This window comes from Lactuca serriola, chromosome 6 (genome assembly GCF_051521515.1).
Source record: "Lactuca serriola cultivar US96UC23 chromosome 6, Lser_US96UC23_V15, whole genome shotgun sequence".
NCBI lineage: Eukaryota > Viridiplantae > Streptophyta > Magnoliopsida > Asterales > Asteraceae > Lactuca > Lactuca serriola.
The window spans coordinates 132,597,639-132,669,727 of NC_136413.1; the positions used below are offsets into that span (position 1 = coordinate 132,597,639).

Consider the following 72,089-nt stretch of genomic DNA (forward strand, 5'->3'; position numbering starts at 1 on the left):
AAGAAGAAGGACGGAAGTATGAGAATGTGTATAGACTACCGAGAGCTGAATAAGGCAACGGTGAAGAACAAGTATCCATTGCCGAGGATTGATGACCTATTCGATCAGCTGCAAGGTTCGAGCTACTTCTCAAAGATTGATCTTAGGTCAGGATATCATCAGCTAAAGGTGAGAAAGCAGGATATTGAGAAGACTGCATTCAGAACGAGATATGGACACTACGAGTTCTTGGTTATGTCATTCGGGCTAACCAATGCTCCTGCAGCATTCATGGATTTGATGAATAGGGTTTGTAAACCATTCCTCGATAAATCCGTGATAGTGTTCATCGACGACATTCTCATCTACTCGAAAAGCCAAGAGGAGCATGGAAAGCATCTACGGGAAGTATTAGAAGTGTTGAAGGAAGAGAAGCTTTTTGCAAAGTTCTCAAAATGCGACTTTTGGATACGGGAAGTCCAATTCTTGGGTCAAGTTGTTAACCAGGAGGGAATAATGGTTGACCCCGCAAAGATTGAGGCTGTAATGAAGTGGGAACGTCCAAAGAGTCCCACGGAGACTCGAAGCTTTCTAGGATTAGCCGGATATTATCGACGATTTATCCAAGGCTTTTCTTCGATAGTTGCTCCATTAACAGCTTTGACTCATAAAGGAGCTATGTATACGTGGAGTGAGAAACACGATGAGGCATTCGAGAAGCTAAAGAAGAAGTTATGTGAAGCACCGATACTTTCTCTACCCGATGGAGTCGAAGATTTCGCGGTTTATAGTGACGCTTCTGGAGTCGGGTTGGGTTGTGTTCTGACCCAAAGAGAAAAGGTGATAGCATACGCATCTCGACAATTGAAAGAGCACGAAAATAACTACCCCACTCATGATCTGGAGTTGGCAGCGGTAGTTTTTGCCTTAAAGATATGGAGGCATTACCTCTACGGCACGAAGTCCAAGCTCTTCACTGATCATAAGAGTCTCCAGTATCTCTTTAATCAGAAGGAGTTGAACATGAGGCAACGACGCTGGCTAGAACTTCTCAAGGACTACGACTATGAGATACTTTACCACCCAGGTAAGGCAAATATTGTTGCTGATGCTCTCAGTCGGAAAGTCAATCTGGAAAGGAAAAGGCCAAGAGCGTTAAGAATTGAAGTCGTCTCGATGATTGTGGAAAGTATCAGGAAAGCTCAAGAAGAAGCTTTAGAGAAAAATGACCGAAAGGAAGAACGTTTGGGAAGAACGTTAGTGTTTGGTACAAACAGTCGAGGACTGAAGGTATTCCAAGATCGAATTTGGGTACCTAAGACGGGAGGAATAAGAGATCTTCTGATGGAAGAAGCACACAAGACCATGTACTCGATTCATCCCGGTAGCACTAAAATGTATAGGGACCTAAAACCCTACTACTGGTGGCCGACGATGAAGCTCGATGTTGCGAAGTATGTGGCCGAGTGCGTAACATGTGCGAGGGTTAAGGCACAACATCAGAAACCGAATGGGAGTTTGGAACCTTTACCTGTACCCATGGGTAAATGGGAAGACATCACCATGGATTTTGTGACTAAACTGCCCAGGACGAAGAACGGTCACGACATGATTTGGGTAGTCGTGGATCGTTTCACCAAGAGTGCACACTTCATAGCAGCCAACGAGAAGTGGTCTATGGATAAGCTCACAAATGCTTACGTGAAGGAAATTGTAAGACTTCACGGTGTCCCTCTTACGATTGTATCAGATCGTGATAGTCATTTCACGTCAAGGTTTTGGAGGAGTCTACAAGAGGAGTTAGGTACAAAGTTGTGTTTGAGTACTGCTTATCATCCGCAAACTGATGGTCAGAGCGAAAGAACGATTCAGACACTGGAAGATATGCTGAGAGCATGTACCCTCGAATTCCAAGGGAATTGGGACGAGCACTTACCTCTGGTAGAATTTTCCTACAACAATAGTTTTCACTCGAGCATCAAGATGGCTCCTTATCAAGCCTTGTATGGGCAGAAGTGTCGTACGCCGTCTTGTTGGCTTGAAGCCGGAGAGAAGCAGTTTATGGGCCCCGAGATAGTCCATGAGACTGCTGAGAAGTTGAAGGTGATTAGGGAAAGGATGTTAGCAGCCCAGGATCGTCAGAAGAGCTATGCTGACAAGAAAAGACGACCGATAACTTTCGAAGTTGGGGATTCCGTTTTGCTTAAAGTCTCACCGTGGAAGGGACTTGTACGATTTGGGAAACGAGGAAAGTTGAGTCCAAGGTTTATTGGACCGTTCAAAGTTCTTCAGAAGATAGGGAACCAAGCTTACAAGCTGGAATTGCCCGAAGAACTCAATGGTATTCATAACACCTTCCATGTGTGTTATTTGAGGAAATTCACGGGAGATGTTCCCGACATAATTCCAATCTCAGAGTTAAGGATGGATGAAAATAAAAGGTTGATCGAAGAGCCTGAGGCAATTGTTGACCGTAAGACTAAGAAGTTACGACGCAAGATGGTCGACTTGGTGCTAGTCCAATGGAAACATTCGAATGGGCCGAATCTCACTTGGGAAACAGAGGATGACATGATGAGTCGCTATCCACATCTGTTTGCTGATGCATGATTTCGGGACGGAATCATCCTAAAGGGGAGAGAATTGTAACGCCCGAGTTTCAGGGCTAAGCATTTTTGTCAATGTAATAGTCTAGGTCAACTCTTGTAACTCTTTTTGAAGTAATAAAGATGAAATATTTGAGTATTATGTGAATTATATGTGTTTATTATTTAATTATAAATGTATAATTAATAAAGAATAAAAATGAGCGTCAAAATTAAAGTGTAAGATAATCCCGATATCTCTACATAAAGTTGTAGAATATGTCTCAAGGTTTCCGTGCATATAAGGAACGTTGAAATCCGAGTTATAACGAAGAAGTTATGACCCGTCGAAGTTTCACGACAGAACCGGCACGATACCAGGAAGCGTGAATAGTGAATTTACGATAGAGCGAGACTTAGCCTTAGTGATCTAAACGAAAGTCGTAGAATATGTTAAACTAAGAACATCGATAAAAAGAACGCCCAAATCTGACTTCGTATGAAGAAGTTATGAGATTTTAAACAGACCAATCCTGTCCCGGCTTGTTAAAAATATAACTTTAAAAATAAAGTCAAAATTAGCCGACGGAGTCTAAACGAAAGTTGTAGATTACGTCTTCACCTACGCATGGATATAAAGAACATCAAAAACGGAGTTCGTATGAACGAGTTACAAATTATAATAGCATATTTACGTATTAAAATAAAGTATAAATCATGTATACGTACACATATATATACATATGTATATATCATTAGAAAGGTATCGACGATGCGGTCATTATAAGACTAATGTTGAGTTCTTTCGACATTAGTTTAGTACAAATATCATTAAATCCATTTATAATAGTATTATAGAGGGGTGTTTAGTTGTTTATATAACTAAAATGTCATTAAGTAATTATGGAGGGTAGTTTTTGAAAATTCAGTTAGTATAAATAAGAGCCTTGGGCTCTCATATTTCTTGCACCATTCTCTTGATTCAAGAGTCTTTCTCTCCTTATCCCCCGAGCATTTCGGTCCCTCGTGATTCGACTTCTTTTTCTGTAGCTTAGTATAGTAAGGTGAGCGCTGAAGCGCTGCACGAATCTTTCTTAGAAAGATTCAACGATGAAGTTCTGCCCCTGCAGAGCCCGACTCCTAGCTAAAACCCCCTTGTAAGTAAGTTATGCTTACCTTATTTTAATATAGCTTATATTTAAAATTAGTATTGTTATTATGAACTTATAATAAATATTTGAGCTATTATTATAACTTATATAAGTGTCGTTATAATATTTTTTTTAACTACTCGCGGTACGGGGAATCTGGTTTAAAGGGCCGCATAGGGTTGTTGGATTTCAGAAGTGCTATATGCCAAAATGGTCCTGCCCTCCGGTGTTTTATGTCTAGCCCCTGTCTGTACATAGTGGTTGGAAAATATTGTTTAACGCTTATATAATAATAATAATACTAAGACTAATAGTTGGTCACGGTAAATATTAGACTAAAATTTAGCGATAATAATGCTAGGTTTCGTCGAAGGAAAATAGAATCGTTAGAAGCAAGCGCTGCCCGATTTTGGAATCATCACCTTAACAAGTGAGTGCATAGTCACTTTCAGCTTACACATAGATATGAAGTATTTTATAAATTACGTGCTATGTGTGCATATTATCTGATTACTTGCTATCTATGCTGGATGAACTTTGTTATACATGTTTTCAATGATTTAAACTGTATATGTATTTTATATCTACGAAAATGTTGGGATAAAACATGGGTAGAAGTAATAGGTGATGTGTGATATAATGATGAGAGACCTCGATGTTGATGTTGTTGTTTCTGTCATCTAGCGGAGTATGGATGACGACCACAGACTCTTCTAGACAGTCCAGTGGAACACTAGCAGGCTCGCAACCTTTAGGTGTTTGTGAACGATATGTTCACCGGTGTACTCCATCCCCCACATGGTTGCCTTTAGGACATTTATTGCTGAGGAATCCCCTTAGCAGTAGTGTCCGTCCCGATGTTGATCCTTAGGCTAGGTCCCTTATGATAGGTGTTTAGGGACGTAAAGTGAGGATAACGGGAACGGGTAATCAGGTTATTGTTGATCGATGAAATTAATAAACTTATTTATTGTGGGTTGAAAACCCTATGTGCTCACCAGGCTCCCAAGCCTGACCCACTCAGTTTTATGTATTACAGGTAGTGGCGCATGAGCATAGGTGTGATGTTTTGGACGAGGGATTACGGATATACCCCTGTAGATATGAAATAATGTAGTAAGGCTTATATTGTACTGTTTATGCTTTTGATCTGTACGAACATGACATCCCAAGTCTTTTAATGAAATACATTTCTATGGAAATGCTTTTGATAAATCTTTATCATATTTTTGTTTTGGGACAAATTCCGCAACACTTTCATTTAAAATGTAACTCTGATTTTTAAACAAAGCATAAACAAACCGGTCTTTTCTGGCCGTGATTTTGGGGATGTCACATCAGGTAACAGGTAAATCGAGGGAAAAATGTATCCAGTAATGTCATGATGTTTGTTTAATTAGTATCGAACAGTTTACGTTTTGGAAATGTAATGTTTTGAAATAATGTACTAGATGTAAACAATACCGATTGTAATATTTCAATTCATGGTGATGAATGATGTTATGATTGATGTATATTCATTGTGATGGTATTCAATTGAGTCACAATAGCACTCGGACGTTTCCGCCGTATGGTTCGGGGGTGTGACATACAAGTGCAGTCGTACTGGACATATGAGAAGAGATTGTACAGCTTCTACCACCGCCACTGCAGCATCAGATCTGATTTGCATCCATTGCAATCAGAGGAGACATAAAAAGTCTCAGTGCTCGAGCTTAGCAGCAGCAGGGAAGGTGTCGGTACCTGCCCCTGCTACATTAAGGATTACGGACAGTCGTCAGGGCCGGTCCGAGGCGCCAATGGCAAAGAGTAGAGCTTTTTAGATGACAGCAGAGGAGGCGCGAGCGACTCCTGACGTGGTGACGGGTACGTATTTTCCTTTTATCTTTGCATTTATTATTGATTGTTTCTAAGGTTATATGTTTATGTATAGGGTCGTTCTTAGTGAACGGCATTTCAGCTACAGTGTTGTTTGATTCGGGGGCTAACCGATCGTTTGTCTCCCTTGCGCTTAGCAAGAGGTTTAGCAGAACTCCTAGGGAGCTGGATTGTCCACTCGAGGTAAAGATAGTCGATGATAGGACCGTCAGGGTCGTGAGGGTGCATAAGGCATGCTCGCTGCAGTTATTCGATGAGCAGTTTTCGGTGGACCTAGTCCCTATTCCTTTGCGAGGGAACAAGGTCATAGTAGGCATGGATTGGCTGAGCCCCAATGGGGAGGTGATTGATTGCGAGTTGCATCTAGTGAGGGTTCACACTCCCAGCGGTGGAGAGTTAGTGATTCAGGGTGAGAGGCCACAGCGTGGACCGATTCTTTGTTCATCAGCGAGAGCGGGGCGCTACTTCCAGCAAGGTTGCGCAGGTTATGTCGCATATGTGATGGATACCCGGGATAAGGGTACATTGACAGTAGATGATGTAGCAGTGGTGCGAGAGTACCCAGACATGTTCCTAGAGGAATTGCCTGGGATACCTCCGGAGAGACAGGTTGAGTTCAAGATTGACCTGGTTCCTGGTGCGGCTCCGATAGCCAAGGCACTATATCGGTTGGCTCCTCTAGAGATGCAGGAGTTGTCTACGCAGTTGCATGAGCTGCTAGACAAGGGTTTCATTAGACCGAGTAGTTCGCCATGGGGAGCCCCGATTTTGTTTGTGAAGAAGAAGGATGGGTCGCACCGTATGTGCATAGACTACCGGGAGTTGAACAAGGTAACGGTGAAGAACCGTTATCTACTCCCGAGGATAGATGAATTGTTCGATCAGCTTCAGGGAGCATCATGGTTTTCCAAGATTGATCTGCGCTCCGGTTATCATCAGATGCGGGTCAGGGGTGAGGATGTTCATAAGACAGCTTTTAGGACCCGTTATGGTCATTATGAGTTTGTGGTGATGCTGTTTGGGCTCACCAATGTTCCAGCCACGTTCATGGACCTCATGAACCTCGTGTGCAGGCCGATGTTAGATCGGTCTATGATTGTATTCATCAATGACATCTTGGTTTATTCCAAGACTCAGGAGCAGCACGAGGAGCACCTGAGGGAGGTGCTAGAGGTCTTGAGGAGGGAGAAACTTTTCGCGAAGTTCTCCAAGTGCGAGTTCTGGTTGCGCGAGGTGCAGTTCCTTGGGCACCTCATCAACCAGAAGGGTATACTAGTAGATTCGGCCAAGATAGAGGTCGTGATGCAGTGGGAGGTCCCGAAGTCTCCATCAGAGATTCGGAGCTTCCTAGGTTTGGCAGGGTACTATAGGAGATTCATTCAGGATTTCTCCAAGATAGTAGTACCACTCACCCGACTGACCAAGAAGTCGGTGGTGTTTCGTTGGGGGCTTGAGCAACAGGCGGCGTTTGAGACCCTCTGGCAGCGATTGTGCGAGGCACCGATTCTTACCCTGCCAGAGGGAGTGGATGATTTTGTAGTATATTGTGATGCCTCGATCACAGGCATGGGAGCAGTGTTGATGCAGCAGGGGCATGTGATAGCTTATGCCTCCAGACAATTGAAGCCTCACGAGGCTAACTATCCTACGCACGATTTGGAGTTAGGGGCAGTAGTGTTCGCCCTCAAGATTTGGAGACACTACCTCTATAGGGTCCATTATACCATCTACATGGATCACAAGAGTCTGAGATAACTCATGAACCAGCTGAATCTTAACATGAGGCAGCGTCGGTGGTTAGATGTGGTGAAGGATTACGATTGTGAAATCCTTTATCACCCGGGGAAGACCAACGTAGTGGCCGATGCCTTGAGCCGCAAGACGGAAGTGGCCCCGATCAGGGATATATGCTTGAGGATGACAGTGATTACTCCATTGTTGGAACGGATCAGGGAGGCACAGGTCGAGGGCCTCAAGGAGGAGAGGTAGAAGTGTGAGAGGATCGTGGTCCGAGTAGCTTCTTTTGATTATGACAGTCGGGGATTATTGACCCTTCATGGGAGAGTTTGGGTACCGTACTGGGGCGGAGTACGGCAGGTGTTGATGGACGAGGCCCATAAGTCTCGATTTTCCATCCACCCAGGGGCGACAAAGATGTACAGGGATCTTCGACCCGATTATTGGTGGCCCTGCATGAAGCAGAATGTCGCCTGGTATGTGGAGAGATGCTTGACCTGCAGAAGGTCAAGGCAGAGCACCAGAGACCCTACGGCAGGATGCAACCATTAGACATTCCCGTATGGAAATGGGAGGACATTACCATGGATTTTATCACTAAGCTTCCCAGGACCGCGCAGGGAGTGGATTCAATTTGGGTCATAGTGGATCGGCTGACCAAGAGCGCACACTTTATACTGATCCAGGAGAGCATATCGGCTGAGAAGCTAGCCGACATCTATGTGCGTGAGGTAGTAGCACGGCACGGAGTGCCTGTTTCGGTAGTGTCAGACCGAGAAGTCCATTTTACTTCCAGATTTTGGAAGCGGTTTCATGACAAGATGGGGACTCGTCTTCATTTTAGCACTGCTTTCCACCCTCAGACAGACGGGCAGAGCGAGAGGACGATTCAGACTCTCGAGGACATGCTTCGGGCATGTGTTCTAGACTTCGGTGGTAGTTGGAATACGTATCTTCCACTAGCAGAATTTTCATATAACAACAGTTACCACGCTAGCATTGACCGTCCTCCTTTCGAGATGCTATACGGAAGGATGTGCAGGACCCCGATTTGTTGGGGCGAGGTCGATCAGCGAGTCATTGGGAGCACTGAAGTGGTGCTCAAGACCATAGAGTTGATCTAGCAGGTTCGTAGCAGACTGCAGACTGCGCAGAGTAGGCAGAAGAGTTACGCCGACAGGAGGCGTTCGGACTTAGAGTTTCAGGTGGGCGATATGGTCCTCCTGAAGGTATCACCCTGGAAGGGTGTTATCAGGTTTCGGAAGAGGGGCAAGCTGGGTCCCAGGTTCATTGGCCCTTTTAGGGTTTTGGCCCAGGTGGGTCGGGTTGCTTATCGATTGGATCTTCCAGCAGAGCTTAGCCAGATCCACAACACTTTTCATGTTTCTCAGTTGCAAAAGTGTTTTTTGGACGAGTCAGCAGTTGTACCCTTGGAGGATATTCAGGTTGATAGCAGCCTGAATTATATCGAGAGACCAGTTGCGATCTTAGATCGAAAGACGAAGAACTTGAGGAACATGGTGGTTCAACTAGTGAAGGTGCAGTGACAGCACCGAAAGGGTTCAGAGTGCACGTGGGAGTCCAAGGGGGAGATGAGGGAGCATTACCCAGAGTCATTTTCAACAGCAACAGCAGCAGACTTCCAGGACGAAGTCTAAGATAAGTGGGGGAGAGTTGTAACGCCCCATTCCTGGTATGTAATTAAAATAAAGTATTTCATTTCTGAAGGGGTACTCGACGAGTCTGTAGCCCGACTCGTCGAGTAGAGTCGGGACGATCACGCATTTTGAGTTGGATACTCGACGAGTCCATACGCTGGACTCGGCGAGTCCGCCTGTCTGGATGAAGCCCTAATTTTAAGGGTTTGCACCCTATTTAAACACACTTATGCGCCCCCAACCTCGCCTCTATCACTCTCAAAACATTTCCCCTGTAAACCCTAGCCCCATTGTTGAGTTTGAGTGTGCTTGTGATAGCTTGGAAGCTTTGGGAAGGAAAGAAGGTCCATAGAAAGAAAGGAAGATCCAGGAGTTAGCTTACAATTATTCTTCATTCAGGTAATGAAGTTATGACCTTGTGCATTCCTCTATTATAACCTCCTTTATGCTTGTTATGCCCTCTTTGGAGCCTTTTATGATTCAAAACTTGAAATATGGACTCTCATTGGATGAAAACTTCAGATCTGGACTCTCATTGCATTCTAAAAGTGTAAAGTTTCAGTTATGGTCGTGATTGAAGTCCCTATTGAGCTTGGAACCCCATTAAGAGCTTAGGGTTGGCATTTGAAGCCTTTAAAGCCATGCCTGCACTTAAAGTTTGCAACTTTACGTGATAAGCATGCCCTAGAAGCATAGATTTGTGACTTAGAGCCGATGCATGGCTCAAATCAGGCCTGTATGGAAAAAGGGACTGAATGGACTTGGCGAGTCATATGAAGATAGCCTTGGACTCGACGAGTTGGATGAACAACTCGGCAAGTCCGATGAAGATTGCCTTAGAATCAACGAGTTGTTCTACAGCTCGGCAAGTCGGATGAGTTTTTCCCAAGAAAAGTAGTGTTTGAGTGAAATGGATTCATTCCTTCGTAGTTACACGTAAAGTCAGCAACTTTACGTGTTCAGATGGTTCCAAGGGCTCAGATCTACAAGTTAGAGGCCCTGGAATGGATTAGAATTCGATTTCATGGAATCTACGATAGGACTCGGCGAGTTGTTCTTCGGTCTCGACGAGTTGAGTCGCGAGTCCCCGTTTTCCCTTCGAGTTGTGAGTTCAAGGTGAATCAGTGAGTGGGAAAGGGGCTCGGTGAGTTAAAGGCAGAGTTAGTAAAGGAGGGACTCGGCGAGTCTGCGTCTTGACTCGGCGAGTCCGGTCAACTGGAAGTTGACTTTGACCAGGGGTAATATAGTCATTGACCCCAAGAGCATTTACTAGTAACTGATCTAGTGTTTTTGGAAATTATAGTCGAACAGTTCCAGAGCGGCGGTCAGCCACTTTAGAGTTAGCATCACAGCAGTCAGCACTACGAGGTGAGTTTTCCTTCCAGTACGAACGGGTCTACGGCCACAATGCCGGCCCGTCTAGTTAGCAGTCAGTTCTTGACTTTGGTCCGATGCAGAAGTTCAGTGTGCTTGATGTCTTTGTGATTCAAGCATGTCTTTGTGTTATGTGTTCCGGACTTCAATCCGATGCAGTGTGCAGTATATGTGTTTATGCTAGTTGATATGTTTATGCTATGCTATGCTCAGTCAGTTTCCGGACTTCGGTCCGATGCAGGGGACAAGGTCCCAGTCAATTCCGGATTTCGATCCGATGCAGTTAGTTCCGGACTTCGGTCCGATGCAGGGGACAAGGTCCCAGTCAGTTCCGGACTTCGGTCCGATGTAGTTTCCGGACTTCGGTCCGATGCAGAGGGCAAGGCCCTGGTTAGTTCCGGACTTCGGTCCGATGCAGTTTCCGGACTTCGGTTCGATGCAGTGGGCAAGGCCCAATATGTGCTTATATGATTGTACGGTATGTGGTAGTCTGAGGGAGCTCACTAAGCTTTGTGCTTACAGTTTCAGTTTTGGTTTCAGGTACTTCCGCAACCAAAGGGAAGGGCTCGGGATGATGGCATTGCACACACCACAGCTTCAGCTTTTGTCCTGGGAGTTTATTTCATATACTATGATATGTTGTTACAATTCTTTTGTTATGACACCTCTATTATAACTTTTTGGGATTTATGACGTACGATTTTATGATATATTATAGATCGTTGATAACCTTAGTATTATTTAAACGAAAAATTTTGGGTCGTATTTTGGGTCGTTTCATCTAAGTTGACTATTTGTTCTTATCTTAACCTGAGGGCAACCGGAGGAATAATTGAATAGATGACTTGGCAGTTTTTTTGACATGTGGATTGCTTTGTTGGCTTAAAACATGACATGTAGGATATGTTCATCGATATAACCCATCTTTACTAAAACAAATTAGGGCAAACATCTCCTCCTTAACGACTTTGTCCTTCTTCTCCCATGACTCCTTCTTCTTCCTCTAAATCTGTGATCTCCAAGTCAAGCACCAACATTTCAAAATCAAAGGGGACACTTGATGATGGGAAGCATTGTGATTGTGGGTACAGTGCTCGAATTTGGACATCAACCATCAAAGCTAATCCTGGAAAAAAGCTTATGACTTGTCCCTGTTCTTTGGTAAGTCTATCTGAAAGCTATTTATATCCATTTCCTAATAATTTCTTGGTTATGTGAGTTAATTTTTTCTGAACATGAAGGATCGAAATACGAAAGTTGTAATTTCTGGAAATGGGTTGATGCTGATGAACCAAAAAACAAGACTAGGATAAATGAAGAAGAACCAGAAGAAAGCTCAATGGAAGTGAAAACTTTAATACTAGAAATGATTTGAATTTTTACAATTTGAAGACACCTGAGGATGCTATGCTTTTTAGAAAGAAATTCGATGAATTGACTAGGAAGAAAAAACACCTTTGTGGTAGACATCAATGGTAAGGGAGTCACCATCTCTTGACATGGTTGTTGCACACTCTTTGAGCTCTGTTTCACCTTCTGTAAAAACAATTTCACCTTCACCATATGTAGAAAACGATTTCACCTTCTGTAAAAATAATTTTAATTTCGCATTCACCTCCTTCCTTAAGCCACAGCCACAACGATTTCACCAAGTAAGAACCCTAGATCGCATATGGAAACATATTTCCTAGGAAGTCCCTCAGAAATATATGGTCCTAGGAAATTTCTAGGAAATATATTTCCTAAGAAATCCCTTGGAAATATATTTCCTAGGAAACCCCTCGGAAAAATATTTCCTAAGAAATTCCTCGCAAATACATTTCCTAGGAAACTTCTCGGAAAAATATAGCCTTGGAAATGCCTCAGGACTTTCGACAAAATATATCTCCTAGGGAATGCCTCAGAAGTTTCCTTGGAAATCTCTCACAAAAAGTTTCTTATTGAGGGTTTTTCCATATCAGGCACTCCTAGATGTCATTCCATTCTAATTGTCTTAAACTTTCTCTTATCTCTTTAACTCCTTGGTCAAACTCTATTGTTCCAAGGGTTACTTTCTAGCATCAAATAGTTTTTTATTGTTGGGTATGAACCATTAAAGGCAATATACTTTGGTTACTCTTCATTTGCATCTTGAAGAATTCGAAATCTACATCAGAGGTCTTTAAGCAAATTAGTTTTATTAAAGATTAGTAAATTTTATCCCTCTATTAGTTATACATATCAATTAAGTTAAGATACATATAGATTTTAGAGTTTGTTTGCCTTAGATTAAAATTGTTTGTTTCCGCTACCATGTTATTAATCTAGGAAGTATATAGAAAACCTATCAATTATGGGATATGTGAGAATTGAGATATAAAAACCTATCATGTTTTCGAGTTTCTTTGCCCGGAGGATACGTGAGCGAGGGAAAACAAATCATGCATCGGTTCGATTGTACATTTTCATAATTTGTAGAAACTACATTTTTTCATTATTGTTTCATTTGTAAAAAAGAAATGCAAAGAATCTCAAAAATGCAACGTCGATGCAATGTTGTAGAAACCGTTTTGATGCAATGTTGTAGAAACCGTTTGTTATTGAACCGAGACCGAAATGCAAAAAAGAAATGCCAATATGACCGAGACCGAAGATGAGAGTGGTTCAATAACAAACGGTTTTATGTTAATTCTTAGACCAGATCAAACCGAACATATTCTTCAAGCACCAGGTTGAATCAAATCAGTATGATAGAAGTTGTTTATTGGACTTGGATAATTTGATTTCTCTCAGCCCGTTAAAAACAACCAATTTTCAAAGCAAGTTAAACATCTCGATTGATCAGATTATCCGGAATGTACACAACTCGATGGTCGATGATGCACCACACTATTGGGCACGTCTTCAACGCACATTGGACACTAATATAAGGCCGATATTCACAACTTGTAGACTGATATTTCTCAACTGTTATATTTATGGTTTTATAATATAGTTCACTATCACAATGATGATTGAACTGGAGAAATAACAAATATATAAATTTATAAAGAATGAATTAAACCAAAACCAACCATCAAACCAGTTCAACTAAAACATTTTTTTAAAAGAACATAAAACTTATTGAATCTAACGGATTTTTTAGGTACGTAATAAAAGAATCTTTTATAATTATTTGGAAAGTTGTCTATGATACACATAAGAGTGTTTTCTAAACCATCTATAACATTATAGGATTATCATTAATTTTTGGATTCGTAGTCCATGGGATGTATGGATAGTGTCCCATCTAAAATTAAGCAATAAGCAACAAAGGAGCTTATGTAAAATCCAACTAGCTTAGTGACGGAAGACCGAAAAAAGTTCAACCGAAAATCCTTAATTTGTCGACATACCCCACCACACACCACTAGTGAAATAAATGTAGATTTAGAGGCTTTTTAACCACAACCACCCCTCATCGGCAATTTCGAAAGCCACGTGAAGTCTCTTAACGTGGCCCTTTAAGCATCCACTCTCCTTTGTCTTCACCAGTTCTCCCCAGTCCCCAACCCTATAAAACCCACCACCTCAAACCCTCATCCTCCATTCAACCACCATCACCACCAGTACTACTGCCACCTTCTCTCCTCCCTCAAAACTTCATATATCTTTTTCCGACATGGCTGCTTCTTCAATATTCATGGTAGCCCCCATCACAGTTTTCAAGAGAAATCCCGCATTCTCCATCAGGTGCATGGCACCGACACCACAAAGTGGTGAAACCGGGAGTTCCAAACAAGCAACCACACCAAATATGACCAGTACTCCTCCTCCTCCTCCACCGCCTGCACCGAAGGTCAGCTCGAAGTTCTCTGACGTATTGGCGTTCAGCGGACCGGCACCGGAGAGGATAAACGGTAGGTTGGCGATGATCGGGTTTGTGTCGGCGATGGCGGTAGAAGTGAGCAGCGGTCAAGACGTGTTTGCCCAGATCGGCAATGGCGGAGTGGCGGTGTTTGTCGGCACTAGCATGGTGTTGACGTTAGCGTCGTTGGTGCCGTTGTTTAAAGGAGTGAGTGTGCAGTCGAAGTCGAGTGGACTGATGACGTCAGATGCAGAGCTTTGGAATGGACGGGTTGCGATGTTGGGGCTGGTGGCTTTGGCTTTCACTGAATATGTTAAAGGCAGTGCCCTTGTCTAGTCTAGCTAATGTATTACAAAACTTTTCTATTACAGAATTAAATCTAATTAAAACAGGAAAATATATATATTCTTTTGAACATTTATTTGTATCAATTTACCATACATGGTTCAAAACTTCAAATCATGAAAAGCATGTTTTCTGATAATATAAAAGAATATAATACAGTATAATTGTATAAAACAAAAAACTAACACAAATTATTTTTTGAAGAATGACAACAAATCGTTCACCCTGTATTAATGACACCTAATATTGAATAAGACAACCGAGATTAACAATATAAGAGTCAAAGTATAAAATACTTAAAAGATTTTTCATGCTACGATGTCTATTGAAATCCTAGTTTCACAGCTAGCTTACAAGAAGAGGAAATGTGAGAAAAGTTATTGTTAAGATACCTATTAAAAGAAAAATGATCACAAAACCATTATATTATATAACTAGTTATTCGTGAAATGGCCATATTGTGGTCTTATATATAGTGATCCGTGACGTTTTTCTTATTTTTTTTTTATAAAAAAATGACCTCCGTGAGGAAAATTTTTGCATAAAGTTGGCTCGTTGAACGTTCATGATATTCATTTATTTTGCAAACAAGCTTTATGTCTAATCATACTCTCCAATTCCTGATGTGAATTTAATTTTCTAACTATTATATATGTTAATGATGAAGCTATTAAATATTTTAAAGATGTAGCTGGTTTAAGATATATACAAATTATACAATCATTTTTTACACCTTTTGTTTTTTATTTTAAACCCATTTAATCTATCTTAACACAACTTTTTAACATCCATTTCCCACACCCACACCCCAATGATCAAAAACACCTTCATGAAGAACATCTTCTACATGGCTTAATTTTAAGCTTCTAATCTTATGTTTTGGATTTCCTTTTTGCTAATTATATTGAAAGAATTTTTTTAATTTGTTTCATGATGGTGCCCCTTTAATCAAGGTCTTTCAACCAGCAAATATTCTCAATAGAAGATTGCTTCAGAAGTCTCGGGTACATTAGTATATTTTCAACATAGTATATAGTATTTTTTTAGCAGATTTTGTCAATATTTTGTATTTGTTTGGAACTTTGGATAACATAATAGCATAATCAACGGACTACACATGATCCAAAAATAATTGTTTTTAAAAACACAGTTTTTTCTATATATATATATATATATATATATATATATATATATATATATATATATATATATATATATATATATATATATATATATATATATATATATATATATATATATATATATATATATATATATATACACACTAACAATTAATTAAAACAAATGTGAAACTCATGTATAAACTATGAACAGTTCTAAGACATCAGAAAAGTTCGACATAGATATTAGAATAATAAACCATATCTCCAATATTATTACTACTATAAATTTTAAAAGAAAGTCATTAAACCATAATATATATATACCTTTTGCTCCAGTTACTGAGCCATAATGCTAAATAAACACTTTATTAAATTGAAAAACAACAGCAATAAGAACTTGCCGACCATATATATGCAACATTAATGTTTTTATCTAATCAGATTCTTTCTGTTGAGAAGATGATGAATTGTGGAAAAACAGACACACAGCTGAGATGTCATCCGTACAAAAACCTGGTCTTTGCCTCTTCCATTGATTGGACGCGTAGTCAACGAGTCTTCTTGATGATTCGTCCTTTTCTGATGCTGATGAAACGATCTCAACTGCCTTTTCGTTTGAGACAACGTCCCATACCTGAATATGAATAAAAGATATTTGAGAAAATGACGAAAAAAATCAACTAGGGTAAAAGTGTATAAAAATTATGACATTCTGTATTAAGTCGTTCTTAAACTTAAATGGGAAAGCCTCATTTTTTGTGGCTTTTTTTGTATTAAAACGTTCTTTTTGCATTAAGTTTTGTCTCCGTTAACCCATTAAGTCAAAAAAAGGAAAAGGGCCTTGTTTGGTTTCAAGGTTTTACTTAAAATGGGTTAAATTTCATTTATTTGTTTGTTATAGCATTCTACTTTCATTTCTTCCTATTACTTTCAAAAATGTTATAGCAATGTCATTGATATACAAAGCATGCGTAGTTTTTTTTAAAGTACAATGCCCTAATAAGAATATTTTGAAAGTATAATCCCTTAATTTGGTATACTTTAAAAGTACAATGTCTTAATTAGAAAATACAATGTTGTAATTAGAAGAAATGAAATTGAGATGCTATAATAAACAATTAAATGAAAGTAGGTTGTTATTTCGTGCAATTTAGCCCAACTAAAATCCAAGATGAAGTTTTGTGTTTGAAAATGAATGCAAAAGTTAAAATTACGAAAATGTACCCCATCGGTTGCCAAAATGACAAAGCGATCTCGTGCGGTTATAGTTGTTTGTATCACGTCTGGCTCAGAAATAAGACCAAAGTCTTTAACAAAATAATCACCAAAAGCCCTTGAAAGCGCGAGTCCCGGACCTTCGGATGTCTCGTCATTTGAAGCACGAATCCTTGAGACCCCCGGTTCATCCTCTGATTCACACACACTCCCTCCCGCCTTATATATCCTTTCACTTTCCTCTACACAATAGCAACACAAGAATCGAGCATAAGTACTTCCAAAATTATCAACACATTGTACTATGAAAAATCAACCCAATGTAGTATGGTATTTTTTTTATTTATTAAGTCAATGTACTTAAAAAATCACCATTGTACATTTTTTTTCTTCTTATGAAGGTGTTGGTCTTTGAAAAATCTACCCAGTTATAGCAGTGAAAGTTTCTTTTGTGTTTGGATGGTATTGCTATGAGTTGGAAGATTTTCAAAGTAAAATGTTGTAATGGGAAGAAAAGAAAGTAAGAAGTTACAATAAGAAAATCGATGAAAGTATGTTGTTGTTTCACATAAAATATGAAGAGAGATAAATGCTTACGAGGTAAATTTGGTTTAAAGTCTACAGTTAGTTGAACGGCGACCAAGCTACCATCGTCTTGAGTTGTTCCAAGAACCGCTCGACAATCACCAACATTTGCTAACACAAGAAGATCCCCCTGAGAATCATAATCATGGAAAAATAAGAGTTTATTCTCTTCATTTCAAAAGAAAAACATATAGTTTGACTTTTAACGTCATTCTTATCTGATTTAATCGTATGGATTACAGATAAATAAAGAAAAACACTTGCACTTTCACCATTTTATCCATTTGATCACTTATCTATATTTGAAGTGATTAAACCAATCGATAAATGGTATTTTGGAAAATGGGAATTACTAAATTTTAAAAATGTTTACCTCTCGGATTATAGTCACGGCAGCAGCACCACTAAAAAACGAATCGATCACCGGATGAAGCTCAAGATCATAATCAACAGTCGAGCAAGTTTTCATGAAAGATTTCTTCCACATACCAAATTGATCAAAATTTGAATTTTTTAACGAATCCACCGAATATTGAGCACAAGCTTCTTGCCAAAAGTGAAGCAAATAAGCCGGCATTACTTTCTTCACTCGTTTTCCTACAAGATGCCCCCACGGACCATGCCCGTCAAAAACACCACAAAACATCACGCCTTCCTTACCTCCAAACGACTGCAAATTAATAGAAAAATAAGAACACAAGAATATACATGGAAAACTCTAAAAATATAAGACGATCTAAAAGAAATAGTCAGTATATGACAAATTATCACAATGAACACATTTTTCTCTCAAACACCAACCCCGAATTACACCCACACTCTCCAAAATTTTAATTAATGAGAAAGAGAGAGAGAGAGAGATATACCTCCCACACGATGAAGGAATCTTGATTGATTCCTTTATTCCCGCCCTTCGAATAAGCGGACACATAATTACTCGATCCATTTGCACAAACGCTACCGGGAGAAGTCAATAATAAACCATTTTTTCTTGCTTCCTTAGCTAAAGCATTAGTAGCTTCTCTTCCAAAATTAATCCTCCGTTTCTTCACGTTTTTTGTTGTAATATTTCTCGTTATTCCATTCAAAAACGAAGAAAACTGAACCATTTTTTCTACAAAAGAAAACAATCGATCCCCACAACATTATTATATTGAACATGAACCATCAAAAGAAAACAAAAACTTTTAACAACTACTCAAATATTAAAATAGCAAGTGTATGCTTAGGTTAAGTTAAAACAAACAGAATTGATGTAATCTGACTTACCAGGCTGTATACCATCGGTTATTTTTTGACATGTTCCAAATATTTTGAACTCGAAATGGGATTTTTTCATTTTGGAATTTTTTAGCAAGAATTGTGTAAGGAAATGATATGATGATATATGAACTTATATAGTATATAACTATATATATGCCACAAATTATTGGAAAAAGGTGCAGTGAATCAATGGCGATGAATTATTAGGAGACTCGTGATCAATTTGAAAGGCTGTGTTGACATCAAAAGAGTCACTTTCATGGAAGAGATGTTTTAAACCACGTATTTAAAAAGAAAAAATAGCAGGCAAATAGTGGTCTGTCGACATCTATCGACCTAATCAAATCTGTCCTCGTGCATGCTATGGTCCACTAAACGACCCAACCTCCATAACTATGTCCTTCAAAAATATCATAAAACTAAATTATCCCAATTATATATTTCATAATTATTTACACAATATATTAAATAATTGTAGATTTGTATTTTTTTTTCTTTCTGTTTCGAATAGGGGTGGCAATTGTTGACACGACACGAAACAAAATTGGGACGAAATTGAATTTTGAATTCGTGTTCGTGTCAAGTGTGAAAAACACGATGTCGTGTCGTGTTCGTGTTCAGAATTCAACACAAAATTGACACGAGTTAACATTTATTTGTTGTGTTTTTCGTGTTTGTCATTTTATGTATGATTAAATATTAATTAAATAAACTAATTGTTATATTATGTTATCTTTGTCGTGTCGTGTCGTGTTTGTCGTTTTTTAAGTGGTTCGTTTTCGTGTTAATTAAAAAAAACACGACATCATGTCGTGTTGTGTTCGTGTTATAAAAAACTTTGTCGTGTCGTGTCGTGTCAAACAAAAACACGACACGATGACCCGATTTGCCACCCCCAGTTTTGAGTTTAGAATGATGATTGGTTCAAATTTGTTGGATTAGATTGTAAATTGCAATCCCTAATAAGGCTATTAGGCGTGGCTGAAGTGACAGATAAAAAGTAATAAAAGATGTGGTAATAAACCCGGTATCATAATGGTGCAAATTTGTTGATTTATAAAATGATGTCAGTTATATAAAAACCAATAATTGGATTAGGTTATGTAAAGACAAAATGACAAAATTTTATCTGTTGAAATTTCACTCTCAAAATTTTGGATATGGGTTTGGCATCAAAATTTTGAGGTATTCGAAATTCTGGGACTCCAACAATTAGTAAGTGTTACAATCATAAAATATGACACATAATAATTAAATATTCAATCTGCTTTTTGGGTTACTTATTGTCTAATTATACTTAATAGACCGATAAATTTCTTTTGATTTCTATTCTCTAGTTATATCATTAGAGTGGTTTCAACAGGATAATAAAACATAATACATACTGGGATTTCAACATATTAGTTGCTACACTGGATTTCAACCGCATAATTTGTCTATTTATAAAATCTCTTAAACGTTTTGTAATTTGTTAGCTCGTTGCTAGTTTTTTAGTATTTAATCTTTCAGTTGTTCAAAAAATAAAGATGATAGAAAGGTGGGTCCTAGACCCATCTATTTGTATAGTTTTATATAATAATTACATTGAAGAAATTTTAGAAACCATCTTGAAAAAAATGACATGCCTTATATTATTTGACAAGATAAAAAAAATAAATAAATAAAAGAAATGGGAGAGGGTTTATATTTAAATTTACAAAACAAATGGTTAATATTTATTAAAAGTTATCCAACATAGGAGATAAAAGAAAAGATATGTAATTATTTATTATAAAATTGATGGTGGATAGTTATAATGAAACTTGAAAAGCAACACAACTTATCCACAACTTATCCCATATTGTTAGTTGTAAGAAATAATTATTGTAAATAGACTCTTTAATAAAAAAGAGATTTAGTCATGTAAAATTATTGTTTTTTTTTAACAAAAATTCGCTTTTAGAGGTCAAGTAGTTTTTATAATTTTACTGATTCGATCCGGCCCGATTATATCACATGTGTTGTTGACTCTTTAGTTTTTTTCGACTTCACTTAATTAGGAACAATATACTATTTTATTTTAGATTTGTCATTAAACCAGATAGCTATAAATAGACAAATTATGTCATATTGGATGTCACGTAAAATTTAATATCAATATCAGTTTTTACGTGGTTGAAATCCAAAACAATGATGTAATAAAATCCCAAAAATTGTATATTTTATTGAGTAAAAATTAGTGATCAAAGGAGTAAATTGAATACTATGGATTGTCATCTTATAATATCAACCCATAAAAACTTTCAAAACAGAAAACCACTTTATATCCGAACATATGTCCTTAAAAACCTTTCGATAAAATGGACGGGTCACGTGGGTTGAGTAAAATCATTTTTGTCATAAATTTAATTTTATATATAGTAATTGTCTATTTAATATTAACAAAATTGTTCAAGAGACAAGTGGGTTGTAAACATTTGAATACATTTGCCCTTACTTTTCAACCTGTTCGACCCGTTTTATTATCAAATCTTTACCCATTTAGCCAAATGGAGCTGAAAAAACCGGACCGGTTTTTTCATATCTACCTGAACCGGACCATAAAATCCAAAACATAACTTGAAGCATTAGAAACCATGAATAGCTAATCTAACCATAGCTGAATGCCTGAATCCCATTAATTACGTTCAAATGATGATCTAATTGACTTCCATTTGATCGATCAATTAAAAACCTTGTTTCTTTTGATTCCAAAATCAATGAGAAAATCAACATGAAATGATGAAATCATCTATATATGCTTTAAATATATCAAACAAACAAACAAGATATGAACACCAATCATTCAAATCCCATACTCATGTAAAGCTTCGTAAACAAACAAATAACTTAATTAACCAAGAATCTCACCTTGTTTCTTCGCCAGTTTTGCTTGAACGTACGAACGATCTTCAATGGAAGTAGCTCAGAATTAAGCTAAATTGAAGGACACAGAATTCACTTGGGCATTTATACAAACAGGTAGCTTCCACTCCATCTGTTTCTTAGAAAATTTTTCCAAAGTCACTTGCGCATTTACACAAACAGATTGTGTGCATACAAATGCTCCACAAACTTCCTTTTGTATTTGATCATGAAATGGTGGGTGGGTGGATCATATATATGCATAATTGTAGATGACGGTGATGTGGTGTGCCGGGCCCCTATATCATTATCGTAGACTCAAGAATATTGGATAACTACCTTTCTCGAGTCGCCATTTTTACATAGAGATCCTCTAGGTTATGAGTATGTCCAATTACAATCCCTTTGGTTTCTAAAATTTCAAGTAATAACCCAAACATTGAGGATATAAGTAGCATGTGAAAACTTGTAAATATGATAAGCAATTTGTACTGCATGTAACAATGTTTTGTCCTCTTGTAGTAAGGATTGATAATTAATTAATCAAAAATATATTTTTTAGTTGAAAATAAGGTTATTCTCTTTTTTAATGTAATGGTATATTAAATTAAACAAAATATATTAGATATGAAAATTCTATGATTTAACACATGGGTATGTTGCTAATGGTTTGTTAGGGTTTTTTATGTGATTGTAAGTGTATTGTTTTGTTTAATAATCTAAAATCTTTAATACCTTTTTTCCAAGGTTTCTCAAAATATTAGATTTGAAGTCAACTATTATAGAGTACAAGGGCTAAGTTTCATTACATAGAAAGCTAAAGGTCGGTTATGCAAATATTTACTAGGCCAAAGAAAAGGTTTGGCATGTTTTATAAATGGTTTTAGAGCTATTTCTTTTAAAAAGGATATAGTGTTTTTTTTTCTTTTTTTTCTTTTAACTTTAGTCACTAGATCTTATAGCTTTTTGTTGTGTGTTTCAATAATTAAAAAGTGCAACTTGTGTTTTGGTTCATAGTTTGATAAACATATTTGCCAAATAGTTAATGTGTAATTGTTTATATCATCATTTTTAAAAATAAAAGTAAGGTTTAGGTACGTAAAAACTAATATTATCGAAAAAACAAAGAAGAAAAATACAATATTTTATGAAGATAGTAGAATAGTATCTTCAACCATCAAGTGTGGGTTATTTAAATTCGTCCAAACAAATACATAAAATAAAGTGTTAAATAAATTAAATGTAGAAAAACTACATTTTTAACTTACTCAAACTTGTATGAAGGTAAATATAAAAATAAAAATTTAATTAATATTAAAGATTACGTTGAGGTTACTTTTGAAGGAAATGACACTTTTTGATTCCAAAGCAATATCAGCCAAGCAATTTTATTGTAAATAATATTAATAAGTTTACACATCCAAAGTAAGTCGGTGATAAAAAATAATAAACGTATTAATTAGATTAAAATAACTTAGTGGCTTAAAAACGATGCTGCCATAAGAAGGATTAATTAATGAATCCTCATGACAGTTAAAAAATTAAATAAGCCAAGTGTAATTAATTAAATATAAATAAAAAATGTCGATATTTTGTTGGTCTACTACTAAATTTGGGTCATCATTGATCGTAAATATAATAATTGAATCAAGATATTATTTAATATGAATATAAATAATTAAAGCAAAACAGGGTTATCATGATATAATTAAATATATGCATGTATGATGTACGATTATTATTTAATATGTCGATTAGAAAATAAATTAGGTACGGGGCTATCAAATACGATGACGGGGTGCTTTGAAATTGTAAAAGTAAGACGAGATTTTAATTTGTTTTATGAAATCATGGTATATGTTTTTGTGATCGATAAAATCAATGGGGCATAAATCTATTATTATATATAATTAAATTAGGCTAGATTCCATTTTAATAAAAAGCCAAATTTCATAAGAATATTTAGAATTTTGAATTGTTTTCCGGTTTAAAACTATTTTCTGATTAAATGTAGTATAATATTTGTTCAGTTTAGCTATCTAAAGAAGTTTATGTATGATTTAACCAGAAAAATATTTATTTTCTTCCTATGGTTTTTCGCAACTGGTTACCGAGAAACTTTTACAATGGATTTTGTTTATTACATTAAAAAATAAATAAATAAGGTAACTCTTATGTGTTAAATCAGAAAAAAAAAAAAAAAAAAAAAAAAAAAAAAAAAAAAAAAAAAAACTTTCGGTAGTTAAAATAAAACAAACTATGATGATTTTATGAAATTTCAGGCTTAAATCTTAATAGAATTGAACTTGTGATATGTTTATATCATCAACCACGATAACGTTCTTAATGTATGCATACATGCACATTTTATTTTTAATAATTATATCATTTTATTTATGACGGACTAAGTTTATAAGATTAAAAGAAAGTGAAACAATTGTTGAGTCTAATAAAATTTTGTCATCTATGTGTTTTGGTTGTAGATATCATAAGGGTGTTGCAAATAATACACCCCATGTTTATATGGTAAAATAAAATGTTTTTTTTAGTCAACCCTTATCATAAACTCTTTATTAGTAGTTGGGTTCCTAGGTACAAAACTCGATAATGCTACTCAATGGTAATTGTCGTGTCCTAGCTAAGCATCTAACTAGTTGTTATTTATAATATTACTAGGTGTGAGACTCGTGTATTACACAGGTTGATTTAAAAAAAGAATAAACATTAAAGTGTAAATAGAAAATATTTTTTAATGTACAACTTTAAAATAAGAAAGGAAAAATATATTTATTGCAATTTAATATCATATATATGATATTTAATACGTTACATATATAAGTATATAACTTCAATTTTAAAAATTGAAACAAACAAAAATTGACATGTAGATAATATTTATTTCAAAAATACCACAAAATGACAAATGTCAAAATTAATGAGAGACTGACATGTGGCAAAAAGAACCTTCATTTATTAAGGAAGATATATTTTTTAAAAAAAATATAAGGCTAAAAAAAAGGAGAATAGTCATAATATTAAAAATTTGAATTCGTATTGATATGTAATGTAAAAAACATCATTTCATTGTCAACATTCGATAGGAAATTGACTTGATATCATCATTTGTTTATTATGTGTTATATGATTAAGTAAGTATTAACTAATGGTTATTTTATGTTATATTTAAGTGTTTGTCGTATTTTAAATTGACCGTTTCTGTCTTAGTTAAAAATAATACGACATTATATCATGGTTGTGTTACACAAAAAGTTATCATCCGGTTTTATATATTAATTCTAGCAAAACTATGTCTAAATTCGAACAATACGTACAAGATGCCAATAATTTAAAAGAGATGGCAAACTTGCCTAAATACATAGTTATAGGTCACGTCACTTGTCCAACTTGTTGATATGTGAAATGAAATATAGTTATAGTAAACGTTTGTTTATATATTAAATGTTTAAAATAAAAATTTTCAACGTTTGATTATATATTAAATAAATGTTTAAATTAAAATTTTCAACGTTTAATTATATATTTAATGTTTAAAATAAGTTTCATGAAAGTTAAAGGAAATATATAGCAGATATCGTTATCATCAATATTGTTATTGATGGCGATAATATCTGTTTAAGCAATTTTAATTTGAAAAAGAAAATATTATCAAAAGGATGCTTTTATAATTTTTAGGATTAAAATATAAGAAAAAGTAACATATTATAATCAATATATTTATTATATCATTAGACTTTTATTTCGTTTGGTTATATTATTATGTTTTAAAAAAATCTATTAATTATAACCACAAAGCATTTTCAATACCATAAAGAAGTAGGTTGTTTTTCAAAGTAATAAAATTTAATAGCACAAAACAGGAAAATAGAATTTTCAAAGCAAATTTTTTTTGGAATGGTTTATACATACGTCTACGCCATTACATCTAATTTGTACATTTCATCCCTAATAAGTCTTGAACCATAACCTTCGGGTATAAGACACTTAGCCGTAAGTCAAAACCCATTTGATTCAGAGCAACACCTGATAAAAATAAAAATTAAAAATCAAAAGTAAAATGTTATATTATAATTAAAATGAAACTAACATTATATAACACATATAGGTATATGAAAATAAATGGTAATTTATTTTATATTTATTATATGATGGTATTTGACTTAAATGTATAGAAGTTGATGAATAAATATCTCACTTAAAAATTGAGAGACTTTCCATTTATAAATAACAAAATCATATTATTGGTTAAATGTTTCGAGTGTATAACTCAATAGTCACAAAATCATAGTTGATCATGATATTCAAAATATATAAACTTTTTGATTACGAAAATGCCCTTTTGTTCAAGAACAATGAAGCACCATACAAGTTGCTTGGTCTTGTAAGGAAAAATGCCACGAGTTTGAAAGCAATGGTTGTCATTGAACGACTTTACTTGAAGCAATTTGATTTTGTCCAAACCCTATACCTAAACTTACATTAGGTTTAAATTAAGATAATTAGATAATACTTCAAAATTTTATATCGTGTAAGTTTGCAACGACGAATATATCGTATTTAAGAAACAAAAGTGCAAAAATGGTCCATGTGGTATGCAATTTTTTGGGGTTTTAGTCCAAACCACGACTTTTTTGGATTGATGGTCCTTTTGACCATGTTTCTATGTGGGAATGGTCCCTCCAAATATTGAAATGACTAAATTGCCCTCTTGATATATTTTTTATGTGTTTTTCTATTTAATTTAATGTTTTATTATTATTATTATTATTATAAAATGGGGCCCACATCTCTCTCTCTATCTCTCTCTTTCTCTCTCTCCCAAATGGAATCCTCTCCTCTTCTATCGCTCTTTTCTCTCACACTCTTCCTTTTCTTTTCCCATATGGTTTTGTGCAACCGAACCTTGCTTACAGCGATACCTTCACATCTATTTTCCGTTAACATCACCCTCCGAGTAAGGCTCCGAGACTCCCACTAAAATTAGTTCTTAGTCGTCTCTTTATGGTTTTTTTCTCTTTATCTTCGTCTGATGGTTAAAGCCCCTGTGTTCAAGAACATCAAGATAGTGGAATTCGTTGTTGTTGATTGCTCTTCATCTTTTAATTTATTGTTACCATATTTCGAAGTCCGATAACAAAATTAATTGGGTTTTAAACTTTAGGGTTATGTTCTTTTTTTCTCCCATCCTTTTTAATTCCATAGTTTTGGACTTTAAGGAATTCATAATTCAATCCACAAAGATTATACATCCCCTGATTTCTCTCCCTTACTTACATTAGGTTCTGTTCTTTTTATCCTCCAGATACCTCTCCAGATCGTTTCTCAACTTGTTCAACATCAGATTATAGATCGAGGAAGTCGATTTGGATCTCTGGAATTTTGTTTCCGAAACAGGCGCAAAATCTTTCTTTCCAGAAAGATTGACAACATATGTGATGTTTGGGTCGGTTTGCTTGACAGTACGATTCATGACTTCGAATTCGAGGTTGGGGTGGTCGGATTTGGCAGGTAGATCAATGTTCCTCATCTTTTTCTAAGGTCTCCATTAGTTGGAAATAGGAGCAATAACAAGGTTTTTGGATTTGGGATCCGCTAGGGTTTTGGATGAAGGTTTCAAAATGATTACACCTATGAGAAAGTGTTCTTCTACAAATATTGTCCTTCCAAAAGTTGCTTAAAGCCTCCGTTAGTTTACAAATAGAATCAGATGATGCTTCAAACATCAACGATTCTTCTGTGAAAACCAAGAAACCTGGTGATTTGTAGGGGTGAGCAAAAACCGAACCGACTAAAGAAAAACCGACAAAACCGCAATAAACCGCAACCGAAAAACCGAAACTGATGCAAAAACCAATGGTGCGGATTTAATTTTTGCAAAAACGAAGGTCAACGGTGCGGTGCGGTTTCTATCCTAAAAATCGGTCCAACAAAACCGAACCGCACCGCAAGCGTGTATAGTAATAAATCAATCAATGTATATTATATACATGCTATTTAAAATAGTTATAAACGATAATATATTTATTATATGTTTATTTTGTGTTTGTATAAGACTATATGGGGTGCAAAAGAAATGTTCTATTGTTAGCCAAACGTACTAATCGATTATATGTAATAAGCTTGTAACAAATTAAGTCAAAATCAACCAATCTTCAATCATAAATTAGTTTGTAAGAGTGGTCACAAGTTGTATTTTAAGCGACTTACAATTTTCTATTATGTAATTTTGTTTTGAGCTGAAAATGAATGTATTAAAAAAACAACACAATACAAACTTATATGCACATGGTTTTCAGTTCTTACAGTTTTAAAAAACCGCACAAAAAAACATAAAAAAAAACTGCACCAAATTCTTAACACGGTTTAAAAACCGAAATCGCACCGATACAAACCGAAACCGCATTTAAAAACCGAAAAACCGAACCATTGCAAAATCGCACCCAACGGTTTTATGAATGCAAAAACCGCACCATGCGGTTTGCGGTTCGGTTTGGTCTGAAAACCGCACCATGCTCACCCCTAGTGATTTGAGAGAGAGTCTTAAAACGCAAATCCAAAAGAAGAAGAGACTCAAGGAGACTGTGTTAGAATTCTCTATGCAAGAAGAGATCTTGAAAGGAATTGATGGAATTACACTTCACACTACTTTCACAAGGAATTGAAGGCATGAAACGGTACAAATTGTCAGTTAGACAGTTTCTCTCTAAGAAATATCATATTCAAGGAATTGAAGGCATGAAACTGTACAAACTGTCAGTTAGGCAGTTTCTTTCTAAGAACTGTTGTATTTAAGGAATTGAAAGTTTGAAACTGTACAGATTGTCAATTGGTCTTGTCAATTATCTTTACATAAGAACTGTCATGGCATCAGGGTGATTCACCCAACCAGGAAATAGATATCGCTGAACATCCCGTCGAGGGTCTTGACATTCTTTTTGTCTTGCAAAACAACGGAGACTCAAATGTATTCTCGGATACGTTCTACGCAGGTAAGGAATTCACGGTTATTGGCACTAAGGCGATGCACCTCTCAAGGCACGATTATCGTTGAATGTCCCGCCAAAGGGCCTTGACTTCGTGTCATGCTAAACTGTGGAAATATGTGATAGGATATTTTTATCGCAGGAATGGTTTTGTGAGTTAATCCTCATTAACTCTCACTGGCACTAGAATGGTACACTCAACTGAGATTCAGAAAGCATTGAACGTCTCGCCAAGGGCCAAGTTAACTTGTTAACTTGAAAAACTGTATTGAGATCTTTGATCGAGGATATGCAGGGGCTAACATAAAAAAATAGCTATAAGTAGTTCTCTGATACTCAACAATCACAGTGCGTTCCTCCGTGTTCACACAGATGCTGCGAGTAGTCTCCATCTGAGCCAAGGTTGGGTTCTTGAACAACTGTGGTGAGAAGGGTCTTTATGACTCTGTGATCCACATGGACTTTTTAGTCATGGTTACTTTTCAAGACGCATCTATGATCGACGAAGAATATTCATTCGAAGGAACAAGAAGTGAAGATTATTTTTCAACACACAACCTTTCAACCCTAGAAGCAAGGTGATGTTGTATTTGAAGTTATGTGACGAATTGCATTGAAGCCTCCTCAATCAATTTGTTGTTATCTATGAACTTGCTGAAGTGATCCAGAAGAATCGGTCTCTCTGTAATTATCTCTGAAGTTTTTCAAAGCTGAAAGTGCTGATTTTCAAGAACCTATACAAGAAGCCTTTATACCCACTACGTGTTCAAAGTCAAATTTTAAAGGAAGTCCAACTATTCAAGATGAAGTCATTCATGTAGAAATTCATATGTTTATTTTGAAGTCGTGAAAAAATCAAAGTTAAAAGCTGAAAGTCAAGATCAAAGAGAAGATTGAAAAGAAAAGAAAGTTATAAACCAAGGGGGAGATTGTTGGGACATGAATTATGGTTTATACTTTACTTTACATAGCTTTTAGAGTTCTCGTTCTAGGACCAAAAACACCATGAATTCGGTGTTGTTTGGACCGAAATCATTAAGAGATTTCGGTTAAGCTTTGGGTTGGGCCTTTGTAATTAGGTCTAGGTATATATAGTTTTGTTTCAGCCGTGTAAAAGGTTGGTCATTCTAATTAGCTGATTTCGAGTTTAAAGAGAGACAAAGAGAACCGAGGGTTATAGAGAGTCTATGTACTAGACTATTGATCAATATAGTGTGAATTGAAGATTCATCATTGTGTTCTTATTTTCATATTCACGATTTGTGGCGTTCACTTGATTGGGATTCTGCACCAATCTAGGGTATTACAGTCATTTCACTATTCGGAGGGACCAAAAATGCAACGAAACTAGCTCAAAAGGACCATGAAGCCAAAAAAGTCGACGTTTAGACTAAACCTCGGAAAAAATGCATAGCACAGAGACCATTTTTGCAATTTGTCTATTTAATAAATACATCATGCACTAAACCTAGGGCTAATCACCTATTTTATTTGATATAACAAAGTTATACCTCTTATTTTAGAGAAAATATCATAAAATGGCCATCAATAACATTTTATTTATTTTTTAAGTCATTAAACTTTTAGTTGTATTTAATTGACCAACAAGCTGTTTTTTTATTATACCATGTTCGTCTTTAACCAAGGATAACATTTTCCCTACCTAGGTGGACTCCATATTACTGGCTATGTTCACATAAACATTGGTATAATATAACCAAAAAACTAGTTGATCAGTTTGATACAGTTATAAGTTTATTGACTTAAAGAACGAATAAAGTATTATTGATTTCCATTTTATGACATTTTCAATTTAAATAAATAGTTGGTCATAAAAATATTATGTCTTTAATATTTTATCATCAAAAAAAATTTTACTAGTTTGAAACTAACATAAACTTCAAAATGAAATTAGCATATGTACACAACATTCAAACTCAAACATTTATATTATCATGAAAAAGTTGTACACATTTTGAATATTTTTTTAATAAACGACTCCTTTTGAATATTTTTTAATAAACGTTGATATTATGGATATCGAAGTTTTTGTTAGACACTTATAAAAAATTAAGGATTTAGCATAAATAAGTTTTTTTTAGACACTTATGATGCAAGTTACTATGCATACAGATGAAAGGTAAGCAATATACCCAAACAATATAACAATTTAGAGACATTAGTGGCCACCAAAAACTTTGTGAATCTAGGGAAACTTTTGAGGTTTGTTATGGGAGAAATATGGAGAAAAAAGGAATTTTAGAGCATATATATGGCGTAAGAGTATACGGTATGGGTACCCTCCACGCTATTATTGCCTACGTGGAACGCCCATAACGCCGTCTATAACACCCTGTTCCGAATCGTTTCTTATTCCAGGGTGGTGATCAAGATCGGGTATTAGCGGACTTAAGACCTTTGAGGAATTGAGATATGGACTCATTTGGAGGTGATTGATGTAATTTAAATGATTCGGGTGTTCGGTGTGTGTTTTGGAGCCAAGTGGTATTTTGGTAAAATGTCAGCTCAGGATTTTATGGAAATTGGATTTTGCTAAGGGATTTTGTAAGGCAAGCATAAGTTGATTAAAGCATAGAGCTCCTCGTTACCTTTTCATGGATATAAGGATCGTCGAAATTGGATTTATAATGAGGAACTTATGGCCTTGGGTGTATTTTAGGGTTAAGAGGAAAACCCTAGTACGCGGGGCGTACCTAGGGAGTACGCAGGGCGTTATGAAGACGGAGCATAGTAGCATTACGCCTTATCTTTTGCTATAGTTTAATGTTATACAAGTAATGTTTTGAACACAATGTAAATACTATGTTATTAATACAATAGTTGTTGTTGCTTTGATTACTATTTTTAATTGTTGTGATACTGTACATGACGTCCTCCGCCCCCGAACGTTTCTGTCGTTCCAGTTTGGGGGTGTGACATGTATGTCTTAAGGTCACTTTGTGGGGTGGTTTTGCCACCAAAGTTTCTGATTATCTTCATAATCATAAAACTGATTATTATGTCATTTTAATTCTACAGTTTGCAAAAGTAGATGATTACAGAGGTTTGCCACTCAATAATTGTCAATTTATTTTTTCTTATAAATATCTTTACAACATTTATTATGTTATCTATAGGTAATATCGGTGCTGCAAGTTACTATGGTTTGACAACTTTCTTCATCAACAATGAGATTGATGAAATCAATCAGTTTATAGAAAAGTTGGTTACTTTCTTTTATGTTTATTTTTTTATCTGATTGATTTGTTGTATTTATGTTTACTTTGTTACTTTCTTTAAAATAAACATTCTTCTTTTTATTATATGGCATTATATCACATTGAAATATACTTATATTTAAATATTAATCAAGTTGGCTAAGGATAATGAATTTTCACAGTCATCAGGTACTATCAGCTTAATTCGGACCAAACATGTTTCAATTAATGATGATTTCCTAAGAAATCATGAGGTTAAGACAATTTTCAGTAGTAAAGAACATGTCTAGGTAAATAAATATTTTTAGAAACATATATTTATATAATAATGTTTATTAACATCTTACTTTCTTTCAAGCAGATTGAAGAGTTCATAATTGTCGGCAGTATAATAGGAATTCACCAAGACAAACCTTGGTGTTACCAAAGTTGTCCCGACTATCACACAAGGGCAGTCGAAATTCCAGGTAGCAATGAAGATGTGAAACTTTACAAGTATACAAATGTTGAATGCAACAAGTCCACTAAAGTTGTTGTCCCAAGGTTTTTTTTTAAATCATTTTAAATTACAAATTAGGTTTTTTCTTTTTAATTAACCATTTTTAATTTGTTATAACTTTCTTTTTTAGATACATGATTCCAGTTTGTGTACAAGACGATTCTACTTCTACAATCTTAATTATGTTTGATCGGGAAGCATACGGGCTCTTGGGGATTTCAGCCAAAGATTTAGCAGAAAAGGGTATATATATATATATATATATATATATATATATATATATATATATATATATATATATATATATATATCTTATTATTTTTACCGTTTAATCCTTATGCAATAGTTAATTTTACCACTTTTTCAGCTTGGATTCAGTTAGGCCATATATCCGCCTGAACTCAATTTTTTGAAAAAAAAGTGAGTGTCACGAAATATAATGTGAGATTTCAAAACAGTGTCTATACAATCTCAAGGGTGACGGAGGATAAGCAAATAATCGAGACTTTGGAGAGAAAGTTACTTCAATTGCAGGTTATCATTTACTATTATTTTAATTTATTATGCAAATTTAAAGCACCGTATTATTAAATTTCTATAAATACAATATTTTATTTTCATTTTTTTAATCTGCCATAATATATCAATTTACTTTCCAAGTACATTTGTATTTGCACATATACTTAAATTTTAAAAATATGTCAAAATAAAAGATGTTTTGATTAAAAAATATAAGTATATGTTCTTTTTTTCATGTTCAAACAAAATAAATGGTCAAAATATGAGTCTCCTTTGTCAATCACTAATTCCATTTTCGTGAAAATTTTAGAAAATAACATGCTTTTAGAATAACAAAAACAAAACCAAATGTATTTGTTTTAGCAATGTGTATCACGGTAACTTTAAATTGTACATATGATGGAAAAAACAAAATGAAAGTAAGCAAATTTATTAATGTTTTATATGTGTTTATGTATGCATAAAGGGTAAAATAGTAATTTTTGCAGTCCATGTTTGTTTATGTTCATGTGTATGTATCTGTTTCTGTTATTGGTACATGTATCACATTATTAACATATATTGTCACATGTATAGCCTGCAAGTTTAGAGTCTTTGAACTATTGACCATCCGACTCAAATTCCCAAGAAAAAATAGTTACCAAGGTATCATATAACACACTAATATAGTGCCACTATAAGTATTTTACTTCTTCATTTTTTACCTAATATGGTTTAATTTTATGTTTTAAGGATTTGGTTTCACATTCTGATGAAACTGTCACACCGTCTACCGAGGATATTTTGACACCTACAAGTTCTCATCATATGAAAACTACTCCGATGAATTTAACACGCAAGTTTGAAGAAGTGTATGATGTGGAACAGTATTCGAATTGATCTGTATATTTCGGTCCACCTCATAGTCATATATGTCTCTTTATGCACTCCGATGACAAACTCTGTACTGTTGAACAAATTGATCTGTATATTTCGGCCGAGATTCCAAACATTAATGAAGATCCTGATTTGTATTCACTTGTGAGCGAGTTCATGATGTATGGTTGATAATAAATGTTCAAAAAACTTTCTGAAAAAATTCTCCAATGAATCTTCAGCCAATGAAGACGGTTTTCCGATATATAGGAGATGAAATGATGGATCTTTTGTTGAAAAGTATGGTGTCAAATTGGATAACAGACATGTTGTTGTGTATAAAAAGACCTTTTGAAAAGATGTCAAGGACAAATTAATGTCGAGTGGTTCAATCAAGTTGGTTCTATAAAACATTTATTCAAATATATCAATAAAGGTCCTGACAAGAGCTACACTTGCTGTCATACAATCAAACAATGAAAGTGCTACTGATAATTCAGTAGATGAAATCAAAGAGTATTATGATTGTAGATATATATATATATATATATATATATATATATATATATATATATATATATATATATTTGCATGTGAAGCATCATGGAGAATTTTTTGTTATGATATTCATTATAGGTATCTTGTTGTGGTTAGGCTTCCTTTTCATCTTACTGGTCAACAACAAGTTATTTATGATCCAGATGATGATATCGACAATATCCTTGACAAACCGTCTATTGCATCTTCAATATTCACATCTTGGCTTGAGTGTAATGAAATCTATAGACAATCCCGGGATCTTACTTATGTTGAATTCCCTACAAAGTTTGTGTGGAAAACTAAATCATGAAAATGGAAACCAAGGAAAATTGGATTTTCAATTGGGAGAATTCATGTTGTTTCACCTAAACTTGGTGAACCATATTTCTTAAGAATTTTTTTAAACAAGGTCAGAGGTCCAAAATCTTTTGAAGATATCCGAACAATAAATGGAGAAATATGTCCTACTTTTAGATATGCATGTTACACTTTAGGGCTTCTAGACGATGATAAGGAGTACATTGAAGCTATTAAGGAAGCAAGTCATTCAGCTACTGGTTATTACCTACGGTCATTATTTTCAATGATGTTGATCTCTGATAGTTTGGGAAGACCAAAATTTGTTTGGGAAAATACATGGGAATACCTTTCAGACATAATTCTTTACAATCAACGACGCCGGTTAAAGTCTCCTGGTATAATATTTATCTTTTATTACTTTAACCTTTTTTATATAAACTATATATTTGTATTTTTCTCTAAGTTTATATTTACCCTTGTACAGATTTATCCCTTACTAATCATCAATTAAAGAACTTGACGTTGTTTGAGATTGAATCATTTCTACTTCGTAACAATTTCACCCTCAAGAACTTCACAGGCATGCCTTACCCAGATTTTGATTGTTTATCTTCTTCTAGTAATCGTTTGATGGATGAGGAGCTATCTTATGACATCACAAGTCTTCAAAACGAATTTCAGACACTTACTGTTTCATTAACAAATGAACAACGAGGTGTTTTTGAGGATGTCATGGCAACAATTGAAGATAATAAAGGAGGTGTGTTTTTTGTTTATGGTTATGGTGGAACAGGCAAAACCTTTCTTTGGAAGACTTTATCAACATCTATCAGATCTAAAGGACAGATTGTTTTGACTGTTGCTTCAAGTAGTATTGCTTCTTTGTTACTAACCAGATGTAGAACAACACACTCTTGCTTTGGTATTCCTTTAAATCTTACTGAAAATTCTATTTGTTCTATAAATCGAGACAGTGATGCCTCCAAATTACTAAAACAAACATCGTTGATTATTTGAGATGAAGCGCTGATGGTTCATAAGCATGCATTTGAAGCATTGGATTGCACTTTAAGGGATGTTTTAAGTTTTGGTAATGTTAGCAACTCACATATCCCTTTTGGAGGTAAAGTAATCGTATTTGGAGATGATTTTAGACAGATTCTACCAGTTGTTTATAATGGTAGCAGACAAGAAATTGTTAATGCGTCGTTAAGTTCTTCATGTGGACAAATTGTAAAGTTTTAAAATTAACGAAGAACATGAGGTTGAGTGTTGGAAAAGATCTATCTGAAATACAACAAACAAGGTTATTTGCAAATTGGCTCTTGGATATAGGAGACGGAAATGCTAATGGTTCTAATGATGGTGATGCAGTTATTCATATTCTTGAAGATCTTATTACTCAATCTTCTGATCCTATAGGTTCATTAATTGAGTTTGTATATCCATCATTTCTTGACAACTTGAACGATCCAAAATATTTTGAAGAAAGATCAATACTTGCACCGAAAAATCAAGTTGTTCAAGAAATAAATGATCGTCTGCTTTCATTGTTTCTTGGAGAAGAAAAGGAATACCTCAGTTTAGATAGCATCTGTCAAACAGAGTTTATTCACAATCAGTTTGATGAGAGTTTATATTCACCTGATGCTCTAAATGGACTTAAAATCTCTGGTTTGCCAAACCATAAGTTGATTTTAAAGGTCGGTGTTCCGATTATGTTACTAAGAAATATCGACCAGAAAAACGGGTTATGTAATGATACTAGACTTCAGGTAGTATCATTGGGTAATCGCGTCATAGAAACAATGGTCTTAACTGGAAGTAACATTGGACATCGAGTTTTTATTTCAAGGTTGTCTTTAACACCTTCAGACAACAAAATTCATACAAGTTCAAAAGGAGACAATTTCCCCTAACGTTTTGTTTTGCTATGACCATAAATAAAAGTCAGGCCAATCGTTGAAAAAGGTTGGGTTGTTTTTGCGAGAACCGGTTTTCTCACACGGTCAGTTATATGTTGCTTTATCCAGAATAAAAAGCAGAGAATGATTGAAGTTATTGATTTTAGATAAGGATGATAATTTTGACTAATAAAACTTCCAATGTTGTGTTTGAGGAAGTATTTCAAAATCTATGTTAAACTCTTATGTTTATTTTACTTATCAAATAAAGTTGTACTTACTTACCATCCACAATCAAATGTTTTTTTACGGGTATTAATTTTTTGGTCTGTAATTTTTTTTTTAACTTGCATCTCCTGGTTTCCATGGGTTATAACCTAGTTAAGAATATAGAAAACTAGACACCTATTTATCCCCCTAAGATGCCCAAGATAAAGAAACAATTATAGTGTTATACCCATGGTTGACAGAATAGATAAGATATTGGAAAGAATATTAGTTATCAACTGGATGAGATGGTTTGAAGCAAAATCATTGTCCATGTAATAAAAAAATATCCAAATTTTCATAATAATTTATATACTTCAAATACATATATGAATATGAAAAAAAATAGAAATATTAAAAGTCAACAAACACCTAAATAACGTTTCCAAATATATACTTAAAATAGTACCCCGACTTTTAAAATGCAAATAAAAAAAGGTTGATTATCATTTAAATGTTCATAACAAAATAAAAATCGGAATTCAGAATCTCTCTCGCCAATAATTCTTATGATTACCAAATGAATAAAGAATATATGAATTAGAATGCCTCTCATAATTCATCTTTTTAATATTGACATATTTCTTTTTAAAACCCCAATAAATGTTATGAATTTGAAAAAGATTGTTGCTAAATTAGTAAACATGTATGAATTTTTGACATTTAAAAATAAAAACAACACAATGAAACATGATAACAACTAACAAGGCATGGTTTAACTGATTTTCTAACAGAACATTTGCAACAAAACATTGATAATTACCAACAAATTATAACTATTTTTTTTTAAATTTAGAAAACATTTTTTTAGTATCAACCTTAAATTTTTATACTTTAAGTTGATAATCAAATTAAGGTGTTATCTTAACCATGGTTAAGTGCCAAATGACTGATCTGATCAGATTGAAATTGTCTTAACAGCTTCAGAGATTGTTGATACAGATTAAGGTCCATTCCATCTACATTTCTACCAACTCTTGCTTTTAATATCCCCTAAAAAAAGTAAACAATAAAAATGCAGTTTCTAATCTTGATGAGGATAATGAGGGCATTTATGTCTTTTACATATGATGGATAAGGAGTTGTAAGCTTATGTACCTCATTATTTGGTTGAATGGAAAGTTCTCCAATGAACTGATAAAGGGAACCCACACGAAGATTGAGTCTTAAGTGTTGAGTGTCAACTGCTAAGGTAACACCTCCATCAGCAATAATGGCAATGGCTGACTCAACATTATGTTCTTGTAACCTAAAATCAGAAAAGAATGTAGATTGTAGGATAAGAATGTAGATGAATCCATTGAGATCAAACGATTTCACTCACTTTCCATTAACCCTAAGGGATGCTCCTTGCTTGAAATGTGAAGAAGATGAGTTGAGTTCTTGTAGAAGAACCAGGGCACCTGAGGGTATGGGAGCAGATGCCATTGAAACACCAACAATTCACAGGAAATTCAGTTATGTAAGTATTCTGCAGTAAAGAAATTTGAGCAATCGTTAGGTCTTGTGAATGTGGCTTCTAATTTCTGGTTTGGGTTTTAATGAAAAACAGTAACAACAATAGATAGTTTTTGAAATAGATATGAACACATACAATGTTCTTCGATGCTCGAATCGCTTTCAAATTAATATGAACGCATACAAGGCGAACAATAAATAGAACTTCGTAAGATTAAGATCATGCGAATGCTTGGATTAATAGTGTCACAACTCGCAACAGCAACAAATTAAATATGAAGGTGAAGATAATCATGACACGGAATAGCAAATGCAAAATTAAAGAGAAGAAGATGAATTAGGGCTCGACGTATTTGTGTGTGCTTATTTGGCACAGAGAGAGAGAGAGAGAGAGAGAGAGAGAGAGAGAGAGAACCTTCACCGGCGATTGAAGTAGGGCATGTTTCCGGTGGACCGTGACAAAAGGGATGCATGATTCATGAAGATCGACGCATAGCCCATTCTACGACCAAGATCCGACCCGTATAGGTATTGTATTTAGTGTACCATTTGGTCGTTTGGTCCTCACCGGAAATTGGCATTTGGTCCTCCCTAAAATTTCGTTTTAAGGTTCCTCAATTTCTTTCAAATCCGTCTAACACAATGTTTTAAAACCCGGGTCGACCCGGCCGGTTGAACCGTGACCCGGGATATAAGACGGGTTAATCGAGACCGGGTTTTTGTAAAAATACCGACCGGATCGAACCGGCCGGGTTTACCATGACCCGCGGTTGAACCGGGTATTGTGAACCGGTAAAAACCGGGTTGGACCGTTTAGTAGGGCTTGCTTAATTATTTCACCATCTTGTATCGCTCCAGCCTCCAGGCCACAAAATAGACTTCCATTCTTCGTTCTTCTGTGGGAAACAAAGAAGCACGTCGCAATTCGCAAACGAAAGCAGCAAGTCGCCTCCATTCTCCGGCGACTTCATTCTCGATCGACTTCATTCTCCGGCGAATTGCATTCTTCTCCAGCCGCCTCCAGGTGAGTTTCCGATTCCTTTCTTTTCTTTTTTCTTTTTGCTGCTAAATCGACTTCTGATTTCCTTTATTTTCTTTTTTCTTTTTTTTTGCTGCTACATCGACTTCCGCCTCCAGGTGTTTCAGAAGTGCCTTGATTAGTTGGTTGTTCCTTCTCCACCTAAACTACAATACAGTGACTTTTTTTTTTGATTAGTTGTAGAAACTAGAAACTTCCGCTCTTTTGATTAGCTATTATGAAGTTAGTTTTCTTTTGGCTATGAAAGACTGAAATCAATTGACTGTGAAATCAGAAGTGCCTTGATTAGTTATCAGAATTCAGAAGTGCCTTGATTAGTTGGTTGTTCCTTCTCCACCTAAACTGCAATACAGTGACTTTTTTTTTTTGATTAGCTGTAGAAACTAGAAACTTCCGCTCTTTTGATTAGCTATTATGAAGTTAGTTTTCTTTTGGCTATGAAAGACTGAAATCAATTGACTGTGAAATCAATTGCTAGATTTGTTTTATTTTCTTCTCTAATTGACTTTGAAATCAGGTGAACTTACAGCTCATTTATTGTTAATTATCAATTACAGGTGATAGATTTTGTTAGTATATTTATTCTTAATTATCAATTACATGTGAAATCAATTACAGTTCATATATTGTTAATTATCATTGTTTCAAGATTTTGTGACAAATTTGGTTATTTACATTTCATTTATTGTTAATTGGTCATTGTTTCAAGGTTTTGATTATGTAGATTATGAAATTAGGATCCAATTGACATATGTTTATTGATTATAAAATTACTTTTCAATGCAGTTAGATATGGAATCAAGGGAAGAACAACCATCGCAAGCACAATCTCAAGCTCAATCCCATTCTTCGGTTCAATCAAATGTACGAACAAAGATGGATATAGCATGGGAACATGTTACTCAAGTCGTTGATGAGAAGGGGAAAAAGGCATGGATATGTAACTTTTGTCAAAAAGTTATAGGTGGTGGTGGAATAAACAGGGTTAAGAAACATCTTGCTGGTATTAAAGGTGAGGTAGTAGCATGCCCAAAAGTTAGTCCAGAAGTGCGGTTTACAATGCAAGGAAAGTTGAAAGAGACTGCCCAAAAAGAAAAAGAAAAACGCACCACTAGTGTTACTATCTTGGATGATGATGAAGAGATGGAGGAAATAGAAATGTCAACTGTGAAAAAGGGTAAAAGGAAATCTACTTCAAACTTGCATCCATTTTTTACAAAAGGTATAAATGATCCTTCCCAACCCACTATTAAATCTGCAATGCAAAGTAAGGCAAAAATACATGATGTGGATTTAGCTATTGCTATGTGGTTTTATGATGCATGTATACCTATGAATGCTTGCAACTCTCCTTTTTTTCAACTTATGGTAGATAAAATAGCAAGTATTGGTTATGGGTACAAAGCACCTAATTATCATGCTCTGAGGGTTAATTTATTGACAGATGCAAAAAAGTCAGTTTCATTGATAATTGATTCGTTAAGAAGTCAATGGGTTGATACAGGTTGCACAATTATGAGTGATGGGTGGAGGGATGTTTCACAACGACATTTGATTAATTTCTTGGTTTATTGTCCGAAAGGGATATCATTTCTTAAATCTGTTGATGCATCTGATATAGAGAGCAATGCTACAAATTTGTGTAATTTGTTTGCTGAGATTGTTGAAATGGTAGGAGAAAAAAATGTGGTTCAAATGGTAACTGATAATGCTGCTAATTACAAGCTTGCTGGTACTAAGTTCTGTGAAAGATATCCTTCTATTACTTGGTCTCCATGTGCAGCGCATTGTCTTAATCTTGTATTAAAGGATCTTTCAGAATTGGATAATGTGAAAAGTTTGGTCAATCTTGCATCGAGGGTTACTATTTTTGTTTATAATCATAAGTGGTCGTTGAATTGGTTAAGAAAAAGACCCGGTTGGAAAGAAATTATCCGTCCAGGTGCTACTCGGTTTGGTACCGTGTTCATAGCATTGCAAAGTTTGTATGACCATAAAGAAGATTTACAAGCAATGGTCATATCTAATGAGTTTAAGAAGATGTTGAAAGTGGGAAATGCGGTTGAATGTAAACAGATTGTCTTGAATGAAATCTTTTGGAAGAATTGTTTGATTACAGTGAAAGTAATGACTCCTTTGTTAAAACTTTTGCGGTTGTGTGATTTGGATGAAAAACCTGCAATTGGTTATGTTTACGAGGGAATGCGTCGGGCAAGAAGAGGGATTAAGGAATTGTTTAAGAAGAAGAAGGAATTATATAGGCCTTACACTAACATAATTGATAGCCGTTGGGATAGGATGTTAAGAAAAAGTATTTATTGTGCGGCTTATTGGTTGAATCCTGTTTTCCAATATGATCATGCAAATCTTTGTAAGAAGAATGAGGTGTTTCAAGGCGTTCTTGAAATGGTTGAGAAGACTTTTAAAGGTGATGACGTGTTAAATATTACCTTGAATTTAGGGAGGTTTCGTGATGTTGAAGGTACCTTTGGTAGATCTAGTGCCGTTGCTTCTCGTAATCTTACTCGTCCAGGTATGATTTAAACTTAATGTGTCATTATTATATATAAAATATTGTATTTTCTAATATATTTTTTTTGCTGACTATATCATTTGTAGATGAGTGGTGGAAGTTATTTGGCGGAGATATTCCGGTTTTGCAAAAGTTTGCTATTAGAATATTAAGTCAAACGGCATCTTCTTCCGGTTGCGAACGTAACTGGAGTTTGAAAGGATTCACACGAAACGGAGGAATAGATTGGAACATCAAAGGCTAAATGATCTTGTATTTGTTCATTACAACTTGCGTTTACAAAATAGGTATGGTAACTTGATAAGATATACTATGCTATAAAATGACCAAGTTATATTTGAGATTTTTTTGAATGTTTTTGTAGATTGAAGGTTGATATGAGGTCTTACGATCCTGTTGACTGTGAAAATATTGATAAGACGGGATTTTGGGTGGTTGAAGAAGAGCGGGAAGGAGAACTTAATTATGATGATTTGGAAAATATGCTTGATGAGCAAGAGCATGAACCGGCTTCTGAATCACAAGGTGACCATGTTGATCATGAAGTTGATAGTGAATTTCAGTTACTAAGTGACCGCGAGATCGATGCTTATAATACTCCAATTTCTCAAGATCCATGATTTGGTTTGGTCGTAACGTGTTTGGATTTGTCTACAACTATGTTTTCTTTTGTTATTTATACTTTATGTTGTTGTTTGTTGTGTTAAGATTGATCTATAACATGTTATTAATACTCTATGTGGTTGTTTGTTGTGTTAAGATTGTTTTTTGTGTTTAGATTAAACTTTGTTGACATCAAATTATTGGTATTATATGTCTATGTAGTATGGAGAAAAGCAAAAATATATGAAAATAAAAAAAATGCCATAAACCGGGTTGACCCGGCGGTTGAACCGGTTGAACCGGTTGACCCGTGAACCGGTCTTCACACCGGGTCAACTAAAAACCCGGGTTCTAAAACATTGGTCTAACATGTCTAGCCTAACGAACTGGATTGATCTGGTTCGGTCTAAATTATCACCTCTATGTCCAAAGAATTGTGAATCGGACCTAGACCGCACAGGTTCGGTCAAAGATCCATCAATTTCTATCAAACCGGTTCGGTTTGGTCCAAATATTTCACCTTTATTCTGGATAGCCCAAATTCACACATTTGATCCTAGTATTAGATTTTTGACATGGAAGGTTATGGTCCCTATCAAGGTTGGCCCTTAAGGAGTGCAGGATCTCCGGAAAAAATAGAGCCTGAATTTTAACCATATTTTCTAAGCAACATGTTATCCGCATTTTTGAACAAAAATTAAGTGGTTCAGTTGGATAGAGGCACTCCTATCTTCAAATCTCATTCGTGAAACCTGTGCTTTGAAACATATAGATGTTTTTTTTTACATTATCCCTTGAAATGTTAAAAATGCTAACACCAATTTATTTAGATGTTTGTATCAGGCATTGGAATAAATAATAACATGTGAAAATCATTAGTAATAAACACAGTGATAGTGATTGACTATCAAGTTTAGCAAAAAGGAGGGTTGCTCGAGCCTATGTTTTTGAAGCTTCATTCGTGTCCATGCACAAGTTCAATGAACTTGGGCTACGAAATCCAAGATTTGCACCATCATGCGCATGGATAGGTGTTGGAGTAAAACCATACATATAAGTTTCTAAATATATTATACATTCAAGCTTATAAACTCATTGGAGTGTGGTCTTTCTTCCAATGTGGAACTCATTCTCACACTCACCCCTCTTGTTAACTTCTATTCTCAAATACTCATTTTTGAGTATCGATATCTCATTCACACATATTGTATTTTTGACGTATGATATATTATTTCGAAGCTCTTACGAAGAAGAACACAAACTCACTTAGAGTTATTTATATATACAACATATGTATATATTTATATCTGTCCAAAGTTACTAAATATATAAATATTTACATTAGAATTTCCAACAGATTGGTTAACAACGATAAAGTTTTAAATCCAAATTAATATGCAATATAGCTGGATCAAATGTTAAAGGTTATATGTAAAAAATACAAGATACATTTATAGTTCTAAAATCTACATACCTATGATGATTATTTTGGCTCAAAAGTGAAATATTTCAACTTTGTATTTTATAATAATCACTTAATATTACAATCTACAGAAATGATAAAATTGGGTGTTACAATTAGCACAATGATTTGTTTAACGAATTAGATGAAAATTTGGATATATTCGACGAGGACTCGGGCAATGATTCGAATGACGATGATGAGTAGGACGATTTCAAGTGACATATTTTGTTTTTATTTTTTTAAATTCAGATATTATTAATTGTTAATTATGTTTTCTGGTCGTTTTTTTAATCTAGGTTGTGTTTTTTTAATATTTTTGTTTTCTAGGTTTTTCTAATCTTAATTGTTTTTTATGTATCTTTTTTTAAGTAATGAAGTATTTTTATTTTAATTAGTTTGTGTTTCTTAATCATTTGTAAAAAATTATATTTATTTTTTGAATTATAAATATTAAAAATCAATTTTTTAATTTAATAATAATAATAATAATAATAATAATAATAATAATAATAATAATAAAGATAGTGAAAGGTGACTATTTCCTGCATTTTGGTGAGTGAAATGAAAGTGATATGAAAGCCGACGTCAATTAAGAAGTAAAAGATGAAAGGTGATCATACTCTTAGGTCTTATAAAAAAAACTATTGTTATTAACATAGTTATCTACATGTTTTTATAATAAAATGGTTAAATTGGTTATAACTATTACTATTAATACCGCTTCTTTAATGAAAATAAGCAACTACCACTGGTTAGGATTACAAGTCCAAACGTTTTTTAAACGAGTCATTCCATCAATTGGATCATATCCAATTGATCGGAACAACGTTCTTAGTTCTAATCTTGATTGATTCAGTTGAAAGCCAAAATTTTTTATCTTATTCGTCATGACTTCTTTTCATCGAGCTGTTACTGTATTTCAAAATAACCCAAACCATGATCATGAGTACCACCAAAATCACCTTTTTAATTTTTTATGAGTATTGTTCTTTCAAAAAAAAAATTAAAACGATTGTGTTATATATAAAAATTATTGAAATTGTATGGGTGAAGAACTTTTTCGTACTTGGTGAAGGCCTGCATAAAGTTTACATATTCAACCGGGAAAATATAAAATACATGTCAAAATGTTATAAAAAAGTTTAAAAATAAAAGTTTAATATAAACAAAACAGTTTTTAAGGTTCAGTTTGGCTTTCTTGAATCTTAATAGCTTTAGTATTATCCCACATCCAACAATTATGTTGATTGTTGAATACAAAACTATTTAGAATTAATATATATTTTTTTAGAACGGCAATTAATATTATTTTTACTGTAGTGTGTCCTAAAATAAAGTGTATGATAATCATATATAAACAAATTATACGGTTTGCATTCAACATCCAAAGAGATGGATAGATATTAGTGAATGATTCAAATGAGACCAATTTTTTTGTGAGACCCAAGTACTCATTGCTACATTTTCCAAAAGAAAACGCACTCATTTCTAGTCACATATTTTGGGGTCAATTTCTTTTTTTGTTCAAATGATAAGAGAAAATCACAAGGCATCAATTTTTCTTTCTAAAAATAAAAAAGATAAAATAAAGAAAATAAAAAAATAACATATCTGATTACGTAATTGTTCATCAATACAACTTGTAATAGAAGATTTTGAAACTTTACATTACATTTATGAATAAATTCCTATTAAGATATCTAACTTGAACATTTTTCTTTCTTGTTTTCCTTTATGTTAAAAGTAACATAAATCAATACTCTTAAACTTTATTTTCATTTTTTGTTTTATTATTATCGTTATGGACTCCTAAAACGCATGGCTATAAAAGGATCATTGAACGAACCACATATGCACCTCTACCTATACTTTCAACGAAAATGCATGTTTACCCGTTGAAGTTGTTGCTATTTAATAAGTAATCCTTGAAGAAAAAATTAAAAAAATAATAAAACTAATACAATTATACAAAGGCATGATTTCTTTTTCCACTTTCCATTAGCCAGGAACATTTATCAGATTCTTTAGAAGAAAAAAAAAGGACAATTTTTCATGTTTGAAGTCCTTTTGTTAAACGCCAAAATAAATATCAAAAACATGTATACAAGTAATTTTCAAACAAGTAAAAAAAAATAGCTGAAAAATCTCATTTACATTGTCCTCAGCTCAGATGATATACAACAGCTATTTACTATACCATCAATTCCAATACGTATATATATCAGATGACCGGAGTATTAGTATTATCCGGTCATCTGATATCAGATGACTGTCCAGTAGTCATCTGTACTTGTGGGGCAAGAAATGAAATTTAGTGAAAAACTTGAGGTGAAGCGTAATACTCGCTTTCTTTAAACATGGGGCGTAGATCTTCTTTGCACATAAAATCCGTTGGAAAAGAAACCAAATGTCCCTTCACACCTTCTAATCTATCCATTGGATCAATTCCCTTCACACTTCCATCTTCATATGATTCAATACTCTTTGGGGCTATTCCTAAATCAATCGTAGTATGACCCAATTTTGCCTTTCTCTCACTCACACATTGCCTCAATGATGCTCTGCAAACATAAAATACCAACCTACTTTAACTTCCTTCTATTATTCAAGTGCAATCATGTAATATAAATTAAGAAACGAATATTTACCTGGAATGAATAAGATCGTTTGGAATGCAAGAGAAGACATCTTGGTAGATCGTGGTATTCGTCTGTCCAAAACAAACATGATGATTAGATTGATACAAAAGACGTAAATACCCCTAGAAAGATCAGATTAGGTTATACCTTTGCAGTTGCCATCCATATGTCTTTGTAAGTCGAATCAATCACGGGGTCAGCTATTTTATTAATCTGAGAAATGAAAATTTTAATTTAATTAAGCATTTATATGATTTAAATTTTAAATTTTATAAGTTATACCTCTGAAGTATGAAGACCGAGGTGTTCAGACCATAGTGAGAGGCGAAGACTCAAGGCAAATTTTCCAGCCTTCCAAGGCTTGCCTCCCATGGAAGATTCAACTACTTCTTTATCTTCAATAAGCACTCCAATCTGAGGAAAAAAGTTTTTTTTTTTAATATAAATTATAAAGTTGTGAAAGAAGATAAAAAAGAAAAATACCTCGGAATCACGTAATCCGAGCAAACTTCTGTCGTTTATGTTAGCGGATCCAACTAAGACTGTGTTGTCATCAACTATCATAACCTTGCTATGCACATATACCTAAAAAACAATTTTATTTTCATTATAATATAATCTTTTAATGAGGTTTTATGATATTTAGTGATAAGAAGTAAAGTAACTTACAGGACTGGAGGCAATGATACCATCATGAGAAAGTCTACCATGAGCTCTAAGACCATAGAAAGATATGTAGTCATGAACTCTAGGGCCAAGAACATCAGACAGATTATGTAAAATAGAACTGTTTCCTCTTGATATTGTTCGATACTGCCAATGCATAATGGCTCTTACAGATGCTGCACCCACATCATCAAGCCCACCCTGGAACCCAGGTAACAGTGGAATGACGATAATAACCCTAAAAAATTGTTTTTCGTTATATGCCTTCAAGATACGCCTGTATAAGGATTCCAACACACGGTTTCGTATTATCTCGTCTCCAGAAAGACCTGAGATGAAGAATTGATTCTGGAAACAAAAGTTGTATTTTATAAAATTAGAGCCAAAATTACCAAATTTGGAAAAACCAAAAGTTATGATGTATAATACCTCGATGTAGATGAAGTGTTCAGCTTTTTCAATAAGAGAGCAGTAAGCTTTGTGAATGCTCTCTTCGACTTGACTTGTCCCAGCTGACCATTGACTCACACTCCTTAAAACCTAAAATTGAAAAATGTACAAATTTAAAAATGTAACAATATATTTTAATTATAAATTTAAAAAAAAAAATTACCTGACAGCGACAAGCAACACAAGGACCGACTTGACCTGTTTCATCAGCAGAAACAACCAAGTTACCACGCTCCTGAGTCTCCCACCATTCTTTATCAGAAGGTTTCATCATCATGCCACGTGGCGGTGCCACGTCAGCAAACAAATCTTTTTCAACATTCAAACTAAAACTAGCTCCCTCATCCACAAAATCTCTCATTGGCATATCTGGAACTGAAGTTTCAGCTTTTGATTTCATGAAAGAGAAAGAAGCCCTAGAAGGCCTACTACTACTACCGCGTTGACCTTGACCTTGACCTTGACCTTGACCTTGACCTTGACCATGATAATTTGTTGACCCATTAGAAGCTTCTAGACCATCGGCCTCTTGAGGGATTAGCAATGGGATATCTTCAGAAGATGCAGAAGAAGACAAATCATCTTGGTTGATTACTTTATGATTTTCTAGAATTGTGGAGCTTTCATCTTCTAAATCTATGTTGTTGCCCATGTAATGTGGGATCACCATGTGCTGTTGTGGCATAAGTAGTGGAATGCCTTGCTCATTTGGAGCTTTATTTCTCTGAAACAATTATTACCCATGTCAGTCAGAAAGAAATAGCATTGTAGTTTCATCGTTCTTTTTATAGTTACTAATTATAGCATCTTACTTTCATTGTCATTTCTTTGCATTTAACACAGTCAACATATAATAATATTAAACTCAGGAATTAAACAAATCCATACATACTTTTGCATAATTCCATCGCTGAACAAAGTGGCGAGCAACATCACGACATGGTGGGCCCCACAAGGCACAATGGACATCATGCCATGGCATACGAGGATAATTTTTACGATCAAGCTCATCCTTCATTGTATCTTCCCATGAATTTGGTTCAGATTCCCTGTAAATTCCAGATAAAAAAAATGAGGCTGCTGCTATGATATGGTGAAAAAAATCATTAAATTACAGAGACAAATTACTATGATTTACCGAGGGTTATAATAGTCTTTTCCAGGCCAAAGTGTAGCAGGGTCATCACCGACTTTGTGGTCATGTGAGTCATAACGACCAAAGCAAAGATCAAGTCCACCAATGAAGCAAATATCATTATCAACAATGACCAGTTTCTCATGGTGGGACCTATTTTATTTGTTACACAAAAAAAGAAAGATTAATTAGAAAATTAACGGAATTAGTCTTAAAGATCATAAGAATCCAGAAACAGGAAACCAGAAGTACACCTAGATAGGTTGCATGTGTTCAACATTAATTCCAGAAAAAGAAGGGGTAAAATGGTCATTTACCATAGATATACACCGCTAGAGAAATGGTCTGGAAAACGTAAAACTCTGACATTTTCATGGATAGCAACCAGTTTTTTCTTGCTATAGACACTATTAATTTTCAGGGCAAGTGCAAGCTCTTTATACATGAGAATGTAAATCTGCAATCAAAGATATATCAACAAAACATGTTAGGTAATAGGTAGCTCACAATATTGATGAACTTTATTACAAATTTAAAAAATAATAATAATAAACTACCTGAACACCTTGCTTGGCTTTAGCCTCCAGCAAAGCATCAAGGCGAGAGGAGGCATGGGCTTGAAAAGGACGCCGCAAATACAGTTCTGGACACAGCCACCAACCACACATAAATATCTGCATTATTAAACTCATAACAATCTTACCATTCTTTCAAATTAAAAAAATAAAAAATAATATAAAGTCATGTAAACAAATAAATAAATAAAAACCTCCGATTTTGCGCCTTCGATTGCTAAAGCAATTGCTTCAAAAGCTGCACAACCATCAACAAACCACTGAGCCTGACTTCCATCATCAGTCAGCCCACGTGGTGGAGCAAATGAACCGAATCTATGAGGGTAACACCAACCCTCAGGTGGCCTTAGTCCAGCATCATTAACTGCAGTAACCCAATCCCTTACTTTACCTTTGTTTCTACTTCTTATTGTTATGCTTCTGTTTCCACATGATACCTGTTTTCATCATCAACACATTATTAGTATTCACAAAGCCTTCAATCTATGTTATACTTATACTTACCATAAATGAATGTCTTAAAGGATTATGTTCATTGATTTCTTTAGCTAATGAAACTCGACCTTCTCCATTTCCATCTGAAGGGGGAAGAACATCAAACACAATTATGTCCAATGGCTCTGAGTCAAACGGGTCTTTTAGCAGTGCCAAGAATCCAGGCTTCAATACAGCCCATACCTGTATAAAATATTAAAATTTAATACATTATAAAAGTTAATATGAAAGATTGAAATAGTAAAATAGTACCTTTTGCCAATTGTCATTGCAGCAATTAAACCAAAAACAAGCGGAGCATTTTCTTTCATCATCCCTGTTTGAGATTTTAGGTAAGTGCTTCACTAATACGTATTCTTCTTTTAGCTTGGAGCCATACTCTGGACAAAAGGATAACTTTGAAGCTCCCATAAACTTGCATACCTGTTTTCAACAGAATTTATGTAAGAAAGATGAATATGATTCAAGTTTCCAATATAAAATATAAGATTATAAGTTAAAGTTACTTCTCTGGAATTGACAATGTCCAAGTTTCCAAGAAAATGATTCAAGTATTCCTGCATTGCTGTCTTTGCTCTATCTGACATGGAATGTTGTCTTCCAAGAGCTGGGCGTATCATTGGCAAGGCTGCACGTGAAGGAACATCTCTGAACAAAAAATCACCTGTAAGAACTATGATCATTATAGCCATGAACAAATATCCCCACTCATCCTTCCAGTATTAGGTACTTAGTAATCACCTTTTTCTAACACTTCCCTCATTGTTTGATGTCATTACATTGTCATCAGGATCATCATCATCATCATCATGCACAACTGCAGGGTGGTCACCTATTCCTAGGTTTTGAAGCCATTCTTTAACCTTCAAAAGAAAGATTGTCAGTCTTGATAAATCGGTTGTAATCTAAGTGATGGAAAAGTAAATAAGAATGAATAAAGCAAGGTAAACCTGTTCTTGCTTCTCCTGAATTTCCTCAATAATGGCACGCTTCTTTAATGCAAAGTGTAAATAAAATACATGTGAAGCTTTCTTTACTAACTGCCACTTGAACTGCAGTCCAGGGTATACAAAAACAGAGTGAATCAGTAAAAAGCAAATTGGGTAATGAATCTCATAATAGGCAATTCTTCATTCAACTATGAATTCTTGTTCGATTGTTCAACTAGTTTTTAAAATCTCACTATAGGCGATTCTTCATTTAATTGTGCAAATGTGATTGAAACATGCAGATTGCAATGGCAATTTTCAAACTTCAATCACAAAAACTAAATAGAATGATATACAAAAAGCAATAGATTATATTAGAAACGTGATCAAGAAGACTTGATAATAGTTTCTAATTTAACTTGTTTATTAAGCAAAGTGATGCAAGTCAATCTTCTCCGATCTTCCTTTGTATTGTTTGTCCAACAGAGTGTTTGATCATACATGAAATTGATAGAGGGCTCCTTGTTGAATATTATGCGTAACTACATGACTACATCAAACCTAACAACAATTACAGCAGTTTATACATATTCGTAATTAATTGTTCAACAAGTTTATATCAATTTCGTCTCGCAATTTAAAATTACCTAGCGAACATATATACTCCATGAATTCTGATCAATCGCCAGTTTAATTAAACCACACACATAATAATTCAGAAACAGTCTGCGATTTAAAGAAAAATACCTGTTTGTACTGGAAGTCAATAGTGTAAGAAAGAAGCATGGGACTAATATCACCGGCGTCTGGACGAGAGACATGTACAATTGTGGCCTTGGGCAACTCATCGAAAATTCGAGTTCCCTCAGGCGGATTTTGATGAAACGAGAAGAACGATGACAATCTCGACGGCTCCGATTGCATTTGGACGTAATGGGATCCACTCCCTCCGCCGGGCATCAACTGCTCTGATTCCATTCTTTCACTCAATTCCGATCAAAATCTATAGAAAAATAATCAATTAAATTTCTGTACCCGTATAGATTTATGCATATATATCTATATATACCTACGTGTATCAACTGTCGTCTTAGATCGAAAAAGCAGACGAAATTGATGTATTCAATTTTTTTGGAAGAGAGAGAAAGGTAGATTTAGTAGGTGATGTACCAAATCTGCTAACTCCATTTTCGGAATTCGGAATAGTCGGGTCGGGTCGGATCGTGCTTGGTTTTGTGCTCCACGGTTTTTTCCCCTTTTCTTATTTAAAAAAAAAAAACTTAAGTTTGATTCGTTTATAATGTGAAAAACAATGTGAGAATTATATTTTTTTATTAAGATTAAGAAAGTGAAAAAGATTTATTGCAGTATAATAATTATTTCTAGAAGTTAAAAAACGATCAAGATTTTGACAATCAACAAAACCCATTTTAAATCTCATTTAATCAGAATTTATTTTTGACTCCTTACAATTTTGAGTAAATCTAATCCACATTTAAATCTTAATCTAAAAAAAGAAAATTAAAAAAAAAAAAAAAAAAATCTTATCGATAATGATACTTCATGATAATTGATAGCTATGAATCCAATAATTGTTATTATTCTCGCAGGAAAAACCTAAATTCAAAAACAAAATAAATAATCTTTTTGTCTCTCGATATGTACATGGAAATCATTAAAAAAAGAAGTAATATATATTATAAGGTAGGGAAGGGAAGTAAAAAGTGTTGGGAGCAATTTTATGAAAATAGGGTCCATGTACATAAAATCAAATAGTAGGGCCGATTCCAACAAGAGTCCTAATTGATTTTGTGAACTTCAGCCATTGCGATTCCTAATTTCCTACCCGCAGCCAACATCTGGGATATGTCAATCACGTGCCCCTACTATAGTTTGACCATTAACGACATCATCTAGGCTCTAGCTGTCGAAGCATTGACCTTTTTCACAATTGTAACTCAATTTTCTCCTTTGATGGAATCTTCGGGGTGGGTCAATGGATGGATTAATACAATTGTTAGAAATATAATAGATTAGTGACTAAAATTATGTGTTTTCGTAATAACTTTTATTTTACACTTGGATCATCTTTATAATATCTTTATAATATGTTTTTGTTTTGGATTTGGTCCATGACTAAATTGCCCTTACTAATTATTTTCTATAATTAATTTATTATTTTTTACTATATATAAAATAAAAAGTAATATGTTTATGCTCCACCCCTCACTTTATCTCCTAACCTTCAAGTAGATCATCTTCATCATGTCTTTACAGCCACCACATTCTCCGATGGAAAGCCCTTCATCAAAACCATCGGTCACTATTGTTTTCTCTGACAAACCCATAATTTTGGTAAACCCTAGAATCCAAGCCTTAGGTCCTCCACAACCGATCCACCCCTTGTCCCCTAACCCCCAACTGCATCTAGTTTCATATCATTCTGCTCCGTCTATTCCATTCTTTATTATCTCCATTTTTTTTTTTGGTTTCAAAAGTCGATTGAGTGGTCGTTGGAAGAGCTCAAGCTCACGCCTCCATGAAATCTGGTAACTTTTACTCATTTATCGATCATATCCATATGTGTATTCTTTCTCCTCTCAGATGAAATCACAAATATCCATCCGCCATCAACCTTCCTCTCATTTCGAAATAAAGCCATCGTCGTTGGAAATCCTCTCGCTGCTTTTGTCTTCCTCTCATTTTGTTCAGATTCGCTTGTTCATCGTTTACTCATCGTCGTTGGAAAACCACCTAGATCTCTCTAACCCCTTACCGGTAAAAACCTTTGTACCGACACTTTGGCTTCATCTTTTTCAGTTTTACTCCGTCCACGCCTCCACCGAAAACCACTAAACCTCAGTCCTCCACCATTGGACCTGACTTATGTCAGCGGATCCCTTACATAGTGCTAACTCGTTGTCGGATCTACTCAACCTTCCACCGCCATAATGTTTTTGTGGTGTTGTTCCAAATTTGCTCAATCTTCCAATACATACCCTTTTCGTGACATTATTTATTATATATTTGATTGAGAATCAATATGTTTTTGTAAGATTTGGTTTTAAGTCGTGGTTTGGTTTAGTGTTGATTGCAGGTTATGATTTTGTATACATCTTTTGATTTTGATTTTGTAAATAATGGCAAGGGGTAATAGTTGATGGTGAAAGTTGGTGTGTTGACTAAGGTGGGAGGTGGTGAATCGAGGTGGACTTTGGATGGGAAATTAGAATGAGGTTTGAGGCGTAGTTGAACCCATTTATCTATAAATTATTTTTCCTTTATTTTTTTTAATTAGTAAATAAGAAACAAATAATAAAAAAACTAAAAAAAGAAAAATAAAAAGGGTAATATAATCTTTTTATTCACTACAAAAGGACAAAAAAACACATCAAAATAATATGCTAGAGAGGGTCCGAATGCAAATTAAAAATTAGGATCAAACGTATAATTTTATCCAAACCCCAAGGACGATTTAAGTAATTTGTTCATAGTTTAATAACAAAATATCTTGTAATCTTCATTCTTGAGCCACTGCCCTGTACGAACAAACTTGGAGTCGTGCTTCATATACTTGAATGATGAAATTTCCCCAATTTCGATTCGCTGCTCCAATCAACAATTGATCGGTCGATCGATCAATTCTGATATATCAAGCCTAAAGAATTTTACTCTAACTTGAAAAACGATGGAAGTTTCGCTAATTCATGATACTTTAACAACAATCGACAAAAAACACAGCCATCGCTTAGGGTTTGCTAATTCCCTCATTCGTCGACACAACTTCGCAATTTCTTCACCCGATCAACAACAACGCCTCGAAATCTGCGCTCAAATGTTGCCGATCGACGCAGTCGCTCCACCACCTGTAAAACCTAGCACCATACCTAAGACAGGCGCTAGAAAACGTTCTCGTATCAGAAAGAGAATTAAAGTCGACAGCTTTGGTGCTGATGATGGAGGAGACGGAGGAGGGTTCTTTGGTGGTGGCGATGGTCCGTTTGGCGGCGGCGGTGGTAGCGGTGGCGGTGGCGGTGGCAATTTCCATGGGTTTAATTGGGATGAATCGTCTTCTTCGTCGTCGGATCCGGCTTTCGATTTCGTCTACGAGGCACTTACCTGGTTTGTTCTATCAAATTGCTTGCACTTCGCACTCAAGAGGGTGGTGAGGATAGTAGCTGATGGAGTTGCTGATCCTGCTGAGAGAAGGTTGCGTTGAGGATTTGAGGTTTGCGACTATATGCTGAATTCGTAACTGGTAAACCCCGCTTTCCCTGAATCATAGTCGTTTAAGATCATTCTGATGCAAATATTGTATATAATTCAAATGGTTTATGCTTCTATGTTTTGTTTGTACCGATTGTTCTTATGGCAGTGTATATAACTTACAAGAATGATTAAGGTTTCTTCATGTCCTTTTGTTTTGTCTAATTCGAAATTAAAATCTAGATGCTTTGCTGCTTCATATTCATAATGATGAAAGAGTAGACTCTTGTTGGATATGCTTGATTCTGCAAATACATGTATGCATGTCTTTCATCTTTGATGTTTGGTAGTTGGGATTTGAGAGGAACATATAAGAAAGAAAGATTAGACAGAGAATTAGTATAAACAGGGTTACAACCCATGGAAAGCAAGGAACCAAGGGGAACAGATTTATAAAATTTTATGAAATTTCAAAGATTTAAGTTTTTTAAACATTTGTATTGATTATTTAAAATTACACCCATCCTGACTTCATATGAGATTTTGTACCTTTACTTATCATCATTCTTTTTATCCATATTGACCAAACTATGCATCCATAAAAAAATAAAAATAAAATAAGGATGCATTGGTAACTTGTAGACCACAAAAACTAAAGTACAAGTGAATGAAACTTTTTTTACATTATAAACTTTCAATTGTTTCAACTGTTGAATTTTTCTGTTGAATATTCATTTGACAAACTAACCACCACTTCAAACAACTTTTTCAAGCATAAGAATATCACATCTCCATCTTTGGTTTCTTTGCAAATAATGGAAACATTTTGAAGTATTTTGTGGAAAAAAACTCAAATGGTTTCCTTCAATAAAAGATGTTTATTCTATGATTGTTTCAAGCACATGTTAAGGGTTATCAGAAAACCATCGCTTCCCTAAAATTCAATGATAATATTGAGTTATTTGCAGAAAAAATGTTATATATCTGAAGAATAAAGAATGTTTGCTCAAATGTGAAAATGTAAATGTTAAAAAACAATAATTGTAACAACTGTTCCTTTTTCGACAATATTATGTCTTTTCAAAATTAAGTAAAATTTCATTTTTCTCAACCAAAACTTCTCATATTTTGGTTAAAAGCTTATATCTCATATTTTATTAACTTACTTTAAGTTAATTCTATCCAGTTTATTAAAAAATTTCAAATTTATCAAAAAGTCAACAAAAGTCGAGTTGTTCACTTTTTAACGGCACCAAAAGTTAGCATGTAGCCAACTTTAAACTCTCATATCTTGTTCATACGATATCCATATGAGTTGAATCAACTTGTTGCACCGTCCTCTCATTCCCGAATAAATTTTTGGCTCAATAATGAAATGATTTGGATATGTATAACTTAAGTTATGCAACCCTAAAGATGGCACCTGCATACTTTAAATTTCCAGACTTCAAAAATTTTCTGCGTTCCAGCTTTGTGCAGAATTTTACTCAACTTTAAACACACATAATTCTCTGACAAAACTGCACAAATGGTCCCTGTGTTTAGCTGAAAATTGTCACTTTGGTCCAAAAAAGTTTTGACTAGCATTACAGGTCCAAACTTTTCATTTTGTCGCAACTTTGATCCAATTTGCTTTGAACTTACGATTTTACCCTTTATTCTTTAATTTTCTATTTTTTATTACAACTATTAAAAACCAATTAAAAATAAAAGATAAACCTCCACAAATAAAACAAAACTAAAACCCATTGCACCTCCGGTCACCGCCACTTCCACCACTGTTCACCGCCTCTTCAACCACCGTTCACCGCCGCTTCCACCACAACCAGACACTACCATATGATGAACTCAAACAATATTTTCCAGATCTGCAACTCAATCTCAAAATTATCATATTTGTAAACTCTCACCATCTATCTCTCTTCCTGATTTATACACATATATACAAAGATGAAGATCTGGACCAGATGAAGATTTGAACCAACTTCTAATATAAACACACACACATACAACAACCAATCTCGGTTATTCTTAAACACAAAAACACTCCAGAACACCTGAACAATCAGATTTCTAAAGCAAGAATAGCCATCAAATTTGTAAACCCGCAAGAACACCTGATTACAAGATTTGTAAAATCAAAAGCACTAACTACCGGATTTGTTAAACCCTATCTTTCTCATATACAAAATCCAGAAATTGACATGAATATGGATTTGTAAACCACACCCATGAACCTGAAAACAAATACACATACAGCCGTTTGAATTTTTCAAGAACTGCAAAAAACCCTAGAGCCGCCACCGCCATTCTCGCTGGCGGACGTCGAATCACACTCTGCCATTCTCGATTTGTCTTTTCCTGTAGCGAAAACCCTATCCATCGCGTTGTCGCCTTTATTGATCTGAAAACCTGTGTATAAATGTCTTTTTAAACCCAGAACCAACATGTCGCTTCCGTTCTACGCGTTTCCAGATCTACCGGATCTACTGGCATGATGATCGCTAGGGAGGGTACGGATGGTTGTAGCATTGAACGGAGGCTGAATAATGGTGGTTGTTCATCAGGAGAGAGAGAGAGAGAGAGAGAGTGTGTGTGATTTGGTCCCACCAGATTATGACTTTTTTAGGTTTGGCAGCGAAGACTCCTTCCTTTGTCTGGACCATGTCGATTTCGGACCTTGAAGCGGGGGAAGCTGAGTGGTCGGAGGCGGAAAGGGGTTGTAATTGAGCGGCGTCATTGGAGGAAAGTATTGGTGGTCGTGAATATGAAGGGAGTATAAAGGGAGCTGGCGAGAACAAGGGGAAACAGGAGTAGGCGCGCGTGCGCGCGCAAGAGAGAGAGAGATTTAATTTTATTTTTTTTAAATCTGAAAATAAAAAAAAATAATTAAGAAAAAAGAGAAAATCATATTAACAAGGGCAAATTAGTCATTTTGAAAAAAATCAGAATAGATTGGACCAAACAAGCAACAAAATGAAAACTTTGGATCTCTGGTGCTAGTCCAAACTTTTTTGGACCAAAGTGGCAATTTTAAGCAAACCACAGGGACCATTTGTGCAGTTTAGTCTAATTCTCTCAAATTAAGTCGGATCGGTTTGATTTTTGACAAAATTGCAAGAATGGTCTCTGTGGTATGTCAAAACTAGCAACTTTGGTCCAAAATGGGTTTGGCTCGCAAGGATGGTCCAATAGTTTTGTTTTGTTGCGAGTTTGGTCCAATTTCCTATGAACTTTTTAATAATGACGGATTTGCCCCTTATTATTGTATATTCCATTTTTCTTTTATTACAACAATTAAAAATAAAACAAAAATAAAATACTCTCTCTCTCTCTCTCTCTCCACCGTATGCCCCCCCACCCCCCCACACACACACATTTTGTTTTTCTTTTTACCCAATAACAATTCATCCTCTTCATATCATCCTTCTTAATCAAAATAGGTTTGTGCATACCCGATTCCGATGTTCCTGGATCTAATCTCCATGATTCCATCATCGCTTATCAAAAACCCATAAAGCAATGATGAAAACCCAGGAAATCAACTTCATGGATGTTTCTGAAAATTTATGAAAAATAACGAGGGGTGAGTTTCTGAAAATCGACTCCATGGATGTTTCTAAGGTGGGGTTTTTTTTGGATATCTAATCTATGTCACCGCTGCTCATGGCCATCGTCAATGTATCTCCATCCAATGGCCTTCATCACCTGCCTAGCAGCTCCGTTAAGATTTGAAAGAGCACCGCCACAATTGTCCTTTTCCGATTATCCCTCTCACTGTCGATCTGAAACCCTTGTCGGTGTTTCAAGGCCCTTCACCAACACCTGAATCGATTTCTACTATGAAACCTAAATCTAAACTTGAATCATTTCATCGCCCCTAAAAATCATTGTCATATTCGAAGAAGAAATGATGAAGGACAAAACATATCGGAGATGGTGCATCGCTAGGGTTTCGTGTGTGCTTGTATTTAGGGTTTCAGTCGCCACCCTTCTAGTTTTTAGGGTTTCAGCTGTCGTATAGGGTTTCAGATGAAAATCCTCATGCCGAAGAAGATGATTTATCATCCTTAACCATCATCAAGATTTGAACATTTAGAGTATTCTTGTCGTCACCCCTTGATGCTCATCAGATCTTGAAGACGGTGTCGCCAGAGGAGAGACATGATGGGATGTCAAGCCCACCAAGCAAATTACACAATTTGATTGCTAAATAAACGTAATATAATGGTAAAAAGGGTTATCGATCCTCGGGGAAATGGTTGTATTCAATCACCAATGCAATTCAATAGAACTAGTGAAATTAAACTAACTAACTACAATTAAACTAAAAGGGGAGGGGGTTTGATTACTTGAAAACTAAAATACTTGAATAACTAAAAACCTTGAAATTAAGCAAGTTGATGAGATGCTCAAAGGTTGAGAATAATTGGTTAACTAAGGCAATTCAACACAATGAACATTTGTGTGTTTATCATTAGGATTTAATACAAAGCTTATCCTTCATCCCAAATTGGTTATAGCAATCATGAAGCATGATATGCCAAGATTCCTCATAGGTAGTATGGAGGTTGGGGAAGCCCACAACACACCTTCTTAATTAAGATCAAGGGTCAATTGAAGCAATTAATCCCAACAAATCAATTAGCCTTAAGAATGAAGGAATCCCCAATTCTTAGAGGATGTCAAATGCTTACACATCCATAAAGGAGCTATGATTCATAAGATAGAGATGATTTCTACCATCATAAAGCCTTTGTTCTAGATAAATTCAATGATCCAATGCAAAATCAATGAAACAAGTCAACCATTGCTCAATCAAATACTAAGTTCATGATCAAAGCATCAAATAAGCATAAGAATTGTAAACTAGAATCATAAACATGGAATAAATTGATAATCAACATAAATCCTTCAAACCCACAATCATTCATTGGTTTTCAGCCAAAGTCAACCAAATAAGGGTATTAGCCACTCATGGCAACAAAGTAACAAGAACAATAATCTAATTGCATAAAGAAACTACCTAAGATTTGGAAAGATGAAAGGAAATGGTTTCTAGCTCCCAAAATCGCCTCTTGCAGGTCTCCAATGGTGGAAAATCGTGAATGAGCCTCTAGATCTGATCCCCCAAGGTTATAGCAAGCCAAATGACCAAAATGCCCAAACTAGGCAGTTGCGCGGGTACCCACGCGACGAAAATTCCACTTGCGCAAATGTTGTTGTAATGCTATTGGTCCTTCATTCCACCACTCCACCCTTCCACTACCAAAGATTCATTTGGTCCCCCCCCCCCTTGTCCATGTAGTTTGAATCCACCAATCATCATTTAGCCACCAAATGGATGCTCCAAGCCCAAAATTAGAAATTTATGATCCATCTTCACAAGCCCAAATAATCCAAGCCATCAACTTTAAAAGCCCAATTCTTCTTCTTTGATTCCGCCAAGCCCAATAATGCCTCAGGAGCCCACTAAACCCGTCTCCAATCAACCCGCAACCGCAACAAGCTCCAAAACCCTGCAAAATTCCTCATGCAACATAAAAAGCACCCTAAAGAAAAATAAATAAAATACAATGCATTAATGATAAAAAAAATCTAAAAATCTAAAATAAACTAATAAAAATAAGGAAATAAAATAAGCTATCAAGACACGATGGACGATTCAACAGATCTTGAAGACGGAGAAGAAGAGAATTCACATGTTTAGATGACGATTTATACTCTGCCTCGCATCCCAAATATGCAGATCTTTGTATCTTTGTGTGTGTATTTGGATTTGTGTATATTTGGGGTTCCATTCTAAACCACTGAACTCAATCTCTTTCATGGTTACAAGTTTAGGATTTAGAAAATTCATATTTTTTTATGTGTTCTTGTATGCTAAATTTTTGATTATTTTTTGTGTGTTCATCTGGAGAGAGAGAGAGAGAGAGAGAAACTTTATTTTTGTTTTATTTGTAATTGTTTTAATAAAAGAAAAATGGAAAATAAAATAATAAGGGGCAAATTCATCATTATAAAAAAGTTCATAGAAAATTGGACTAAACTCGCAACAAAACGAAATTATTGGACCATCCTTGCAAGGCAAACCCATTTTGGACCAGAGTTACTAGTTTTGACATACCATAGGGACCATTCTTGCAATTTTGTCTTGATTTTTTTTGCAATGCTTTATTTGTTGTTTTGGCGACAATTTAAAGCAAAGAATCACCTGCCTTGCTAAATTAAAATTGAGTTATACAGCCTCAAACATGGGTTGTTGGATTTATTTAACTAAAATTTTGTATTTATTTTCATTTTGTTCAAATATGGAATTAGTGATTCCATTCCAACCTTCTTTGCATTTCACATAATGGTAACATACTTTCAAGTTGTATTTTCTTTGTAATTATATAGAAATACTTAATTACATCTGACCAATTTCCAACATTTCTAGCATTACTTACTTAAGTATTCAAGTTAGCATAATTCTTTTTCATCAAATAATCCTAATCCCAATTTCATGTCATGGTTTAAGCAAGCTAGAACACCCACCTATAAAATCCTAGATAAATAAAAAGGTTAAATACAGACCTTATTCGAAAGAAAAATATCACTTGAAGGATATAAATGTACCTTCAAGGCTTCAAGAATCCAAGCAAATAAGTTCATGAATTCTAGATTCCAAGAAAATATGCTCACAAAGTCTTTCATTTCTTCTTAACATATTTTTGATCCAGGAGACCTACAATTTCGCATTGACAAAATCAAATTAGTTTACAACGAAAATAAAATAGTTCACCTTTTGAAAAATCACCTTTTATAACAATGGTAATCGAAAATAGTAAAAATAAAAGTGAATCAAAGAATATGACAATAAAATATTTTAAAATAATACCAGAACCAAAGAAAAAAACAACCACTACCCGCCATACATATTTGATATTTCATTCAAGCATTCTAGCAAACACTTGGCAGGCAAAAGATACAAGGCTTTATTTGGGCACTTCTCAATCTCTGAAGTCGCACAACAATTCATCAATGTTGCAGCTTTTAGTTTGGAATACATTCAAGTAAGCCTAATGGATAAAAAAATGTGTGACATCAGAAAGAAGAAAAAAGAAATAAAAGAGGCAGCAGTCGAACTAAAATGTTCTACTTCTCGAATAACTATAAAAAAAAGTTAATTTAGCTGGAAAAAATCAATGACAACATTATCAAGTGTTATTACCTGCATCTATATATTGATGATGTTTTCAACTTCCTGTAATCAAATGACTTGCTCTTCTCCTCAAACTAGATGCATATGTGTCGCCATTCTCCTCGAATTGAAAATTTAAATATGAAGTTAAAGTTTGAAATCATTCAATCATTCAATTAGACATAAACTAGTTCGTAAATTGGAGGATATTCATGGAAACTGTAATCAGAAAAGGGGAGATATTCATGGGAAAAAATGGAGTCTTTTAAAGGTCATAAATTTGAGTTTGATAGTTTCTACTTTCAAAAAAATTTCATTATTATGGAATTCAAATTAAATGCATAATTTTGGGAAGGGTTTAAATTTTGATTTTGATTTAAGGAGAGGAAGTAACGTGGGTAGACATCATCGTCTGATTTTATGGCCTGATTTTTCGGATTTATAAGGTATGATGATCAAATACAATAATTAACAATTGGGCGGGAAAATCAGTGAGTAAAATGCCAGAAGATTGACATGTGGCAAGGTAGTAGTGTATAATCGCAACACGTGGCAGTTTTTAGGAGTGTTTTATTAAGTATGGAGATATAATTTGAATTAAACCTTTCTTTATAAGATGTAGAGATTAATTCTTGAAAGACCAAAGATTGCTCTTCAGTGTTTTGATTTTGTTTGCGCTTGAATCTTTTCCTTTTCTCAATTTTAGCAAGTTTGAGATTTCCTTTTGAAGTTAAAAAAAGACTTTTACTCAAAAATAGTTATTGATTTATGAAGATGGTAAAAAAGTTTTTTTTTAAAAAAAGGGATAATGACTTAAAAGGGTAATATATTTTTTAATTTGTACATATTTAGTCACTGAGTTTTTTTCGTCCATATTTATCCCTTGAACTTGTTAAACAATACACATTCAGTCATTATGATCGATTACTCTAGGTTAGTCAGGAAAAATGATTTAATAGGGTAATATATTTATCATTTTGTACATGTTTAGTCCTTATTATTTTTGTACATATTTATTCCTTAATATTTTTTTTGTTTCAAAATAAGTCCTTTTTTATTTTTGTATTCATTCAATACTTATTAATGATTCATTTAAGTTTTTTATTACGACATCTTACGTGGGACAATCATTGATGAGGTGTTTCGGGTTGTTGATGTTTATGTCTATCGCGATATCGACTGTTTTGTTGCGTAGGTCTTGTGGTTTGTCTTAGGTCTTGTGTTCTAAATGTCGTAACTTTTTCATACGATATCATATTTTAACGATCTTTATATCCATGTGTTCGTTTTTTTAGTCTACTACAACTTTCGTTAAAATGTAATATATTTTTATTTACGATTTTATAAAAAAACATCCATACATGCAGTAATAAAAAACGTATGGATATAAAGATTGTAAGTAAAAATATATTACTTTTTAACGGGAGTAATATAAACGAAAGTTGTAGTAAACTAAAATACGAATGCATTGATATAAAGATCGTTAAAATATGAGATTGTATGAAGAAGTTATGACGTTCAGAACACATGACCTAAGCAACCAAGTAGTCGAGATCATTAACAATGGACATAAAACATCAAAAGCCCCAAACACATCATTAATGATTGTCCCACGTAAGATGCCATGAGAAAAACCTTAAGAAATCATTCATAAGTACTGAATGAGTACAAAAACAAAAATGACTTATTTTGCAAAAAAAAAATTATTAAGGACTAAATGTATCTAAAGTGAGAAATATATTACTTTATTAAGTCATTTTACCGGCTAACCTGGAATAGCCGATCACAAGGACTTAATGTGTACAGTTTAACAAGTTAAATGGGTAAATGTAGACGAAAAAAACTTAGTGACCAAATGTGTACAAATCAAAAAATATATTAACCTTTTAAGTCATTATCTCTTAAAAAATGTTTTGATTAACAATTGTAGTTGCAAAAGTCAATAAGTTGATAACTTAAAAAGTATGAGATATCTCCAGAAAAGTCCCAATATTTTGAAAATTTTTTTAATGAAGTCCTAAATTTTATTTTTTTAACAAAAAAAATCCCGACTTTTTCACTTTTTGAATAGAAAAACTCAAAAAACCGGCTAATTTATTCACTTTAGTCTTTTCTTGACCTGTTCAGCGGGTCATGGGACACAATTGTTAATTTTCCAAAAATAATGAGACTTTTTTGTAGATTTCATCAAATTTTTATACAATGTATAAACATATTTTTTACATATCTATATCTATTTTTATTTATTTGTGTATTTTTTAAATTATATATATATATATATATATATATATATATATATATATACATGTATTTTTATGTATTTTAAATATATAAACGTATTTTTTTAAATTATTTATATGTATTTTAAACCATTTTACATATATTTTTATATATTTTTATGTGTTATTTTTTATGTATTATGTATTTATATGTATTTATGTATTTTTTTAAAGCTTTCTATATATAGATGTTTATGTATTTTAAATGTATAAACATATTTATATCTATTTTTAAGTATCTTACATATTTTTTATGTATTACTTATTTATGTATTTTTTTAAAGTTTTTTATATAATTGTTTTTGTGTATTTATGTATTTTAAATGTATAAACATATTGTTTTACGTATTTATATGTATTTGTTTTTAAGTATTTTACATATTTTTTGTGTGTTTTTATGTGTTTTTTTTTTGTGTATTATGTATTATGTACTTATATAAATACATAATACATAAAAACACACAAAAAAACACATAAAAACACACAAAAAAATAGATAATTACGCAAAATTTCTTATTAGGAAATTTCATATAAATACATAATACATAAACATCTATATAAGAAAACTAAAAAAATACATAAATACGCAAAAATCCAAATGTGAATTCTGGTCTATTCTAAGACCAAGGAGCAGCATGAGTAGCACTTGAGGGAGGTGTTGGAGACCCTGAGGGCGGAGAAACTTTATGCAAAGTTCTCCAAATGTGAATTCTGGCTGAGAGAAGTGCAGTTTTTGGGGCATGTCATCAATCAGGAGGGTATTTCGGTTGATCCAACCAAAGTGGAGGCTGTGATGCGGTGGGAAGTGTCGAGGAATGCATCAGAGATTCATAGCTTCTTGGGTTTAGCGAGCTACTAGCGGAGATTTATCCAGGATTTCTCCAAGATTGATGTGCCTTTAACCCGTCTGACCAAGAAGAATGTGACTTTTCGGTGGGGTAAAGATCAGCAGATGGCTTTTGAGACCCTGAGATGGAGGTTATGCGAGGCTACAATTCTAGTGCTACCGAAGGGGTTGGACGACTTGGTGGTGTATTGTGACACATTGATTTCAGGATTAGGTGCGGTATTAATGCAGAAGGGGCATGTGATTGCTTATGCTTCGAGACAGTTGAAGCCTCACGAGGCGAATTACCCCACGTACGATCTGGAACTGGGGGCGGTGGTGTTTGCCCTCAAGATCTGGAGGCACTACTTATATGGAGTTCGGTTCACTATTTATACCGATCACGAGAGTTTAAAGTATTTGATGGATCAGCAGAACCTCAATATGCGACAGATGAGATGGTTGGATGTGCTGAAGGATTACGATTGCGAGATCCTATACCATCCAGGGAAGGCCAATGTGGTTGCCGATGCATTGAGCCGCAAGGCGACGAGGTCCCCGATTGGGGACATTTGTATGAGGTTGACTCTGATTTCTCCTTTGTTAGATATGATCAGGGAGGCTCAGGTTGAGGGGGTGAAGAAGGAGAATTGGAAGATAGAGCGGATTCGGGGGTAATATCCTTTGTTTGTTAAGGATAGTCGCGGCCTTTTAACGCAGTGTGGCCGAGTATGGGTACCAATGACTGGGGGAGTGAGGCAGAGGATATTAGAGGAGGCGTAAAAGTCCAAGTTCTCTATACACTTAGAGGCTACGAAAATGTATACGGACTTAAGGCTGAGTTACTGGTGGCCCTGCATGAAGCGGGAGATCGCCTGGTTTGTGGAGCGGTGCTTAACCTGCAGGAAGGTCAAGGCTGAACATCAGCGGCCTCATGGCAAGGTTCAGCCGTTACCCATTCCCATGTAGAAATAGGAAGATATCACTATGGACTTCATTACAAAGTTTCCGAGGACGGCAAGGGGCGTGGATGCCGTATGGGTTATCGTGGATAGATTGATGAAGAGTGCCCACTTCATTCCGATTTCCGAGAGTATATCCGCAGAAAAGCTAGCGGATATTTATGTTCGAGAGGTGGTGGCTAGGCACAGGGTGCCAGTGTCGGTGGTTTCTGATAGGGATGTTCGGTTTACATCTAGATTTTGGAAGAAGTTCCACAAGGAACTAGGTACTCAACTACATTTCAGCACGGCGTACCACCCTTAGACAGACGATCAGAGTGAGAGGACGATCCAGACGCTGGAGGAAATGCTTCGGGCATGCGTACTGGATTTTGGAGGGAGTTGGGATACGTACCTCCCGCTGGCAGAGTTTTCGTACAATAACAGCTATCATGCTAGCATCGAACGGGCTCCATTTGAGATGTTATATGGGCGGAGGTGCAGGAACCCGGTGTGTTGGGATGAGGTTGGGCATCGGGTCATGGGGAGTACTGAGGTAGTGCTCAAGACTAGCGGATTGATTTAGCAGGTGCGCGACCGGTTGCGAGTCTCACAGAGCTGCTAGAAGAGTTATGCTGATCGGCGGTGATCAGCCCTTGAGTTCTAGGTGGGGGACTTTGTATTACTGAAGGTGTCACCCTGGAAGGGGATTATCAGGTTTCGAAAGAGAGGCAAGTTAGGGCCTCGGTTTATAGGCCCGTTCAGGATCTCTGCCCGAGTGGGCAAGGTGGCGTATCATTTAGAGCTACCAGAGGAACTTAGTCAGACAACACCTTCCATGTGTCTCAACTTTGGAAGTGTGTTGCTGACGAGTTTGCAGTCATTTCCCTGGACGATATTCAGGTGGATGGGAGCCTAAACTACGTGGAGAGGCCGGTCGCCATTTTAGACTGGAAGACGAAGGGTCTTCGGAATAAGGAGGTGAAATTGGTAAAGGTGACATGGCAGCATCGAAAGGGTTCTGATTGGACTTGGGAGCCCGATGAGGAGATGCGGGAGCATTGCCCCGATTTGTTCGCAGCTACGGATTTCGAGGACGAAGTCTAGTTTAAGTGTGGGAGAGTTGTAACACCCAAAAGCAGGTATGACCTTAACCTCACGTTTAACAACTTCCTTCACCTTCAAACGTCTTTGAAAACCCTAATATCATTTGTGAGTGTAGCTTGAGCTTTAAGAGTGCATTGGTGGTTCTTTTAGTGTTCATCCAAGAAGAAGAAGTTGCCAAGGAAGCTTGGAGTGTCACTTGGCTTCAAGAATCCAATTATTGTCGACCTTGAGGAGCTTCTGGAGGTATAAAGCTTATACCTTTTCATTTTAATCACTAGATCTTGCTAGGGTTTCTAATCTTGTCATTTTGTTGATCTTGGACACTTTTCTTGTGAGTTAAGCAACTACAGAGGAAGAAGATGACAGATCTGAGGTCCCTTAATCCTTTTCCCCCATAAAAATGGAGTCTTGGTGAGAGTTTTGACCTCATGCATGGGTTAAGAGCTTCAAAATGGTCTTTATGGGGGTGTTGGGACCATTTGATACATGCAAAGGCATAGAGTTGCCAACTTTATGCCTTGGGGCATCTTAATAGGCCTAGATCTGACTTCTGGACGTGAAAGAATCGAGCATTAAGCACTTAATGGAAAAAGTGCTTAATCCGTTAGTACGCTGGGTGTAGATCTGCATACGCCGTGCATAAGTCCCCGAGCCCCAGTACGCTGCGCGTACTAGGGTGGTACGCTGAGCGTACGTTTCGCAGACGGGCTTGGACCTGTTTTGGGCTTTTGGACTATTGGGCCTCACTTGGTTATTGGACTTGGATTGTATTATGTAAATTGTGGGCCATTTTATTTGTTGGGCCTTGGGGATATATCGATTGGGTTTTAATGGGCCAAGAGGCCCATTAATGATATTGAACTTATACTTTGGGCCCATTAGTAAGGAAGGGATAATTGGGCCTCATGAAGGGGTTGGAGTTTGGGTTTCTTTTGACTAAGTAAGGTCCTGGCATTAATTTATTGTTATATTTCAGCACGGGAGGTTTCAGACTGTTAGGAGAGCAGCTTTTGTATTTCAGCGGACAACGGTGAGTCTTCTCACCATACCTATGGGTCTAAGGCACCAAGGCCGCCCCATTATGTGATTATGGTATATGTGCTAGTTATTATGTGTGTTGATATGCTATGTGATTGTGTATTCTGCATGGAAGACCCCGGGGGAGCACGAGGCATTGGGTGTAAGACCATGTGGGGTAGCTCATGACATCCCTAGGTAAAGACCATGTGGGGTAGCCCATGACATTGGATGTAAGACCATGTGGGGTAGCCCATGGCATTCCCTCAGGTTTTATGAATGCATAGCTTATATGATGTGTTTGTAGCTTAATTGTTAATGGGTTATGAGTATGTGATTGTGTGTGGTATGCTCTGGGGAACTCACTAAGCTTTTCGGCTTATTGTTTGTGAATTTGTTTCAGGTACTTCGGAGCCCAAGAGCAAGGGCAAGGCGTGATGACGTGGCATGCACTCTATCTCTCTTTCACTGATATGAATTGGGGGACTCTCTGATGTTTTCTTTTAAATAAATTGTAATGAATGCGGATTTGAAAACAATTAAGATTGGGGCTTTATGATCTATGCAAAAATGATTGATTAATTAAAATGAAAAAAATTCTTGGTCAAATTTGGGTCATTACAGAAGACAATTTGACGTTCCTGGTGACTATGATCATGAAATCAGATTTGGGATAATTAAAAGAATTTCAATTTAGAAGTCATGCCACTTCTAAATCAGAAACACAAATACCGTTGTTTTTGTGTTCTTGAGAGATAGAACAAATCAATGTGTGATTTTCGTGTATATAAGTTTCAACCATTTTTTTGAAACCAGGAAATCTTCTTATACTAGAGGGAAAGTAGTTAAACGGAAGTTGCATCCTTTTTGACACCAAAAACGTTGGTTATTAAGACTCAACCTTTTTCTAGAACCACCATCAGGGGCTGTGCCCCTTGGACCCTGCCAGAGGCGTAACCTTTGGAACCCCTCATCCAGAGGCGCTGCCGTCGGACCCCCGTATTCTCGAGTTCACATTTATCACTCCGAGTGTGCATCTCGCACCTCATATCTCGGTTAGTAAACGGAGCTTAGTTTATCTCATTGTTGTAAAAATCCCGACTAGGTCCCGATTAATCTCCGATTAATCCCTAGGTGCTACTCGACCGATTAAAGGGCGCATAGCGATTAATCCTTGCATACATAATGAGTAAAACATTATAAAACGATGAAATTTTAACATTTTGAAGAAGTTTTATTTCAATGGAAATTATTTGAGGCATGATTAGTATAGTATTAATCATATTAACCTATTTTGTTATCATATTAGTGGTATTTACGAACTTTGATATGATATTAATCATATTTATTTTTTTTAAATTCAACAAATTAGCAATTAATGGTACCCAATTAATCCCTCGATTAATCTCCGCCTTGCCGATTAATCCATTGACCCCAGTCCACTGACTAGCTAACGTCGGACGTTTTTTGTAACCTTGGTTTATCTCATTATTAACAATAATTACATCAAAATATGTTGATAACTCTAAAATCCCCAACATAAATATGTTTAATAATGTGAATATCCAATATTTATTGTTGATTATTTATATTGTATATTTAGTATTTTATATCTATATCAAATGTTTAAAAGATCTTTTATCATTAAATATTTTTTCTATTTATGCATTTCATAAATTAATAATATTATATGATATTATAAGCGAAAATGTCCAAAAGGTCATAGGGGGAATGGATGCTCGAACTTGAGTTGACTGGAGAATCCCCACGCTGATTGAGGATATGGATGGGGAAACAAAATCCCAAAATATAATATTGTGGACAAGGATGATGATACCCTTAGACTAAGGGTATGATCACATCCAACCTACTCAAAAAGTGACGCCACATCAGCGCCACATCACCTCCACTACCAACTCACTAACCCTTGGAAATGGTTACCACTCTACATCATTTTTTATTTATTTTTTATTTTTCAATATTAGAGTAAATTAAATAAAATAATTCAAATAAAACACAAATTAAAAACATTAAATTAAAACACATTTCATTAATTTTAAAACACACAAGATCAAATCCTAAAATATTTAAAACAACAAAAAAAATCTTATATTACTTATTTATCCTAAATTACTTTAAAAAAACACACAACATAACAACTAAAACATAAATATTAGAATCTACTCATACTTAGCATGGACACGTTGTTGGATTTTGAGAAATGTCGCGAGATTTTCGGGGTCGAGATCCGGTAGGGGCTTTGAGTTTATGATTTGAAGATCGGTAAGAGCAAATTTTTGGCGACGAGATTCCTCCATGGATTCGTATTTTCTTTCTAGAAAACTTAAAGTTTTATCTACAGATTCCACAATCCCGTCGTCGCTAGTTGCAGTTGCTTTCCTGCTTGAAGACGCCGCCCGTTTTGCTTTGTCCTTTCCCAGTGGTCGACGGAGTTGGACTTCAGGTAGACCCTCTCCCTCGGCAACATCAACGTCATCATTGAGGTCTAACCAAAAACCCATGTCTGGTTTAGAAGTTCTTGCTTTTTTGTTGGAGCCGGTGGTCGAGTCCGAATGCGATGTCTCCGGATTAAAGACCCATTTTGGACCTTGATGGCAAACTTCCCATGCTTTTTGGTGACCAAATGGTTTACCGTTGTTGGTCACTTTGAATTGGTAACACGCGGTTGATAAAATGTTGAAATCGTTCGAACCACTTTTATGCATATTTTTTAGATTTTCAAATATGCCATTAAACTTTGTACAAATCGCGCGAAGATCACGCCATTTTCCGTTGACCGCGTCGTACGACCGATCCGTTTTCCTTCCAAGTAGCGCGTGAAAGTGATCCAAAACACGATTCCAAAAAACTTTCTCCAGATTGCGCATTGCCTCTTCTCGAATCAGTGGATATGAAAATCCAAGCTTTTGCTAAAGCTTCTTCCTCTTCTTCGTTCCAAGCTATTGCTTTCTTTTTCCTTTTTCCTTTTGGTTGCCTTCTTCGAGATGATTGTGGTGTTTCTTGGACAAGTACATCGCCGTTGTCGAGGTTCACGGTTTGGGATTGAGATAATGGGACTTGAGACGATTGAGTTTGGAATTGTGGATAAACTTGTTGTTGGAAACCTTGGAATTGGGGGGGTGAATTGAGGTTGAGTGAATTGTTGTTGTGGTCGTTGTTGTTGGAAGAATTTTGGTTTGTAGGGAAGGTTAGTGAATAAAGGTTGTTGTTGGATTGGAGAATTCAACAATTGCATATAAGCTTGATAATCACTAAGAGTGTTTGGGGTGTTTAGGGTGTTTGGAGTGGGTGGAGTATTTTGGTTGGGATCCATTTTTTTGAAGAAAAGTGAAAGAAAGTAAGAGTATTTTTTTGATTTGGAAGTGTAAGTGTGAAAGTGTAGGTGAAAGTTTATTATATATATAGGTAAAAGATGTTGTTATTTAAATTTAAATTTTTTTTTGTTTAATATGCGAACGGTCAAAAAAAGAAACATTACACTCTCTCTCCCTTTCATTGGCTGTCTTCGTCCGTGATACGCACCACGCCACAAGGCAGCTACGCGCACCTAGGGCGGTGTTCACGCGTAGGTGACCTTGTCACCTCAGCCCCACTCGTAGCCTTCCAAACTCGATATCGTTTAGCCTTACAAAACCAAATTAGACCGTGTTTAATATTATATATATATATATATATATATATATATATATATATATATATATATATATATATATATATATATATAATAATAATAATAATAATAATAATAATAATAATAATAATTTCACATTATCCAAAATAGGATCCAAATATTTCAACTCAATATTCAGTGCTTCT

General features: G+C 35.1%; 6 protein-coding genes and 2 pseudogenes across 9 annotated transcripts; 4 read left to right on the forward strand and 4 right to left on the reverse strand.

Annotated features, from left to right (window-relative positions):
• Positions 1-13,911: 13,911 nt before the first annotated feature.
• Positions 13,912-14,605, forward strand: LOC145056858 (early light-induced protein 1, chloroplastic pseudogene; annotated as a pseudogene).
• Positions 14,606-15,900: 1,295 nt separating this feature from the next.
• Positions 15,901-21,821, reverse strand: LOC145056859 (putative protein phosphatase 2C 34). Of its 2 annotated transcripts, none has more exons than XM_079004580.1 (6): positions 21,610-21,821; positions 18,324-18,571; positions 17,831-18,127; positions 17,470-17,587; positions 16,882-17,114; positions 15,901-16,291 (listed from the first exon to the last, which is right to left on the reverse strand). In XM_079004580.1, exons 2-6 carry the CDS (start codon positions 18,564-18,566, stop codon positions 16,091-16,093), a joined length of 1,092 nt encoding a protein of 363 aa, XP_078860706.1. In that variant the 5' UTR covers positions 18,567-18,571; positions 21,610-21,821; the 3' UTR covers positions 15,901-16,090. The 2 variants fall into 2 exon arrangements, with proteins under 2 accessions (XP_078860706.1, XP_078860705.1); XM_079004579.1 differs by lacking the exon at positions 21,610-21,821 and adding an exon at positions 18,727-18,878.
• A 13,973-nt stretch (positions 21,822-35,794) lies between these two features.
• Positions 35,795-36,454, forward strand: LOC145060169 (uncharacterized). The gene has a single exon (XM_079007882.1). The coding sequence runs from the start codon at positions 35,795-35,797 to the stop codon at positions 36,452-36,454; it is 660 nt and encodes a 219-aa protein (XP_078864008.1).
• A 923-nt stretch (positions 36,455-37,377) lies between these two features.
• Positions 37,378-38,722, reverse strand: MDO1 (telomere-capping, CST complex subunit). Of its 2 annotated transcripts, none has more exons than XM_079004581.1 (4): positions 38,580-38,722; positions 38,031-38,177; positions 37,805-37,955; positions 37,378-37,699 (listed from the first exon to the last, which is right to left on the reverse strand). In XM_079004581.1, the coding sequence occupies exons 2-4, from the start codon at positions 38,132-38,134 to the stop codon at positions 37,571-37,573; spliced, it is 384 nt and encodes a 127-aa protein (XP_078860707.1). In that variant the 5' UTR covers positions 38,135-38,177; positions 38,580-38,722; the 3' UTR covers positions 37,378-37,570. The 2 variants fall into 2 exon arrangements, with proteins under 2 accessions (XP_078860707.1, XP_078860708.1); XM_079004582.1 differs by lacking the exon at positions 38,580-38,722 and adding an exon at positions 38,301-38,434.
• LOC145056860 (uncharacterized) lies at positions 38,577-42,507 on the forward strand (annotated as a pseudogene). Its single transcript, XR_013685936.1, has 5 exons — positions 38,577-38,692; positions 39,023-39,188; positions 39,990-41,736; positions 41,823-42,023; positions 42,101-42,507. The product of XR_013685936.1 is annotated as an uncharacterized LOC145056860 (transcript).
• A 3,260-nt stretch (positions 42,508-45,767) lies between these two features.
• Positions 45,768-51,835, reverse strand: PLDP1 (phospholipase D P1). The gene is made up of 20 exons (XM_079004583.1): positions 51,767-51,835; positions 51,441-51,696; positions 50,715-50,816; positions 50,506-50,627; positions 50,271-50,412; positions 50,017-50,187; positions 49,774-49,947; positions 49,464-49,706; positions 49,252-49,368; positions 49,012-49,151; positions 48,698-48,847; positions 48,452-48,608; positions 47,723-48,283; positions 47,539-47,649; positions 47,113-47,457; positions 46,927-47,028; positions 46,726-46,857; positions 46,591-46,656; positions 46,453-46,514; positions 45,768-46,365 (listed from the first exon to the last, which is right to left on the reverse strand). The coding sequence occupies exons 2-20, from the start codon at positions 51,669-51,671 to the stop codon at positions 46,116-46,118; spliced, it is 3,378 nt and encodes a 1,125-aa protein (XP_078860709.1). The 5' UTR covers positions 51,672-51,696; positions 51,767-51,835; the 3' UTR covers positions 45,768-46,115.
• Positions 51,836-54,205: 2,370 nt separating this feature from the next.
• On the forward strand, positions 54,206-55,104 carry LOC145056863 (glycine-rich protein). Its single transcript, XM_079004584.1, has one exon. The coding sequence runs from the start codon at positions 54,382-54,384 to the stop codon at positions 54,910-54,912; it is 531 nt and encodes a 176-aa protein (XP_078860710.1). The 5' UTR covers positions 54,206-54,381; the 3' UTR covers positions 54,913-55,104.
• Positions 55,105-70,432: 15,328 nt separating this feature from the next.
• On the reverse strand, positions 70,433-71,140 carry LOC145060170 (uncharacterized). The gene has a single exon (XM_079007883.1). The coding sequence runs from the start codon at positions 71,138-71,140 to the stop codon at positions 70,433-70,435; it is 708 nt and encodes a 235-aa protein (XP_078864009.1).
• Positions 71,141-72,089: the final 949 nt, after the last annotated feature.

Excerpts from the sequence above, each read along its gene's own strand:
- LOC145056859 (XM_079004579.1), bottom strand. The coding sequence starts at position 18,796 with ATGAAAAAATCCCATTTCGAGTTCAAAATATTTGGAACATGTCAAAAA. Across the intron at positions 18,572-18,726 it reads AACCGATGGTATACAGCCTG|AAAAAATGGTTCAGTTTTCT; the intron begins GTAAGTCAGATT and ends TTTCTTTTGTAG. Across the intron at positions 16,292-16,881 it reads TCATTTTGGCAACCGATGGG|GTATGGGACGTTGTCTCAAA; the intron begins GTACATTTTCGT and ends ATTCATATTCAG.
- LOC145060169 (XM_079007882.1), top strand. The coding sequence starts at position 35,795 with ATGAGGTTGAGTGTTGGAAAAGATCTATCTGAAATACAACAAACAAGG.
- MDO1 (XM_079004581.1), bottom strand. The coding sequence starts at position 38,134 with ATGGCATCTGCTCCCATACCCTCAGGTGCCCTGGTTCTTCTACAAGAA. Across the intron at positions 37,956-38,030 it reads TCCCTTAGGGTTAATGGAAA|GTTACAAGAACATAATGTTG; the intron begins GTGAGTGAAATC and ends TTCTGATTTTAG. Across the intron at positions 37,700-37,804 it reads CCATTCAACCAAATAATGAG|GGGATATTAAAAGCAAGAGT; the intron begins GTACATAAGCTT and ends TACTTTTTTTAG.
- PLDP1 (XM_079004583.1), bottom strand. The coding sequence starts at position 51,671 with ATGGAATCAGAGCAGTTGATGCCCGGCGGAGGGAGTGGATCCCATTAC. Across the intron at positions 49,369-49,463 it reads TCGAAGGCGCAAAATCGGAG|ATATTTATGTGTGGTTGGTG; the intron begins GTTTTTATTTAT and ends TTAATAATGCAG. Across the intron at positions 47,650-47,722 it reads GTGTTGCTTGTCGCTGTCAG|GTTTTAAGGAGTGTGAGTCA; the intron begins GTAATTTTTTTT and ends TTTCAATTTTAG.
- LOC145056863 (XM_079004584.1), top strand. The coding sequence starts at position 54,382 with ATGGAAGTTTCGCTAATTCATGATACTTTAACAACAATCGACAAAAAA.
- LOC145060170 (XM_079007883.1), bottom strand. The coding sequence starts at position 71,140 with ATGCGCAATCTGGAGAAAGTTTTTTGGAATCGTGTTTTGGATCACTTT.